The sequence below is a fragment of the Odontesthes bonariensis genome, chromosome 11 (genome assembly GCF_027942865.1).
Source record: "Odontesthes bonariensis isolate fOdoBon6 chromosome 11, fOdoBon6.hap1, whole genome shotgun sequence".
Classification (NCBI taxonomy): Eukaryota; Metazoa; Chordata; class Actinopteri; order Atheriniformes; family Atherinopsidae; genus Odontesthes; species Odontesthes bonariensis.
Genome location: NC_134516.1, coordinates 23,246,437 through 23,318,286, shown reverse-complemented (window position 1 = coordinate 23,318,286; position 71,850 = coordinate 23,246,437). Strand labels below are relative to the sequence as shown.

Below are 71,850 nucleotides of genomic sequence, written 5' to 3'. Positions count from 1 at the left end.
CGATGTCTCATTACAGTCTTATATTTATGATCCTCATAAGCATAAAAGAAACCAGGAAAGCATTAGGATTAATTTGTGGCATTCTAAGAATTGAGCAGTATTAGTTAATGATTGTTAATATTTTCAAAGTACTGTCCAATCTGCCATCACAGGTATGACACAGGGTGGAAAACAGAAAGTGGATCGAGTAGTGGGTTGTTAATCATATCAGATTGTATCACAAATCAAAGCCATGTTGAAGGATGCCACAGTTTGGCAGAGTGGGAGAAGGGGTGTAAAGAACAAAAGATGAACTAGAAAATGAGAAGAAAATACAAAACACTGACAGTACATAGTTTCCATCTGTCTGACTGCATCTCAGCACTCATTCACTGTGGGCCCGCAGTTCTGCAGACTGGCATCCTGATGTGACAGATACACAGTAGAAGCAGCAGCTAACAGTTAGCAACCTCACACTATTCTGGCTTCTACATCCCTTCTGGATATTTATCCATTTATTTTTATTTTTTTTTTATTTTTTATTTTTTTTTATTTTTTATTTTTTTTTTTAAATCCCTGGGTTAACATTTCTCTTTTATAAAATAAGCACAACACAGTCATGTCTGTTGTTACAGCTCCATCAGTGAATCACTTGACAAAATACACCCTGGCAGGAATACTAGCTCATTTAATAAAAAGGGGGAAAAAATAATAAAAAAAATGAATTTGTTTCTTTAAATTGACCAAAAATGATGGTGTAGAGAAAAATGAAAAAAATAAATCGCACAAATGACCAACTTTGGCACAAGTACAAAAACCTCACCGATATCAATAATATATAATCTACACTGTGCTAGAAAACAAGAGAGCCACTTATTACGTACCGATAACAACAGGGAAGCTCTGTATTCATCTGTCACTCTTCAGCAGTAAAATCCAGACGGTTTATTCTTGTTCCGTCTCCTATTCGTACACTTTTATCCCCATTTCCCCACTTCTTTGGATCTCTTTTCTGTATCTGCCAATTTAAACAAACTTTGCTTGTAATGGCAAAATAGCCTTTTACTTTTTTTTTTAAATTCACTATTCTTTAATCAAAATAAATCAATTAAAATACGATTTTAAAAAATTTAATAAGATTACCTTTATAAATGTGTTTTTTCCTTATTTTGATAATGTAAGCAGTCTGGTACAGTAACAGTGTAGCACACAGTACATCAATTGAATTAAGGCGAATAGGTGAGGAGTTATTTTCTTATCCTTCATTTTCCCCATTCTAGCATCATAACCAATAGCTAACTTATATGTAAAATTGACCAATGGCAATAGCGTCACATAAGGTAAGTTCAGTGTGTGCAGGCTACAGTCCAACGTTGTCGAGCCAACTATCCATGCTGTTTCACTGTAAGCAGCAGACAGAGTGACAACAACTTGCCTCTGTAGTAATGGTGGCATCACTAGGTCAAACAATCTTCTGCCACGCCCATCTATTGCCTTGCTTACTCATTTTTAACTTCTTTATGTAGCAGGGCCCAAACTGGAGAAAAATGGAGCCAGCTCAGATGAAAATTGCACGGGTGAAATTTTTGTTTCCTGTCCAACACCTTGTAAGAAATAATATAAATGCCTCCTTATTCAAACAACATTTTAGTATTAATACTTTGGACTACACCATCCCAGTTTGCCACTAACTGATTAGATCAAATATCCTTTTTTTCCCCCAGTTTTGTGCACCTTGTATGAAGTTAACAGATACGTAAAAAAACATTCATAGAGATCTCTCTGAAGGCAACCTTCCTACTTTTGATATGTGTATAAAACAGTCATTTGACCAAAGAGTTGTGTACCATTTTGTTTTTTGTGTGTGTGCATGCATGCGTGTGCACAAAGAAAATGTTTCAAACCCACATTTTTCAGAGTCCTTCTCGAATATACTGGAATTGCTGTCTGGCTTTCCTCTTTCTGTGGTTGACCTGGCCTAATTATCCATGTAATGATATAACCCTGGGGGGAAAGGGGATCTGCTTCTGTCTCCCACACACACACACACACACACACACACACACACAAATAAACTTCTACCTCCTTAAATTCCCACAGTAGATCAGAATGCCTCCTGTTGAAAGAAGCAATGGCATGGAAACAACCTGACCATGAGAATAAAGCAGAAGATCAGAGAAACCGTCCAAACCAGGAGTTAATCTGAACACAGGTTTTTATATGGGCCTCAGCCCCTTTCAAGGGATGAAAATGATAACTCAGTAAGATTGTTAACAACTTAGTGTCAGTTAATATACAGAGATAGATCAGATAAAAGTATTTTCTGAGTGTCAAGTATCATTTTTCCCCCCATGTCTGTTTCCAGAAAATGTTTCATCTTTGTTTCAATGGTGTTTTAAAATTTGTCCTATAGTTGCACCGTCTCCGGCTTGACGATGCTGAACTGTGCAATATGTAAACTGGGTGGCTACTAAGCACACGGGTCCTGCAGAAGGTGACGGGTGTAACTGTGAGGAGGAGGCCATGTCAACAGAAGGGTGCAAGCGAGTTGGGTTGCACACTGCGCTTAAGGCAAACACTAACATATCACCAACTTTCTCTCACTGGACAATTAATTACACCTGCTCAAGCTGAAATCTGAGCAGAGAGGTTTAGTTTATACAGTACATGTCCAGCAGGGGAGTTGAGCATGACCTGCTTTCCGACATCAATGAAGATATATCTTACAGTAACTCATGTATTGTTACATGAGCTTGGGTGGATTAAAGCAGAACTTGGCAACCTTGAGAGGAAGGTGAACTTGCATTGAAATCCTCCCTCTCTGCTGCGCTTTAGCTTAGTTTCAAATGCCCTGAGAGGATGCTGAGACGCATGTGTAGGCTCGTAACAACAGATTGATTAGCAGCGATTAAAAGTGTGAAAGAGTCCTCTGACTGCTTGTTGTCAGGAGTAGTTGGTTCTTAAATACTGCACTGAATGCAGTTTGGGGAACCACACAGACTGTTTGCGAAACATTTTGAACATTTCAATTTCTACTCTAGAGACAAGAAAGGCACTTCCCAAACAACTGAATTCTTTATTTTCAGCATGCTGGTGCAGAGAAATGTTCAATCTTTTTCAAAAATTGAATTGAAACATTGAAGAAAAAGGAATCTACAAGAACTAAATTGTGCTTTTTTTCTGTTTGTTGTCGTGTGAAACTGAAACTTTCCGATTGGACGCATTTTCAGATGGTTAAACACTGAACTAATTTCAGTTGCTGTTGGAAGAAGAGAAAGAAAAATGGCTACAGATGGTTTTCTAAAGCAGAGCAGAGGCTCATTTCAGATGTCCAGACATTGTCTTACCCATCACGTACGGATATATCTCCAACTTATTGGGTTGGAACATTATCTCAGAACATCGTTATGTCCTGTATTTCTATTTTTCATGCCAAAGAACAAGCTTTCAGCTTTATGTCAAAGTAGTTTTAACAGTAACAATCAGAAAGTGGTCACAGGTTAATGTTGGGTAGGAAACAAACCTCTGCAGCAAAACTGCAGAAACCTCTACAAATTATTACAACTGAGGCTTTTGATTGTGATGTAGTAGCTTTCTAAATGTGATGCTAATCCATGCTAGATCCATTTATTTTGGGTTATAATTCAAACATATTGATCAGCATCTTCTCCTCCAGACTAACTCTTAACATTTTGCCAGAAATTCTGTCAGGAAAGCACTTAAAGAGCTTAAAGGGGAACTCCGGGGCATTTGAAGCGCATTTCCATTGCTAGAGGTTGTCAAATACTGATAGTAGGACACAGACAGGTGCAAATCTGCGCTCCCTGTGTTGGAGATCGCGCTGTTCGCACAGCCTGTCATGCGAGGCTAATACGTGGTGGCTAAAGCTGGGCATACACTGTGCGATTTCTGGCCCGATTTCGACAAGATTTTCACTCGTGCGACTATTTTGGAGATCGGGCCGAGTTTTGGCTCAATCGTGCGTCTCGCATCGTGTAGTATACATGGGGTAACGACAAACGATTAAGCCCTCCCGACCACCTCCCGATCGATCGGATGAAAATCAAACTTGTTTGAAATCCTGGTCGCTCCTCGTGAGGCTCTCGCACAGTTGAAGCAGCTGGACGAGCCGATTGACCTCATCCTGTCACACTACGCATGCGCAAACATAGGCACGGAAGAGAAAATTGTCAACAGAAGAATAAAAAGACAACAGAACAGCATGGCAGCGACCGGCGACCGAGTCCGACGTGTCGTGCAGTGTGAGCAGCCAGATCGCATCAGACCATCGGGTCGTACAGTGTGAGAACAGGAATCGTGAGCTGTGACGTTTTAACCCTTGCGATTCACTCGTACAGTATGAGCAGCAGCTGAATACCGCGATTGGAGAAAAAAAATAAATAAATAAATCGCACAGTGTATGCCCAGCTTAAGGGGCAAGCGCTAACCCTTCCACGTAAAACAACAACTTGCACACAGCAGAAACGTCACACCACTTTATAAACCATCCGACAATAAAGTCACAAGCCTTACCATCAAAACCATATGCATGGTTCTCACATTACTGGCATGGGGACGTTACAAAACAACTTTATAAACAGCATGTCACTCACCTGTTGTTGGTACGCTCGCGCATGTGAAAGCCCAAAAGAGTTAATGGACAATAATCCCATATACAAAACAATTATCTTCTCTAGAAAAACTGCGTTCAAGTATTTAAAACATTACAACAATATTACTGGGCATGTATTGTTGTAATGTTTTAAATCGGAAACATTACAACATGCTGTTTATAAAGTTGTTTTGTAACGTCCCCATGCCAGTAATGTGAGAACCATGCATATGGTTTTGATGGTAAGGCTTGTGACTTTATTGTCGGATGGTTTATAAAGTGGTGTGACGTTTCTGCAGTGTGCAAGTTGTTGTTTTACGTGGAAGGGTTAGCGCTTGCCCCTTAGCCACCACTATTAGCCTCGCATGACAGGGTGTGCGAACAGCGCGATCTCCACACAGGGAGCGCCGATTTGCACCGGTCTGTGTCCTACTGTCAGTATTTGACAACCTCTAGCAATGGAAATGCGCTTCAAATGCCCCGGAGTTCCCCTTTAACCCTAATCCCTGATAGGGGACATTTACGTCCACTTGGGGTGTATTTTCTCCTCTAATTTCACACTGTAGATAGTGATACTCATCATATTTGGTCCAGTTGTGCATTTTTGACTATTTTTTTGAATTTCAAACACACATCATATACAATGGAATTTTTCATTGTGTAGAAAAAAAAACCTCCTTAATTTCTGAAAAGGGACATTTTTGTCCCCTTTTAAAACGACCTAAAAACATCATATTAATATTTTTCCACTTTTTTTTCATTAAATTTTTTATTCCACTTCAGTTCTGATCATAACTACCAAGTTTTCAATTATTTAGATGCCAATTTGAACTTTTTAGCCCAAATTTTAAGCCTTTAGGTGCCAGTATTTTCAAAATATGGAACGCAAAGTGGAATTATTAAGTAGGGATAAATATGGTCTGGGATATGTCAATGATTAGCAACAACATTGTTTGTCCGCTTCTAAAATGATCCCCAAAATACCATTTGTTAATATTTTTTTCCACTTTTTTTTTTTCAGAAATCTTTTCTTCCACTTCAGTTCTAATCATAACCACCAAGTTTTCAATTATTTTCAAAAAATTAACCCTTTAAATACCAGTGTATATGAGGTAAACACCAATTTCTGTTAAAAAACACACAAAAACTGCTGTATTTTCAATATATGCAATGCAAAGTGAAATATTCTATGGGGGATTATTAGGTCTGGGATATGTCATTGATGAGCTACAACATCAGTTTTATCAGCTTTTTAGTTTTTCTGCAATGGCAGATTACAGAAACGGCTCCCATAGACATCCATTATAATGAATTCAGCATTAGTCTATGACACACACACACACCCCACTGATGTTATGAGGTCGTCAGACTGAGAAATAGTTTGGGTGTCTTTGAGGTAACATGATGAAAGCACCCTCGTTTGTCAACGACAGCTCCACCAGCATGAGAATACGAGAGCTGTGCACATTTCTCATTCTCCTGAAGGTTGGAAGGCATGGCACAAAAATTCAGCGTTGTCCAAGCTGTGGAGGAAGTCCTCAGACCAGGGGACAGCGACTCTCTCTAGTCATCCTCCTCTGATGACTCCTCAGATGAATGGGAACTCACCCTGCAGCTCTGATTATGACAGCACGGAGGATGAAACTGATGAGACTGCTGGCCTGGATATTCTGTGGGTGTCAAGAAATGGCAAGATATCCTGGTCTGACAACCACGCCAACACCCTCCGATACCTGCCTGCACCCTGTGCTCGCCCTGAACCGACCACCTACGCATGCGCCCGCATAACTGATGTGAAGCCCACCTGGGATCTTTTGTTGACTGATGAGCTGATGGAGCAAATCATTCAATTCACCAACCTGGAAGGCAGACGCACCACAGAGGCCCGGAGGGACACCGACAAAGGAGAGCTGCAGGCCTTCCTCGGGCCGCTCATCCTCGCCGGGGTGCATCACTCACGAGGTGAGAGCACCCTCAGTCTGTGGGATGCACTGGATGGGCCATGTTCAGGCAAACCATGGCTCGCACAAGATTTGAATCCCTTGTTTGATGACCAGCTGACACGACCCCATCGGCAGCGACAAGGCAAACTGGCTCCTATTGCAGCTCTCTGGGAGAAGTGGGAGAGCCGACTCGCCCGCTTCTTCACCCCGGGCAGAGAAGTCTGCATCGATGAGCAGCTGGAGGCCTTTCAGGGTCGCTGCGCGTTTCGGCAGTAGGTATATCCCCAGCAAACCCCCAAAATATGGCATCAAAGTGTGGGTTGCCTGTGACGTGCGCAGCTCATAGCCTTCCAAAGACATCTAAGATATGAATGTTTCAGTGTCTAGCAGCAATTGAAATTCAGTTGTACATCGGCCGTTTTACCGATGAAGGGTTTGGGAGTGGCGAGCTTTAGACGTTGTGTTAAAATGTATCGGCCTACGTCGTGGGCTAATAAGCTAAATTGCTATCTTCAAGTATTGGAATGAAGATCTGCTCAAATAAAACTCGCCATGGTTGGGACCATTAGAAGGAATAAGGCTGAGCTTTCCCCAGTCCAATCTTCAGGCGAGCCACAGACCTGTGCGCTCCTCAACATTTGCCTTCAAAAAAAAAACAAAAAAAAAAAAAAAAAAAACTAAAAAGCTGATAAAACTGATGTTGTCTAATAATCCCCCATAGAACATTTCACTTTGCATTGCATATATTGAAAATATAGCAGTTTTTGTGAGTGTTTTTACAGAAATTGGTGTTTACCTCATTTACACTAGTATTTATTTTTTAAAATAATTGAAAACTTGGTGGTTATGATCAGAACTGAAGTGGAATAAAAGATTTATGGATAAAAGTGGGAAAAAAATATTAAAATATGATTATTTAGGTTGATTTAAAAAGGGGACAAAAATGTCCCTTTTCAGAAATTGAATTTTTTTTGTTTGTTTTTAAAAATCAGACATAGCAAAAAATTAAAAATCCCTAAAAATCAATGTTGTTGCTGATCATTGACTTATCCCAGACCATAATTATCCCCGCTCAACAATTCCACTTTGCATTCTATATATTGAACATATAGCAGTTTTTGTGAGTTTTTTCTTTATAGAAATTAGCGTTTACATCATATAAACCAGTATTTAAAGGGTTACATTTTTGAAAATAATTAAAAACTTGGTATGAACAGAACTGAAGTGGAATAAAAGATCTTTTTCATAAGTGCAAAATCAAGTGAAATTAATTCACTTTTGTTCCATTTTTCTACAGAACCCTGTTCCTATAGCCCTGAACAGACAAACCAAACTAAATAATCACTAAATCAAATGCAGCGCTCCTCCAAACACAAACTCTCAATTTAGACAGATATTGTGAAGCAACAAAATACCACAATTTTGCTGGAGTAAAACACTAAAAGATACAATGAAAACAGTTAAATATTTTAACCATGAGTAAAGGCACAAGCATGGCATACCACAGGAAGTGAAGGGGAGCACTGGTTGACAACTGATTTAAGGGAAATCTATTCACCCATTTAAATGAATGAAAATGCACATGTCAATTTATAAATTAACCAGCTAAAACTAACAGCATCCATCGTAATCCATACACTCTGCTATCGTCACATCATCTAAATACTTCTCGGTTTTGATTGACTTGACAAAATAAGTTAGGATTGATAAAATAGGGAAGGCAATCCGAGCCAAAGGACAATGTGGACTCCGAGGGAAGTTCAAAACTGAATGTCACTGCTCTCATGTCGTGAGTGCGTCTGAGCAGAGTCAGAGGAAAGACGATATTTATTGACAATGGCTGCTCCGCTCGATAAGGAGAGGCGTAGAGTCGATCAGCACAAAGGCCTGGGGAGAAACGTGGGGACCAGAAAAGGAACATACTGAAAGTAGAAAAATAAATGAGAACATGGGAAGCTGACAGGAGCAGGGATGGAGAGAGGAGAGCAGAAAGAAACTGAGGAAGAAGAAAAGAGGGAGAGTGGGAAGAGACTGTTTTCTCAACACATGTGATTTAGCTACTGTTGGGAAAAGAAATGTGATGAGTTAGTGGCAGAAAACAGCAGATCATTTTCAGCTTCTTGCCTTTGGCACTTGGGCACCACTCAGCATTGAAGAGGGGGATGCACGCTAATCAGATTAGTTTGTTTCTGCACTTGTAAGAAGAGACAGTCAGCAGTGTCCCATATTTTGCCTCCGCCAATGTGAAACAAGCTTTCGCCTCCTCTATTGAGTGATGTTTCTGGCCCACTTAAAGCGCAGGGACCTGATCGAGGTCAGCTCATACCTGTTCCCTGTTTTAACCGCTTATACCTGCAGACTGAAATTTCATACTACTGGGGCCGAAAAGCGAAAGAAATCAATTCTGCAGCCATTTGCAGATTTGAAAAACTTTACATCCGCGTCAATATAATCAATGCTTGAATAGAATCCCATGAGTTGGTTATCATTACATAAAAAGCCTACAAGATGAACTGTACATCGCTAAGGGACAGTTTAAGAGCAAAACAGGAGTGAACGCCGCCCACTCCAGAAATGAAGAGCAGCAAACACAGCAGGCAACAAAACAAGTGCAGCCAAACCCAAACCTGGAGAAATCTAAGTTTTTCCCAAGGCAATGGCAGATATAGCCACAGGCAACACAGGAGACGACATATAAGAAGTTCCATAGACTTCTACTCAGAAAACCCAATGGATTATTGTTAGCATGTCATGTTAAGATTAACAACTGCACAGAAGCAGGTTCCATACTTCAGTAACAAGGCTTTTTTTACACAACGTGTATCTGTGTGCCTCTGCATATCCAAACTACCACTATTTCTAGAGGCCATCCCAAACTAATTCAACATACCTTACAGAAAAGCACTTAAAACAATAAATGCGACTACATGGAGACAATAGAAAGAATAGCAGGGCATTTATTACCTGACATGGCTTATTCCTGTAGTGACAGTGTGTTGGCTCCTGTACGGTTGAACTAAACTGATAATAAGAAAAAAAGAAAAAAGAAAATTGAAGCACAAATGCTTGGGCGAAGAGACAAGCACATGCAGATTATTGTGGGTATTTGACTCACAGATGTTGTCCACTCTAATGAAGATGATGCTTTGACCGATGAACAGTTTGATGGCAGGAGTCCTCCTCTCCCCCCTGAGCTTCTGCAAGTTTCAATCTTTTAAAAGCAGCTTGAAGAAGAAAAACAAACCAGTTACTCCTAGCAAACTACCGGTAGTTATGTATATATATATATAGCTTATTATATATATCAAAACATTTATTTTACCTTTCTCCGCTGTCACAGTGTGAGCTAGCCTCGTTTCGCCTTGTTCGTGCACTGTTCTGAATGTTCGATCCTTAGGTTTTTAATTAGGAATTATTTCTTTCACCTGGCCTCGGTTCGTTAAGGCTACAATACCCTTTTTGACCACTGCACGTAGATAACATCAGACAGCCGTTAAAGCCCAGAGGGGCGCTGTTTCACTCATTTCAAATCTGGGAATGTTACAAAAAAATGACCGTTTATTTCAATTAGATTAGGTTGACAGGGCTCGAAGCAACACTACACGACACTACAAGCCACAATCACACAAATAACCATGCAGCACTTCTTAGTCTATGCAGCTTTACAGGCTATGATAAGCTAAACATTGCTTTTTTTTTTGCGACCAACATATCAGATGCCAGTGTCTTCCCTTGGGATATTTGACATTTGGAGAAAATGGGGATCAAACCACCAACTTTCCAAATGACAGACGACCGCTATTCCTCCAGAGCAAGAGCTTCCCCAATATGAACATTTAGTAAACAGCAGGGGAAAAAACTGATGCAGTACACCAGTTCTATGGCCAGAGCATGGAAATATAAGAATTCTGTAGTGACCTTGGGAGAAAAATGCAAGTGCATAAACTATTGTTCATGTGTACTTGACAAGACGCCTACATCCCCCTCAGCCATCTACTAACCTCTTCAAGGTTTAGATTGTAGGCTACTGTATTGTATTTGATTGCGTTGTGCATCAGGACATTGATGAGAGTGACATGACGAGAAAAGAGGACAGATGGAATAAAGTTTCTGCACAATTTCCCTCGTTTAGACAAGATGCAGAGGCTGAAGGTGATTGCAAATGTGAATGAAGAAGAAGAGATGGGGGAGAAGACGGAGCTAGTAATGAGCTTCTCACAGTTTCATCTCGTCAAACAAAATAAGATAGAGCTAAAATGTTAAAACCTTCCTTGCTTAAGAAGAGTATGTGCATCTGTTCCCTTTAAAGGCTAGCCTGTAATAATGAGAACGCTCTTTGTTTGAACAAAAGGGTGGCCTAAAAAAAACAATGTGTACTCAGTCCTAAACAATCAGTCGCAAATAACAGCAATTTCACAGCTAATTCGTAGATTTCACGTATGGATGCCTCCATCGCCTCCCTCCATTTAATCCTGTGAATAGAGACATTGGCTGACAGGTGGAGGTCTAAGGGTCTAATGATTTAAGCCTAGTTTGAGGGGTTAGACTTTTTAGGCACAGACTTGTGCAGCTCCACACACACACACACACACACACACACACACACACACACACACACACACACACACACACACACACTTAAAATGATTTAAGTTGAAACCTGAATGTTAATAGATGGTCAAACAAAAATCAAATTCTTGCAAAAGATGGTCTCTCAAAATATGATTCATGATATCTTTAAAATTGTGCACACTGCGGTACAATGAAATGACCTTAATCGTTTACTCATAATGGTTTGCAGATGGTAAAAAGGTAGAGATAAGCATCGGTCATGTTCAGGATAGCTAACCAGCTCAAGTAGCAGGTCGTAGCTTGACCCGGTCATTTAATTAGACCAATGTCCTTGTCTCAGTAAAAAAACAATGAGAGGGGAATCGATTTTTAAAAGTATGTCCAACAGAACATTTCCTACATTATGTACGCTTTATTAATTACCAATATGATGCTGTTACTAGATTCTTCTGGGTTTTTTTTCAGGTTAAAGCTCGGTCTGGAATGTTCGTATCTAATTTAACGTACATGCAAGAGTAAATCAACTCCTAACTGAATTATATGGTTACGAGAAGCTTCATTTGTTATGATTTCAGTCTGCCAAACATGTTAAGATGCATTTTAAGAGTCCTGCTTTCATCAGACTATCACAATAACTTTTTTTCTGATGTCATGTCAACACACTGAGTGGCCCTACTGGACAACCTGAAATATTTCTATAACACTTCATGGTGTTCACCATTACTTTAGACTACTCTGCAGCCGGGCAAAACAAAACAATCAGAAACATCATGGATAGGAGGAGCCTGTCTCAGATTGTTTTGCATTCTGTTGGAACCATTCCCAAATGGTAACAAGAGCTACAACAGGTTAACATGTGTAAGGAAAGCTGTGTCGAGCACAAACGCTGAATCATAAGTGTGGGAAGGAGGATTTATGGCAAGTCATCACATTTCTAAACACAGTAACAGCAGTGATTGTAGTCCCCCAAAACAGATAGATAGATATAGATATAGTTTGCTTTCCCATTACAAGCTATATCTTTGGGGAGGGGGTTAAAGTATGTCCTAACTGGGTCCAGTAACTTCCTCTTTTATTCACCTGGCAACTGGTTACTTTTTGTAAGGATTAAACACACGAGATAAAACTTGTCAATTAACAAGCACTGACTGCACAAGTGGGAGGATTTGTTACCTTTAGACAGCCTGCTGTTTCCATCTATTCGCCTTTTTTGAGCTCATTTAAATTCGCTACCTGGTTTAACTTTCAGCAAGAGAGCATATAATCATGTTCCTAAAAATGTTGAACTTTTTGTTTAACCCTCATTTCACATTCAAAGGGGACTTTCTGGAAGTGCACGCCAGCTTACCGGATTACCAGCTGTTATATTTCAAAGTCACCTGTTGCTGTCGCTCATTGCAGCTTCAGAAAGATAAGTGTGCGTGAGGGAGTTAGATCCAGATTCCTCTGCCAGTCCCGCTGCTGTTTACGTGGATCTGCTAACAGAACTATGTATTTTCACATGCTGGGGGCGGGGTGTGAATTCATCATTCATCATTAGCACACACTGATGTGTTTCAAGCCATGCGACCTCGAGCAGTTTAACACGAGCATACAAAGGTGATGAAGAGGTTGGAAAGGATTTGGTCACGCCTTATAACTCACACCTCCCACATATCTATTTATGAATCTGCACTCAGTAATGCAGCATAAAAATGATTTGCAAGGTAGACACACTAAATGTTTCCATTTGAAGTTTTAGTGGTGTTAGAGTTGACGACGAAGGCGGCAAAAGACTTTTGGTGGTTGTGCTCTCATCTTAAAAGACGACCGAATGAGGGATTTCATTTCAACTTGCGCTAAACGCACCGCAGAATGCCAGCACTGCCACTTTTCTTCTGTGCCGTGTTTTTCCTCTCCCTCAGATTTCACCTCTGACAGTCTTGCCCTAGATATTTCTCCATTCTTGTCAGACACACTCGCAGGTCTCATCTGCTGCCAGCTGTGGAGGAGAGGACGGGGAGATCAGCGCGGATGAGAAGTGAAAAGGATGACGTGAAACCAATCGATCCAGAGCCTCCATCCTAATCTTGTTGACGTCCTCAGACAGCAGCCCCGAAGCAACTTTGAGAAACATTTGAAATATGAAAATTCTCTCGATTTTTTTTTAACCAAAAAACACTTTCAAAGTGTCGTTCAGTTTGCAACAACACATTCATGCAGAGGTTTGCTACACACACACACACACACACAAGCTTTCCACCTTTCGAATGTATTTCATCCGCTTCGTGCATCAAAACTTTTCAGGTGCGTTTGATTTGTCGGACGGCTGCAACACATCTGAAATCCTCTACTGAGCCCTTGTGGCTGTAACAGACAGTGCAGCCACAAACCACAACACATATGTAACTATAAATCATCACATAGAAACATTTCCATTTTTTTTTTCCCCACTTCGGCCTTTATTTTCAAGCAAATGTACAATTGTTTGCCATTGATAACTGAAGAAAGATTGGCAAAAAATCCACAAGTAAATCTTGATACGACTCTGTTAAAAACTTATACAAAAAGACCCCAAAACTGTACATTAATTAACACAACTAAATGTATATATTGTTCATATATATACATATATATATATATATATAGACTGTATCTGAGTATACAGTGATTTATAGATACAGATTTATGGTTATGAGACATATATCACTATTCAATAATACATTGCAATTGAGAAACAATGACATTCTGTTTGAAGGCTGTCAGTTTTGAAAGTCCTGAAAGATCAGAACAGACAGGAGAAGAGTGAGTGGTACAGTAGAACCTCGAAACCCACCACGAATGGCTTTGAAAGTTTCTACAGCAAAGTGTCAATCCTGACACAAGACTGTTCAGTGCAGAGGTGTGTCTGAACATCAGCTAACACCACAGAAATCATTTTTTTAAAATTTATTTAAAGCTATGCATACGTACATAGCCCAGTTTGGGCTGCTGAAACACTGCTCTATATAAATAAGACACACGTCAACATTAAGTACTGTTTCCAAAAATGTAAAAAAAGTAACAAAGTATCACAGAGTCTCCAATGTACAGTCAAAGAGCACTACAGTCACTGCAGGTATTTCTTTGTTCATTTACGTTCCACCGTTTTCAGAAGACTTCTGAGTAACCCTTTGTGCCAGTGTTCTGTCAGGTGCAAATGAGCAACTCAAATCTTGACTTAAAGTTTCAAAGCCATGCTGACGTCAGACCTTGAAGCCCTTGGACTAAAATCCAAAGGAAAGTACTACACTGGGCGCATGAACAAGGGACGCGTTTGTTGATTCATGTGAAATCCCAGTTCAAGCTCTTGTAATGCATTCTTTGATGCGATGGATGACATTTGAATGTAGCACAGCTGTAACACTCGCTCACTTAGCTAGTGCTTAGAGGCCACATTTATTGCATATAAACAGGCAAGGCATTATGCCAACAGTCAGATTAGATTTACAGCCCCTCTGAGCCACTCAGCCCTGTGGGCAAGCTGTTTAAATGTATATATACTGGCTTTTAAAAGAACAAAAAAAAGAAGAAAAATCCCAGATTCTCAGTCACTGAGATTGCAGATATGTCGTGTAGCTGCAGTGGGGGAGGGGCGGCCTTTGGGTTGAGAATTGTTTTGATTTGACAGTCAAGTTTCAAACTGTCAAAGTCAAGTTTTTGGATTCAGTCAAAATTCAAAAGAATGCAGCATTTTCCCCCCGTTTACTCCTACGAGACAGTTGTGATTTGATTCATCCAAATCTGTTTGAACGTCCAAGGAGCTCATTTTGATTTGCAGTGCCCAGAGCAGCAACATACGGCACTTTCAAAGGGATTTTATTGCCTTTGCTTTTTACGGTTCGCTTTAAATAAAAGGCTAAAGATGCCAAAACTTATATAAATATATATTTTTTTTCACCCCAGTTTGTCAGCGCGATCGACGAAAAAATGAAAACCCACCTTCATGGGCATGCAGTATATAAAACATCTGGAATAAAAACAATTAAAAAAAAAAAAAGAGACAGAAATCCATTCGATGTTCTGGTGCAAGTGATAATTCATTTGCTCACTGACTGCGTATGAGTTCAGACTTTTTTTCGACAGTAGAACCGGCACAAATACTAGTTTTTACATTCACCGTTTCAACGACTGATCTGTTCTCTCAGTCACTCCTCTGCTGTGCGTCCAAACATCCATCATCTGCAGCGCCTTTGTACCATCCAAGTGCCCCCCAAGTGTAACACCTTCCCCATAAAGCAAGCACGAACGAGTACACATTTCACAAACTAGCACAAGGCACCTAATGTAAAGCAGCTAAACGTGTCTCTACTGTAGCAGCAACAAGGCTTTGGTTCATAGAAAAACATTGCTGTTCGCACCACAAACGGAGAGATGGATTCGTGGAGGAATGGACGAGGAGATGCAGGAGGGGATGATGATGATGAGACAGGTGGAGGCGACTGCAGCGGAGGGGGGAAACCTTCCACGTCGCTTCGGCAGAGGGAGAATGAGAGAAAGAGAGACAGACAGCTAGGAAGAAAGAAAGAGGAGACGTGTTGAAACAGGAAAGAGGGAGACTTCAGGCTGCACCGTGAAGGCCTTCAGTCATCTATGGAGTTTTAAGCACAGCCAATCTGACCCGCAGAACTGAAACGCCTCGTACTCTCCGCTGAGTGATAGGATGGGAGCGTCTTTTTTTGCCTGTAACAGGGGACTGGACTGACTGATCAGTTCTAATTATTTGAGCTTGTTAAACTCGAGGTGAAAACTTAATCATTTCAATGTATCAGTTGAAGAAACTTGACTTTTTTTACACAAGTATGTCAATATAGGTAGAAATTATAAGGGTAGAGACGGAGGAGATGTGAGCAGAGGTACAGATTCCACATAATACTTCATGCACTAATAGTGCTTGTGCTTGTTAGAGATTGAAACAAAGCTTTTGAGACTTTTTCAAAGTTGTAAAAAGATTAGGTCCCAGCCACCTGTCCCTTATGGTTGTTTGTCATCCGTTCGCTCACAACTTCTTATCCCGATAAATGAACATCTGGGGAGGCGAGAGGTCTCTTCTGTGCTAAAATCATCATGACTTAGTTTGCTACAAATGATGCACTTTCATTTTAGATGACACTTGAATAGTTCAATCAAAACGGCAGGTTTTCATCCTAAAACTGTATCTGACTGAAGATTTCACCTGTTTTTTTGTTTTTTCTGTAACAGAATAAAACCAAAACCTCCTGATTTCCTTGTTACAAGACAGATGGACACTTGTCTGTGTTCGCATCAATAAATGTGTATAACCAGTGAGCTAATCTCAGAGAGCTGTCTTTATTTAAGGCATCAAGTAGTTTTGGGGCACTTGGAAAACATGATAATCCATTTGTGTTTTGAGACGATCAGTTTTTGATATTCCTTTCAAGGTGCTTTGATAAAAGCAAACACAATCAAGCTTAATGAGCACACAACAACAACAACAACAAAAAGTCTTCCAAGTTGTGTTTTTCTTCTACTTTAGGATGACCAAGACATTCTATATTCAGTCCAGAGACTGTTTTAATCTCACTGGTCACATACTGATTACATTTACACAAACTAAATGCCCAAAGTGTTGCCCAAGAGGTAACATGATCTGTTTCTTTGGTAAGTAACTTTAGGGGACAACAAAGTGGCAATTATAAGGCGACATTAAGGCAACAGCAAGAAGCCGTGACATTTCTACAGAGAACAATCACTAAACAATGAACCACGTGTGCAGATAAAAATAATCTCAAAGGCTAAAAAGGAGCTTGCAGAGGTGAGCACAACACACACATCTATCCCACCAACTCTACACTACCTATTGGTGAAAGGGAAGCATCGAAGTGTTGGATACAAGGCTAAAGTTGGTCTTTTATTTCTCCAGCACATTGCAAACAATGACCAACCGACTCTTCCAACATTCGAGGCTTCCCTCCTGTTCTACGCCCCTCCTTACGGTGGTGTAGGATCTGAGCGCAGAGTCCTACGGAGTGTTTCTGGATAATAGGTTTGCACACAGGCAACACCAGTTAGTCCTTTGAAGAGGCAGGTCAGACAGAGAGGAGAGAGAGAAAAAAAAGAGATGGAAAGATCAAAGACAAGAACATGTTTGATCACTGAGAGATTGAGATGAGTCAACACCATCATCACCACATTTTCACTCTCAACATCGTGTGTTTACCACATAACCATGAGGAAAAAAATGGCTACAGTACACTTTCGCTGCCACTGATGGCAGAGACATAAAGGGTCCTGTGCACATATTCTAACATGAAATCATAGCGCTTGAGTCTTTTTGTTTGTTTGTTGTGACATCAATACACTGAGCCCTTTGCAAGCTGTGGTGGCGAGTGAGGCTTTGTGGCTGGAGTCCTTTGCAGATCCATCCCATGGTGCTTTGTGCCACACTTGATCGCTGAGCTGGGAGCACTGCCTCCCCCTCAAATAAATTACACGCCATTAGTGACCCAGTCTGTTGTTTGATTCCTGCTCAGTAATGGAAAAGTATCCAGTTACTACTGGGCAACTTTGCCTGTAATAAATACATCTGAATCTGAAGCTTTTGTTCAGGTCATCGCCAAAATGGATGTTGCTGTAATGTGTATCACAATATAAGCGGAGAAAACACCAAGAAAAAAAAAAAAAAAAAAAAATCGGTTAGACTGAGGTCTCCGGCCCCGCTCCACTGTAAGCATTTCCCTGCTTCAAGTGGTGGGAGCCATCTGCAAAGCGGAGGAGGGGGGTGAAGGTGCGATAGTCTGGCGTTCTTTGCCAGCGAGTGAACATGATTTTTTTGTTATAGCTTTCAGACCTTTGAGGGTTCGGTGGGTTCCTTTGGTTTTCTGAGCCTCGCCGGTGGCTGCTAGCTTTGGGTGGCGCATGGAGAGACGCCAAGGGGGTGAACTCAGACAGCTGGCCCTTGTAGAGTTTGTCAGCATTCTGTGTGAGCGTAAAGAGGGAGGAAATAGAGAGAGATAAGCGTGGTACACGGTTCTCAGGAGGTAGGTGGAGGTGACACTGTTGTCCCAGCTGGCCAGAGTTTCAATTGTGAATGCAATATTTCAGGTAGGTCTACACTGGCCCCTTTCACACGTCAGGGCAGGAACCAACAAAGGAAAAACACAAACAGGAGACATTGCAAGTTGTTCCACATGTTCCTGAACTATGGAAGTTTTTCTGTGCCGTCAGAGTTTGAATATGAATTTCTAATATTGAATTTTTACAGCATCAAAAGCAGACTTTGAATTTGAAAAACCAACAGTGTAAAAAAAAAATCAATTTCTAAAAACAAAAATTCAGTGAAAAAAATTCAACATCTAAAAATTCAGTGGAAAAATGGAGCGTAACTTGATTGGCTGCCGTTGGATGAATTGAGACAGGGATCGATTGCTTCTCCCTGTTTACCCGGAAGTTGAGTCTTGCTCTTTTTTCACTGAATTTTTTTGATTTGAATTTTTTTACACTGATTTTTGTTTTTAGAAATTGATTTTTTTTTTTTACACTGTTGGTTTTTCAAATTCAAAGTCTGATTTTGATGCTGTAAAAATTCAATATTAGAAATTCGTTTTCAAACTCTGATGGCACAGAAAAACTTCCATACTGAACGATGCCCCCATAAGGACGAGAACAGTTACAAGTAGGCGGGCTGTGAAATCACCAAAACAGAGAGGACGCAGAACCGTATCCAGGCCTTAACATAAGCAAATCCCAGCAGCTCTGCGTCACAACTCTGAAATTAAATCTACATAATCAGATAATTCAGTTGGACTCATTTCAATCTGGCCAGCTGTGATGATCATGTCACATCCACAGAGTTCAAACAAAAAAAAACGACGCAACCCAAGCATGTTAAATATGCAACACATGAGCACTGAACATGCATTTAACATCCAGTCCCCGTCTGAGCAGTCTTCCGTCTCTGCAGCCATGGAAATGGGCCACTAGATGACACCAAAGCTCCATGTTAGCAGTCACCCACCTGAAAGCTGCACACATGACCAGGAAATCTCTTACATTATCCAGCTCACAGTCCGTTTGTTAGTCAATTTATCATTTCAAGCTCAAACCCATGAAACCACACACCCTAGTAAAGCAAACCCATCATCACACACAGAAGCGAGGTGTGTGCTTTACCGTGCTGAAGCCTGTTAGGCTTCTGTGACAGCTACTCCATCTAGTAAGGAGTCAGAAATCTGGAAGGCCAGGGCCCTCTCAAACCTTTTCATATCCCTCACATGCTGTGGACACACACGCAAACACATACACATATTCGGAGACAATTAAGTGACTTCCACATTCTCAAAAAGTAAATAATGATGATAAAAAATTAAATACTATGCTCAGAAACAAGAAGGCCACACACTGCAGCAACCCACCGCATGCACTGAGCCAGAGTAAGTAAGCAAGCGACTTCATGCAAATCAGCACACAGGACACAAGAAAGGAAAATATAGAAAAGAGGGAAATCTACACGACGAGGCAGGAGGAAAGGCAGAGGGTCACCTCCAGGAGGGCTGGATTAGAAACTCATTCTGCTGGAAGTCTGAGACAGCATAAAGATGGTGGAAGGCTCGGACGCAAGGCACCGACGCTTGTTCTGCCACGGAGGAGAGCCACAGGTGGGAGGAAGGGTGTAGAGGAGGTGGAGGAGGAACCAGAAGGTCAGGGGATGAACAAGGAAAGGGAAGAGTTAAAGCTCCTGTGTCAGATTTTTTTTTTAAATGCCACATGAACAGTTTAAGAGAATGGAAGCAGAAAGTTTTGAAGCTATCTAAGGGAGAAGACACCGTCTGTGCCAAACGATCAGAAATATCTCAGCACCTTTCAGGAGGTGGATTATCGGTGCATCCCAAACAAAAGGTAAGAGGGAGATTATGGGAGAAGGAGCAGCTCAGGACAGTGGGTCAGAAATATGATAAGCTGCGTGGACCTTCGGAAAGGAGAGTTCAAACCTCACAGCAAACAGAGACAAACAAATTCATTCTCTCCCAACTTGAACTGTTTCTGAGCAGCATGTCATAGTTTTCACATCTGTCACTCTGCAGCCCAGACGTATGATCCGTCCTTTCACTCCCGGCTGATGAACAGAAAATACTAAAAAATCCAATCATCTTCGATTTTAATGGACGCCTCATCTTGTCTTGCTGAACTAGTTTAGCATAAGATAAGTACTAAAATGGATGATTATGAAATGAAACTGCCTATATTTTGTGTGAAAGTGACACGAACACTCTAGGGTCCATCTTTTACACAGTTTTCCCTGAAATTTGAGTGCACATTTATCCATTGTTACCCATCAATAAATAATGTCTTTACGAACACAGCCCTTTTTTTTTTACCTCTCTTCGGCAGAACAGCCACTCCTGGCTCTGAAGCAGAGTGACACATGATTCTTATTCCTTCATCAATAAAACATTCTGAGTGTTCGATAAGTACGATAAATATTTTTAGCAACTAAGAGATAAGGGATCACTGCACACAGGCGGAGAAGCTTACTGACTCACATCCAGCAAAGCAGGAACGTAGCCAAACCCAGCATACATCTGCTGACCCATAATCACCAGTTAAACATGTCAAGTCATCACAGCTAAGTGTACTGTGGGTATATTGTGTGAATATGGTAGTTTCCAGGGAAATCTGCTTAAATCTAAATGCACGAATTAGCAGTTGGGCTGCTTATTTGCATTTGATAGCATTTTGATTCCAGCAATCATTCTAAAATACCTCTCTGTGAATGAGAAGCAGGCATTTACTAGGTTTAGAAACAAGATACTACTATGATACTCATCTTCACTGAAAAACAGAACCTTTTTTTTATGTAAATGAGTAAAACACGACTCTGTTTCTGTATATGTGCCCACCTGTATGCGTTCAGTAGTGGTGGGCCACAGCGTCCTCCAGATAACCTTCTTCACCACGTCTGGCAGCAGACTGGCTGTGATCAGAAGGATTATACTGAGCCACGCTGGGCCGCTGGACAGCATCTGCATGAACACATAGTACATTCTCTGGTAGTTGAGGAAAGGCCTGGGTGAGAGGACAGGAGGGAATAAAGCCAATTTAAAAACAAGTAAAAATGTAACAATTCATTCAATGAGAAGATATTTTCAAAGTATACCAGATAATTCCGCCCCAAAGCAGAGAGAAGACCACAAAGAATACCAGAGAGCCCCAGATGACAAAATGGTTGATCCACGTCCAGTAATGAGTATCTAGAGCCAACTTAAAGGACAGACATGAGACCATGTTAACACGCTAAGTGAGACTTCAACCAGCCTCATTTGGGGGACTATTTGGCATGTGTGTGTCTGTATCTGAGTGTGAGGCTACCTTGAATGTAACAGTGAAGACTAGTACAGTGAAGACAAGCGTTCCAAATGTCCAGTTTCCAAACATCTGCAGGGGAGAAACGGTAACAGCTGGTAAGTCAATTTTGAAGGAAATAAATGTCACTTTGAATGATAAAAATAGGGTCAAATCAGCAGGAACACATTGTAAATGGTTGCATGTCACACAGTAAGAGGGGCTGAGCTGAACAAATTCTGCAACTGTTAAATGTTTGTAATCTTTAAAAAAAAAAAAGGTTTATTTGGCACTTAAATACCTCCAGAAAACCTACATTTACAGGGCACAGGGTGCTCAGTTAGAAACGTGCAGCCGAAGAGCAGATTTTCAGATGACGGATGGATGGGAAACAGCTGAGTTGAGTCGAAATCCTTAAACACCCCAATTATTCTTAGTTCTTCAAGGCGAACATGTTTAAATCATGTCAAACAATTCAAATGTTTTTGTTTTGTTTTATGCCACAGAGGAGCGTGGATGACAGGGATATTTTTTCAAACTTGTCCCTGTGAAAGAGTATTTTCAAGGTCTATTCGAGCTAAATTAAAATGACCGATCAACCTGAATATTTCCTTGTTGTTTCGCCTTCACAGCAACACGGGAAACAGAGACTTTAACACATTACACAGAAGATAACATGTCCTGAAAACAAATACCACAAAAATAACGGCCCTTTATATGTTCAGTTAAATTAAAGTTTAACACGGTGGGATTATAACGAATAGCCTCTAAGCCTGTCTCAACTTTGCACTGTTTGGTTAGCATAATACTAACTTTACATGTGATTTATATAGGAATGATTCAAATAAGATTGAAAAGCATTTTGTATTTGTTTGGGAGCTTTGTGAAGGCTACATCCAAAAAGAGGTGCTTCAATGGACTTAAAAGAGGAGCACTGCGTAATACGACTTGCAGTTTATTAGATTATCACTGACACTGGCTTCCAGGTTAAGGTGAAACAATTTAAGTTGCAGTCAATTCAAATGCAGCAGCTAGACTGGTGCGCTCCCATTTCAGCCTTAATTCACTCGCTATGAATCAGTTTTATCGTCGATTTGTGGCTCGGCTCTGAGCTAAATTATTGTGTTCCTGCTGCACTCAGACTTTCAGCTTAAAAATCCCTACTTCTGGCTTTACATAAGACCAGTATCAAGATTAAAAGTACATTTCTTTTCTTTACATTTTTCCCCACACATTCATACAGAATAAAAAAAGCAACCTCCTCTTATGCTCTCTGGGCTTTTGGTGGCCCGTTTCCATTTGATTCATTGTGGTTATAATATAATGATATGATATATATATATATATATATAATAAAGTTATATGCTTCATAACTTTAATATCGCTGTTATTGTTGTCAAATAGGAATTGTGATTTTTTTTCTTCTCTTTGACGCTGTTTCAAAGTAAATTAAAAAGGATCATTTTCTTCACTAAAAAGTACAGTCGGTAAATCCCCAAATTTATTTTGACTAAGCAAATCTTAAAAATGTTTTTTTGTTTGGTTTATTATCAATCTGCTGTTCAGTAATACTGTACCAAACGTCTCCATGAAACCAAATTACTAATAATGTTAGCAGCATTTCAAAAACCCATCAGATTTCCTGTTAGTTTGAAAGTGAAATCTATTTCCAACCAACTCGCCTGCATCCACGTCAATTCTCATTCTTTACTAATAAGCCTATAAAAAAGCTCTGATGCTTTAGGGAGTAACCATAAAGCTGACAACGATACTCTTGTCTAAAAGCAGCACCATCAGTTGTAGAATTAGATTTAAAAGATGGCTAAATGTCTTGAATGTCATGTAATGGAGGCAGGAGCACTTTTTTCATGTGCTCAGTCATTCCGTGCTTTTACATGAGATCAGACAGACAGGAATGTGCCACACACACACAAAACACACACAGGGTGACTGGTCGCTAACAGCTAGACACGAGTATGGATACAGGAAGAGGTGGGTCACTATACAAAAGCCTAAAAGCGAGAACGGCTGTTTGCATCAGTCTGCGTGAAGGTGACACGAAAGTGGAGAGTGAAACTAGGGAGAGATGACAGAGAGACAGGGACAGGCTTACCATCTGTGTGTTGGTTGTCATTAGCTGGGAGGAGGAAAGAGAAGCAAAAAGAAAAAGCAACACAAAGGTAAGAGGATAGGAAGAAGAACAGAATATGAGAAGAAGAAAATTGAGAAATCAAATAAACAGTTTGGTCGCCCAACGGGAGAATAAATCAAATTGGATGGGGGGAAAAAAAAACAAAGGAAAATTAATAAGAAAATAAGAGAGATCAAGCAACTCAAAGAAGTAAAAAAGAAAAGAATAAAATTCTGGGAGCACCAATTAAAAATCAAAGCAAACTGATAGAGTACACAGAGGAAGATGGTGGAAAACCTGCCCTGCCGTTGTGCATTATCAAATGTGAATGGAAGAACATAATCAGCTTTCATAAAAATGTGCTCGCGGTCCTCAGAGATACGCTTCACCACAGCTACTGCCTTTAGCTCGAGTCATATTCCAAAGCACGTCTGCGTATTTTGCACAGGAAGGCAGTAAGCCAATCATAAGCGTTAATGTTAGATTTTCACCACAAATTCTCATGCCGTCCTGAAAAATGATCAAAACTACTGAGTGGTTCTGTTATGGCTAATTCAATCTCCTTTTTTTCCCATACAACTTTCCAGTGAAACTTAGAAGATAACTGTTGCAATAACTCGACAAATCATCTGCCCGCAGCTGCTTAAGCTTCATCATGATACCAAGCTCTGTCCTGGAGTGGTGCAGAAATATAAATGTCCAACTGAGCTACAAACTGAGCGACGCAGACTTGAAAATACATGCCAAAGGCCAAATTAATGTGAAAGAACTGTCCCTTAAGGAGTTGAAATGGCCGTCACAGACACATAAGTGTTACCTGTCCGTTGCTGGTGAAGGTGGTGTTGTCAAACAGGAAGTAAGCGCCAAAGAACATCACAATGGCATCATACACACCCAGGATGGTCCAATATATGAAGATGGGCCATCGCAGCAAAGAGTTCTTGGCAATATCTCTGTCAAGATGACCAAAAGATGACAGTAATGAACACCTCTTCTGTGAGTGACTTTGTGATGAAAGACGTGTTTTGTTGGTCGTACTTTGACAAAGGAACGAAACAGCGGCCATCTAAACACATGGTGACCTACGTTAATGTATGAGGTTTCAGTCTTTTTAAGGTCCGATCATAACGTCTTTTACGTTTTATGAAAGTCGGATTGTGTATGTTTTTTTGCTTTCGAGCCTACTTTGTTTGAGTCACTGTCTGAAATGTGGAGAATACAGAAAAATGATAAATATTCATGCTCTTTTTTTGCCGTGAAGCCTCATCAAATATGCTGGCGAGTGTCTCTGGAAGCACCCAACGAGAGTGCAGTCTGCTTTGGGTGAAACAGATGCTGCAGTAGATTGGATCACTAAGACATCCAGAGAATTAGTCTCCTTCCAAATTTGTGTCATGAGACTATGTTCCCAGTGCATGTTTCCACTCAGACGTGATCTGGCTGACGAGAGGCAGTAATGACCTCCGCAGAGTCTTATCTCTGCAAACTTTGTACTATTCCAGTCAAAAATGAATGCAGACACAGACCTGTAGAGAGAGGGATCCTTCTTCAGGATGTCCATATTAATGTGCTGCTCCATGAGACTGTAGAGCAGAATGGGCAGCGAGGTGAAGCTGATGTTGTAGAGAGTTAAGTAGGCTGTGTCGTACAGCGGCTGGAGTTTAGGACAGAGAACAGTGTTACACCTTTTTCCCCCCCTTTAGTTATCGTACTTTTTTTCCACGGCTGTCGGTTCAGTCCGTGTCTGCCTACCTGCTGTGAGAAACCACAGAAGAACTGGTAGAGGAACTGAGGGAAGATGAAACAGACATTCTGGAAATAAAAAAGAGAACAGATGAGAAGAAACTTGCAGAGATCAGGAAGTCTGTTTGGATGAAGATGACTGGAAACGATGACTTAAACATAAATGCGTATGCCTTTTAATACGAGAATGAAGCAAATATTTAGACACAATACTGTAAATGACCTGCAGGCTGCTTACCTTGTAGAAGAAGTATTGCACTAGTTCAGAGATGCGTATGTAGTAATAGTGTCCGTGGACGAGCAGCATCTTCTTGAGGTGTTTAAATTTTGGGATGGCGTAGTCACTGTTTCTCACTGCCTGACGGCCCTCCTTACCCATAATACCTGCAGTCAGTGAACATAAACACAACAGAAGAAATGATCACCATTATCACGTTGATAAGCAACAGTACCAAATGTACTGAACAGACAAGGCATGTTCCTCCTGTAGGACTGTTTCCGTCCATCATGCAACTTCCACTTTGCTTGCTGAAGACTGAGGGCAAAATGTTTCATGACATGCAAAGTCTGTCTAAGTTTTAACAGCCGCCCGATTGCACACAACAACAGCTAACATTCTCTTACTGTTTGGGTTGCATGAGCCACAGTACCAGAATACTCACCAATGCCAACATGGGCCTCCAGGATCATACTGACATCATTAGCGCCATCTCCAATGGCCAGCGTGATGGGGTGCTCTTTGGAGGTTTTGATCATCTTGACAATCTGTAAACACAAAATTGCCACTCATGTAATACCCCTGACTCTTTACAGCCGCTTATTACATCTGCACACACCGTTGTAGCTTCGGTCTGCCTTCATAATGACTACTTAGTGTGAAAGCCATGAGCAACTGCATCAACGCCCACTCGATCTGACTGACGTCTGTCTCTAGCAAACAGTCCTGTACACCTGAAAAGAATAGCGGCCGTCAGCAGAAGTCTTAATACCTGTGCTTTCTGAAGCGGCGCCATCCGACAGCAGAGGACCGCGCTACAGTTGCGGCAGATTTCCAGGAAGATCTCTTTGTAATTCCCTGAGTTTGAGTCCATCTGGTCGGGCCTCATCACCGCAGAGAGGGTGGCTCCGTCAATTATCAGGCCAAAGTCGGTACAGTCCCCTGATAGACTAGACAAACACAAGATCTCTCAAATACGCTGCTATGAAACTCATATTTTTGTCTTTTTATTTTTAAATTTTAAAATGTAATGGGTGTAACACTTTCATTTAAAAACGCACGCACCCAGAGAAGGTGTCCCGGGTCATGCCTCCATGCTGCCTGAGGACTGTCCTGCTCAGGTCAAACAGCACATCATGAAGGCTCTGCTCCTCCGTGCGTTTGGTGGTCAGCTCCAGGATCTGGGTGTTGCGGTGAAACAACTTGCTGGCGTAGCAGGTTGCAGCCGCAGTCTCCATCTTATCTCCGGTGAGCACCCACACCTTCATGCCGGCTTTGTGTAGAGACTCTATGGTGTCAGCCGCTTTTTCCTGTAGCCTATTGTGGAAGAAAAAAAAAATGCACAGGGAGGGGTGTTTTAGTGGAGCAAAATAAATACCTCTGTTCCGTGTTTTTTTTATTCAGCTATCACAGAAACATGCACAGTAATTGATCCAATGCTTGGGTCCAATTTTCTTTGTGCGAAATGAGTTAACTCGCAGAGCCCTCTGAGTTAACAGTTTCTTTACAGCCTACACTATAATTGCCTTAGTGGCATGTGTGCAGTTAGGGGGTTGGACTGCTCCTCGCCTCAAAACCGGGGCAGCATTTTTCATGGCTGCAGCACACGCAGAACTGCTGCTCAGAGTTGCTCGGGGTGCAGAGATGTCAACATTTTAATGCGGAAAAAGTGCAGACGAGGCACTTAAATATCGGAACGACACCGCCATGTAATGTAAAGTTTTCTTGTGGAACAGAGCTCCAGCTGTAGTGCGAAATGTTTCATGTAAAGATGTCCCGCAAATCGTTTATAAGAGAACCTGCACCTGTCCTCCACAGCAGTGGCTCCGAGCAAAATGAGGTCTTTCTCGATGAGGTCGTAAGCCTCGGCCAGCCGTTTGTCTCGGTCCAGTAGAGCCAACTTGGCCGCATTGAGCAGGTGGCAAACCTGCTCGTACTGTTCCGAGTTCAGAGGTCGGTAAGCCACACAAAGTGTCCTCAGACCCTCCTGGAAGAGAGCAGATATTCACAGTTAGAAAAAAGGAATTTAATTTAGACGTAATATACAGAAAAAGAAAAGAAACATCTGCAACATTGTTTTTGCAAAGAGCATCAAAAAGTTGTTCTTTTGTGTGTGAACTTGGGCTCCGAGTGTCCCAGTGTGCGGGCGCCAGCTGCCATTTCCTGAACCTCACCCAGTACATATTCATCTGTGGCTGTGACCACAGCAAGCGAGGTCCCACTGACCTAGTTTTCACTGCAAGTTGGTTTTACTTTATCTAGTTCAGCTTTACCAGCAAACGTCATCACAAACACTCAACCAGAGACATCCTGTGACATCCTGTGACTTAAGTTCTGCACAGTTACCTGCTTTATTATATGCAACCTAAACTGTAGTAGGTCCAACATGTCCCACGAGATTTCATTGTAATAAAAAACAAATCTGCCTTTTTGGTGTTTTACTTCTCACATAGATGAAAGAAAGTGCAGATTAAAACAAAAGCGAGAAAATGAACAACTCCTGGGGGCTTTTTGTCTATCAATAACAATGCTGTGTTGTGGAAAACAATGTGCACAACCGTTTGATAGAGGTGAGCTCCACTTATCAACTTCTAATAGTAGCCATGGAAACCATGGTCATGTTCTGTAACTGTGGCAACCATTGAAATCATATAGCCTTTGAGACTTAAAAGTGTTCCAAGTGAAAAAGGCGTCGAGCTATCCTCTGGATCTGTAAGAAAAGTGTGAGTGTGTGAGTGTGCGCCAGGGTGTGAGCTCTCACCACTGCATTGTGCTCCACCCGAGCTCGGACTTCCTCCACCTTGCCCGAGACAACTCTGGGGAAGATGGAGGAGTCGGCGCCTTTGCAGAACAGATACAGCTCTCCTGCTCACACACACACATACACAGATGGAAAAGTAAGTAAATGACAAAAACACACACATAAAAAAAATATATAAATTCCCATTTGAGGGTGCGTTACCAGAGCTGGCCCTGACGATGACGCTCATCCGCCGTCTGACTGAGTCAAAAGTCAAAACTTCCAGCAGCTCAAACCTAATGAATAGAAAGAGGAGAAAAAAACCCCAAAAACACACAACTTTTAATATCAGTTGTAAATTCTTAATATTCTCAGACAAAAACAATAATCTACATATTCTCCCTGCTGGAAGGCTCTTTATTCATGCTGCTACTAAGCTACTCCCATTTGATTCAGTGATGAAATACAGCATTCCAGAAATGTCCATGCAGTTTGATCCAGATGCCACGATTGCTTCAAATTCATACACTGGCCATGAGGTAGCTAAGATAACTATGGCAACAATATAAAAGAGGATATTTTTCGTTTACTTTTGCTTTTTTAAGGGTCACACTCACCTCTCTACCTCATCCTCTCTATTCAAGATTTCCATCTGACCGTCCTTGTGTCTCAGGTAGGTGAAACCGAGCCTGCAGCACAGAGCATTTAGAATGGAGTGAATGAGCTAGACTTGTGTGTGTGTGTGTGTGTGTGTGTGTGTGTGAAAAAAAAAATCTGAATTTTTGAGTGTTTGCGTGCATGCTCCACCTCTTCATGCCCTCCACCAGTGCCACCTCGTCTGGAGACGAGGAAATGTAAAACGAGGTGGACTTGCCCTGGTGGATGCCGTGCTTGATCCCATCCACCGTCTCCTCCTCCTTAACCTGCACTGTGTGACACAAACACAGCGCGCGGAAAAACAGCTCCTCGTGCTCCTGTGGTGGACGACCAACTCTGTGTTACACACAGACGCAAACACACACATACAGCATGCACATGCGCAAACCATCAGTGAGGCTATGCTCACCCTGGCTTCAGGCCCAGGCGACGTGTCGATCATGTCCATGCTGGCAGCACCGGGCATCACCTGCCAACAACACAGGTCAGTTAAACGCAAATATCATTATTTATAAATATATATATATATATTACTTGATTATTACAGCAACTCTTGGTGCAAATGGAATACGTTTGAAAACATGAAACTGAGTAGAATTAAAAAGGCAAAAATATACATTTTCCAGCTCAAATAAACTGAACCACACGTGTAGTTTATAACTTATTTTATCCAGTCACTGCAGGACATAAAATGTGTGCACTCTCTGTCAAAGAAACACTCAAACAAACAATAAGAATCACAACCATTGTGACGCTACCTGTCCGTTGCAGATGGCGTGAGGTACATAAACGTGTCCGTCCACACAGCACTCTATGAACTCCATATTATTCTCTGTTAAAGTCCCCGTCTTGTCTGTAAACACGTACTCCACCTGGAAAAAGTGCACATCATGCGTACTGAGTAATTCTAACATGAAATCTTCCAGTTTTTCTCTCCCAAATCTGTTGAATAAACTAATATTTGCATAGTAAACCATCTGCTGAGAGTGAGGTCTACTTTGCTACCTGTCCCAGCTCCTCATTCAGGTCTGAGGTGTTGACCACAGCTCTCTCCCCGAGCTCGTCGTCAAACATCTCATCGTCCCACATGATGAAGTAAGAGCCCAGAAACTTCTGCATCTCCACCGTCACGTACATTGAGACGGGAATGATGTAGTTGAAGAGAACCATGAAGGCCAAGAAGTCTGTGAATGCCCTGATCAGCTGGGGAGAAGGAGGAACAGAAGTAAGGGGAAGTAAAGAAAGGATGGAGAAACCTTTGCTTTCCCAGATTTAGGAAAAACATTGAAGGGACTCACGATGTGTCTCTGCCTCTCGGATTCCGTCCTGTCGTTGTACCAGGGCTCGTCTCTGTTGGGGTCGGCCTGCCACACGTATTTCAGTGCCGTGTTGATGACAGCTTTGCTGATGAGGATGCACAGGTAGACCACCAGGTAGGCATTCATTGACCTGCAGGAGGAGACATCAAACATAAGGAGATAAATGCACATGACCTCCTGAGTGCTGACAAAAAAAAAAATCAATGTTAATGCTTTTTCAATGTGAACCGGATTGATTTGTTATTTGGTTGCGTTCCCCATATTTTTGAGACAGTAAAAAAGAAAAATGGATGTTGATGCAAAAAAGACCCGCATAAAAGAATCCAAACCATCTCTGAGAGCCGCCTGTTGCTAATTGGCCATTTTCGTTAACTATTTCTGATACACGGGTAGAAAGTAAACAAAAACAAAAAAAAAGAATTCACAGAGAAGTACCCCCCAGCCGCACATCCACAATAAACAGGACTTTGGAAAGTGTCAAACTGCTGATATATGAATCCAAATGAGACATTTGGGTCAAGACGTTTAGCCTGAGCCAAGTCAATTTTAGTAAAAGGAAGACAAAGGCCAAAGGGATAATCCTGCGCACACAAGTGCAAATGTAATCCACCTACACTCAGTCATTTCTACGAGCCATCTGGATACAAGACTCTGTCAACGCCAGATGGACAGAAAATTGATTCAGTCAGTGCAACGAGCCACAGAGACTCTCAGTCAGTGCGTAAATGAAGATATGAGAAGTGAACAGATGGATGGAAGGAGGGTAAAAAAAATTTAATAATGTAGAAAAGGAGTTCTGGAGCTTGCATGAGGACGTCAATCAATGCCAACAGGTTTTTTCTAACTGGAGAGATTCTATGAAAAGAAAATGAAAGCTTACTTTTCCACCGCGGACCGTTTCTGGGACTTGGACTGATAGTTGAGAGCCATCTTGGTTTCCATGCCAGTGTAGATGACAACAGCTGATAAGAGAGCAGTGAGAGAGTCGTCTCATTTAGAAGCGCTTTCTTTTATATCATCCGACACCCTGAAAAGTTCAATGCATCAATGTACATTACCGTAGATGTATTCTGTGTTCTTGAGTGTGGCTCCTCGGAGCAGCAGGTTCTCCGATCCCAATGGCCTGTGAGACAATACCAGCTCCATTAGCCTGTGTTATCAGGGCCATCATTAATCAGACAGTTAAATTACAAATAATTTGTCAGTTTGGAAAAATATAACGTCTTCCTTCCTAGCATATACGTAACAGCGGATACGTATTTGCATGTTTTCAGATACTTCTGTCAGACTACAATGAGTTAATATGATGGAGACGAGCGTCAGCAGCTCTGGACTGTGGCCAAAGATGTTAAACGGGTCGCCCGATAGTCTGGAGGTTGGTGTTTGAATCCTGGCTTCTCAAGTTTTAACAGACAGATGTTTACCGGAGAGAGCAATCGCTATCGTGTCTGGGATTCAGGTTACCTGGCCACTGGCTCGTTGTCCATGTAGACGTTGATACGGCCTACGAATCTGTGTGGGGGGAAAGAGAAAAGAAGCGAGATAAGACATTTTTCAGATAAGTATTTGGCAAGAAAGCTTTGTTCAAGTCCCTGTGTGTGTGTGCAGTACGTGTGCACGTTGTACTGACTTGTACAGGTCAGGCTGTGGCTGTTCACATTCTATTGTGGCATGGACAGAGTCCACGTCTCTCTCTGTGTTGTAAGCTTTGGTGTCCTGAACTGCATAGTACGTCTATGTTGGAAAGAGAGCAGAGGAGCAGAAGAAAAATCCATTTCGATGAAAGAATAAAAAGAGGGAGCGAGTGTGTGTAAAAAGTTAGAGGGAAAAAAAATATATCAGAAATTACACCCGATGCATATCCTAATAAAAACTGATAAAATGGGATGAAACAAACTAAAAATGTGACTAACTTTGTGGCTGCTCTCTCCATCCAGGCTGGCTGTGGTGACAAAACACGTCCCATCATCTCGAGATGAGGAAAGAAGGATGAGATCACATGGAAAGGTTTCATTTTCTTGCACAAAGACCACGTCTCCAACCTGAGACAGAAAGGAGAGATGTCATGACCTGCTCTTCAAAACTGACTGGGTCTTGAGCATTCCGTGAGTGAAGCAGGGGCAGTCATCTTCATTTACATTTGAACTGCACATTCATGCTTATTTCAGCCCACAAATACACCATGTTTACATTGGTTTCTAAACTGTGCTCGCTCTGCTCAGTTGAACTGCATCTGAGAGCAGTGCAGTCATCCCTAAAATGACTTGGAGGCTGACATTGAAATGCGCTGCGTCCTATGACTTTCCACCAGAGCCGCTAAGGAACAACAACCTTCTGGGTGCAGCGTCTTCGAAAGACAGCGGGGAACTTATCACACAGTTCCGAGAATGGCTAATGCAGCCTCAGCTAATGCAGTTAGCCTAACAAGCTAACCACCAGCTTTACCACCTGCAGACTTTACCACAAGTTCAGCCAACCGCTGCGAAACCTTCAGGCTCTCATGGAAAAGTAAGAGATCCACACGGTCTGTTCATTTAACTATATTTTCACCCTCATTTTGTTGCATAACGTGGACAAACATTAACGTTCTTAAAAACTAAATTGCTTTTAAATTGTGGGCAAACACACACACACACACACGTGCGCAAGCATAAACGTAAAGAGCTTAGTAGGAGGAAAATCCCTCGGCACAAGCCAAAAAACCAAAGCACTCAAGCTCTGATGTTACGCGGGGTGAGGGTGATTTAGTCACACAAATGTACCCTGAGTCTGCGACTTTGCTTGCAGACCACTTTCCCATGCTGCACCACGTGGACGGGACACTGGTTGACAGAGTTGTCTGCTTTGTGTCTCAACCAGTCCTCGTAACCCTGCGAGAGAGACGCACGGAGAGCAGGAGATAACTTCAACACAGCGTGTGCACGATCAATTAAAAGAGTCCCGAAAAAGCTTGGGCCTCACCTGCTTAATGGCGGTGACTGTGATGACAAAGAACAGCGGCAGCCCGCTGGTGACTGGACTTGTGGGAGTGTCGATCATCAACTGTGGTCACACACAAACACAAACGGGACTGAATGACGAGGAAAAATGGATGACGGGAGAAATCGCTGAAAAGACAGACAGCTGTACAGAGGCACGAAGTCTTAGCTGACCTTTATAGGATTCTACAGGAAGGTAATAATACCACATGGACCCTTTGCTCCTCCTATACTTTGTTGTGAAAAAGAAACCAATGGTGGTCGAATGGTTGACTAATTCCTTTATGATTTCAAATAGTATTTTCGCTTGAAATGCTGGTCTCAAGATCATTCAACACAGTGTTTCAAGCAGGAATATACAGACCTAAATCTAAAGACATGAATCTTTTTTTAAATAATGAATTTCAGAGTGCCACCATCCCACAGTAAGATCTGTGGGATGGTGTTCCACTGTAAGACAAATCATTTCCTAAGGATACCAGATTACACAAGTGATACTCTTGTATCTGTTGATTGCAATTAAGCTTTTATGTCAAAAGTTATCACCTCATCCAGATCAGAATGTTGTTTTAGTCTCAAAGGGCCCATTTAACAGCAACGTTCTCCTCAAAGTCCGGATGCTTATGATACTGTAACGTCAGCGTAATTTCAGTAGGTTTAACTCTGCAAAGCGACGTGCTTTTGTGACCGAATGTATAGTAATGTGTTTGGAAAGAGTTTACAATCAGTGTAAAGGTGAGACTCTGTTACCTGAACCAGAAATATGATGAGGAAGTAGAAGTTGGCGACTCTTCTGAACTGCTCAAACATATTCTTGGGGATGAAGTTCCAAAACGTGTACTGGAAACATAGGAAATTCGCAGGGATTAGAAAAAACGACATGGTCAAAACAAAGCAAAGGAAAGAGTTTCATGCACAATATCTTGTGCTGGGCAGCGTGACTTACAAGGGAAGCAAACAGTTACATGAACAACGACTGGAGTGCCTCAACAGATCAGTGAAATTTAGACAACAACATCCCTCACTACAGCGATTATATTATTATAAATAACTCCTTCACACAGCAAAAAAAACAAGCCTGAATGGTGAAGTAGAACTAACTGTTCTTTCCTCTCTGTGCTAAGTTTACATATATATACATTACATTATATATACATACATATATATATATATATATATATATATATATATATATATATATATTTGTTTATATATTTATAAGACTATAAAATGATTCAAAGTTCTCGGCGGTCTTGCTATACTCCTACAGGATCTTGATGAGGTTAGTTTTGTGTGCTTGTGCGAGTGTTTCACTGACCTTGGAGGAGACTATTCTGTTGTCAGGATACCTTTGTTGAATAAAGGCCTCGGTTCCTGGAGGAGGCTCCTTGTGTCCGATGTAAATCGTCCTGCTGTCTACCCAGTTCTCCTCACCAACACACTGCAGGGGAAAACACACAAAAAAAAACAACACACACCACGTTGGAGCAAGACGGGCCACACGCACATGTTTTTACGAGCGTTGTGACGTCAGTGTTTCTTATTTGCACCGTTTACGTCGTCTGCGGTTTGTTTCGGACGGCGAGATCGTGCACAAATGAGAGATTCACAGACATTTTTTAATTCTTTACAATGAATGACTGAGTTCTCCTCGATGAATGAGAGCTTTTGTCGCCACCGATACAAAGATCTGCATGTGACTCGGTCTGGAATGTAGAGTAAATGTGCACACACACACACACACACACATAGACACACTCCACAACCCTGATGTTTCCACCCCCTTTTGCCAGAGATTCTCAGCAATTTTGTTACATTTACCTAAAAATACAAGGACGCCTACCAGTCACAAAGGCTGATGCTGTTTTCTGGAAACATCTGATTGGTTTTTGACAATTCCAACATTACCAATTTAGGAGCTGATGATTGATTTATGAAAAACGCAACATTTGGCATCTACCACACAACTTGAAAGCTTATCCTGAATTATTAATTTCATTCTGAACTGAACTCCCAAATGTCCTGACGTCAGACTTTGTGAGAAAGCTGTGGAGATTACACCAATTTAAAAAGAAAACCATCAAATCCATTTTGGCAGTTTTCTGCTCCAGTTTGTGCTTCACAGCTCGTCTTTTTTTTTTCAAGCATTTTTTTACAAAAAGTAACAAAACAAAACAATGCCAAATTACAGCGTAATAGATAAACTGAGGTGAGCGCTGTAAGATGTATCAAACGCTCCAGTTAAACCTGAGGAACTCAAGTCAGACACATGAGCTGAAAGTATTTCAGGCAGGACTGGACCTGCTTGGAAAACACACTTTATGATTAGCTGGATTTGGAGAACACACACACACACTTCAATTCCGTGCATCGATAACCAAGGTTTTTCAAAAACCACACCGCCACAAAAATGCAATCAGAGAGCCTTTTAGCACATCCTTTTTTGGACGCTTTTTTTTCTATTTGAGTTGTTTACTAAGGTGTAAAATTGGAGAACTTGCACCACAGTTCAAAGAAATGACTTTCATGTTAAAACATTGTGACAACAAACCAGAAACTCTCCTCAATAAGGATGCTCACATTTTAATGTATGAGCCTGTTCCTTCTGGACCACAAGCATTTTGTTTCATCGGTGCGACAGCAGGGCAGGATATTGGAGCAATGAAATATAAAATGCACGCTTGTCTGCTGAAGAGGAAGCGGCACTAAACATCATGACACGAATGTCTATTAATATCAACTGTTTCCATCACCCTCTTGTTTCATCTTCACCGTTTAATGTTAGTTCTGCTTTACTCTCAACTGCAAGGCTTTACATGTAACAGTCAACAGAGCTGCAACCTAGCTTTGCTGCAAACAGGGCCGGCAGAAGCCATCTTTAAGTATCTGCTCTGTTTGATCTGTATTAACCAGAAAGGGGTGGGGCACGCCTCGGTGAGTCTACTCAACTCTAAATACACCTTATCCTCCCTTTCCCGCTCATTTGTCTGCTTCTGTCTCTCCTTTTTTGGCCCAAGAAGACTTCTCAATCTACCTGCAGCAATCACAACAAATAAACACGGTCAGTTGTTTCACTTCTCAATAAATAGTCTGTCCACAAACACGCACACGCAATCAGACAGGTTAACAAGAAGTGAAAGTAATCTGTGACCAGAAAATGAGATTGAGCACCAAGAAGCTACTTCCTCGCTCGCACACACACTAACCTGATAACTTGCTTGTGTTGAAAGGCTATTTCTATCCCCTGACCTCTAATTGTGTGTGGCAGAGCGCAGGAATGGCGGAAGTTGAGAAGAAAGGAAAACTGATGCATGAATAAATATTGATGTCTTACAGATGCATACTGTATACACAATGTATACTGTCTGGCTACCTTCTGTCTCCCTGACTCTCTTCTTTAACATCATGAGAACCCTTATTGATGCTGAGTCAAGACTAATGCTGCAAGAAAAGCAGCTGACATTCAGAGTTTTTACAGTCTGGTCCGGCTCTTAAATATAGTTATTCCAACCAACATCCCGTGCATCATATAACCAGTCGAATAGACTGTTGTGTGATTTAGAGTGAAGGAGGAGATGACAGCTTGCCAGCTCTGTCGCCCCCACAGTGTTGTTGCTCCTCTTCTTCTCTCCCACCTGCCTGCTCCGTCTGCTTCGCCTTCCACATCTCTTCCACGTTTCCTGTTGCTCGTCTGCATATGGAACGCAGCCATACAGAACAGCAGCTGGTGGACTGTTATTAAGATCTGATATTTGAGTCTCAATATTATATATTAAAAGAATAATCTCCTGTCTCTTGCAGCTACTTACAAAAACACGCTAAAGAAAAGTGAGCAGCAATTTATCACCTTGGAGCCTAAGACTGACTCACTCGCTCAACTATTCGCAGAAGAGTCATTTATTGGGATACTTATCGCTTAGATTTGCCAGCCTTAGTGATTTTGTTACCCTTTACGACAGCCAGGCTGACTTTGAATCAGTGGTGACCAGTGTGACAATGAGTTTCAAGCGATGGCGCTAAACCAGAATCGGCGGGTCTCTTTCCGCGCCGCCTGCTCTGCCTTGTAGCGCAGCTTTATTGGTTTTCTCACCTCTTTCCTCTCCTTCTCTCACCACAAACTGGATGGCCTCTAAGCCTACAATCTCTCTTCCATCGATTCTGTTTAGCTTTCATCCGGATTTGAGCTTTCTACGTGAAAGCCTGTCTGCATTTAATCAAATAATGCAGCATCTTACAAAATAAATAAAATAAAACCCACAGGAGGGGCTCGGGCCTTTAGCCCTCTGATGTAACTTGAAACTTTGGGCTATTCTGGACCATGATAATAACTTTTAGCTGCGTTTCGTGTTTCAGGACGTGGCAGGTTTCAGGACTGTATTTATAGTTGGAAGGGAAACATTTGTGGTCAAGAGAGAAGGATGGAGAGAGCACGAAGGCTTTGTTTCTGTTGTCTGTCTCACTCAGCATCCACATACACTTTCCTTAGAGCCGCGTCAGTGGAAAGCAAAGGGAGCTCTTCAGGGATCACACACACGCACAGCAGAACACATCCCTACAACATCAAACATGCATGAGAGCAGGCATACACGGACAGTGGCATACAATGCTACCACTGTAGTCACTGGTCCACAGGATATATTAAGACAAGCTTCTTTTGTTTGATTCATCTTTTCAGCTCTGTGTGATCATACGTCATGAAGGTGACACAAACCCTGATAGCGCACCACCTTATGGGGATTTCCTGTATGACGTAAGAGTTAACTCCTGCTTTTAAGGCTGCTGCTACACGAAAACGTTTTTCACTGTAAACGATACTTTTTCTTATCGTTTCGCTGTCGCGGCCACACGGAGCCGGCGTTCCCACTACCCCAAAACGATAGTTTTTGAGAACGGGTTCCAGAGTGGGAAAGTTTGAAAACGGCCTCGTTTCGTTTCCATTGTTACAGCTAAAACGTTTTTGCGTCAGTCAAACGTTGACGCTGTGAGCCAATTTTAACACTTCTCTATTGTCTCACAGCGTGGCGTGACACAGTGGCGTGTGTACTGCATCGTTTCATCGTTTTCATCCGTTTTCATCTGGACCTGAGTCTTTACAGCAGCGCGTTGCCGTGTGGTCGCAAGAATTTTCGTACCCGTTTTCAAAAAAAACCTCGTTTCGTTTTCGTGTAGCCGTAGCCTTAGAGTCAGGGCTGGGATTAGACATTCAGTTGTGATGATAAAGGTGAGTAGTAAGGGGCTACGGAATGCATTGTGTCAATGGAAAACTCCACAGGGATATAAAAATCAGCGACACATTAACCTAACCAACAGCAGAGTTATTTTAGATTGTTTAGATTTTAGCCTGAATACACAAACTTGGGCAAAGATCACATCTGTGTGTTTGAAGAAGTAAAACTAACACTGCAAATTCTATTCTAACAAGTGTTCTACTATCTGAAAGAGTTAGAAGAACAGCTGGTTTTCCTGTGTTGGAATGCTCCAACAAGAAAAGATGAATTTTTGCACTAATTATTCACTGATTTCATGATAAGTAAATTAGAGGGGAGCAACTCCAAGTTTTGAGCCTCCTGAAGACTGTTACAGGCAGAAAATAAGAGTGTTATCAAGTGCTGGCTTCAGAGAAATCCCACTTTTATCCTCTATTTTTATTAATGTTGACGGTGCATGGAAAAGATGACCAACGACTTTCAGATAGCAACATAAAAAAGAAAGAAAAAGAAAAAAATTAAAGAAAAGAAGATAAAAATGTAAAATCATCTGATGCAGTGTACGGCTGAGATTTCCATTATCTTCCCTTGAATCTAATTCCAATGTGTGAAAAAGGCAGTTCTTTAAAATCTCTCGTGCTCTCCCCTCGGGACCTGATATCAGCAACAGAGAGCCGGAAAACTGTAGGCCCGCTGTGATCAGGAACACATAGTAAACAGGAAGTGTTGGACCCACCCACTCACACAGAACACACATTTCCTGAAGCAAACGCTCCATCCACCCCCAGTTCCCCCAGAGCCAGCACTGAGACAGAGGAGAAACAGATTCACGTCTGAAAAAAAAAAAAAAGAGAGAGATACAACCGAGGCACAACAATACAACAAAGGCAACGTCAGGGAGAAAAAGCAAAGCAGTAGAGACTGAGCAGTAGCTGTGGTGACGGACGGAAAAATAGCCACATTCATAGTTGAGTATTTGCTACAGATTCTTGATAAAGGGTTCAGATAAGATGTGGGCTTAAAAGCCACATGAGCAAAGCGGCTTATCCGGCGAATATACCAGAACACAACAGAGGATTAAGATGAAGAGTAATTTCTTAAAAATGTACAGGTCGAAATAAATTGCATATGGCCAAGATGAAGCCGCATTGAAATAAACATCTGAGTTTCTGTAGGCAGAACAGCCTCCTCCTGCTGCAGTACTTCAACACAAGGAGAGTCCCAGATGAGCTTTACACCACCAAGAACTTTATACTTGGTGTCCCTTCCCTCACCAAAGAGCAGGTGGATAAAAGTGTGTGTGTGTGTGGGGGGGGGGGGGCAAACATCCAGGAATAAAAGCATCCACTAAGTGTTTACATGATTAACTCGGCCTATGAAACAGCAACTTGATCAGTCTGATCTGATCAGAATAAACTGAATTATCCTGTCTGACTGTTATTTAAAATAGCTCACGGTAATGCTTATTTTTATTTTATTTGGTAGGTCAATAAAAGATTAAAATGATTAATGCTTATAAAAGAATTATTCACAGACATTTGTCCAACTTGCTGTACAAACAGCATAATCGGAGAACCAACCTGTGACACAGAGTTAGTGCAGTTTGATAGCTGGCCAGTAAAGATAACATGCAGAGGATGCTGAGCTGCAAAGAGGAAATCACGGGAAAACACACAAGCTATTGTTTCTCTGTGGCTTTCAAGGCTCCATTGTTGCTTCTAACGATGACCAAAGTATTCTATCTCCCACTGCCACAGGCAGGACTGAGAAAAGACTCAACAAAAACTCCAGACAGCAACCTGCTTCGCGCGATACACGTCAAGGACACAGACACGCACATACCCATATGTCCAAATTCTGTGTCATTTATCAGGTTTAAATGAGCAAACACAATGCTTACACGCCACGCCACTGTTGGCCATGTCTCTGCTGCCACTGAGCTACGAGATAACAGAAAGCATTCTCACATCCCTAAATCACCAGGCATTAAATGCGTGTGTGTTAGAACAGTACAACCCCAATTCCCAAAAAGGTTTGGGTGCTGTGTAAAAGATAAATAAAAATAGAAATCCATGAGCTGCAAATCTCATGGATATTTCATACTTTCATCTCGAAAGTGAGACTGCTTCATGACAAATATTAGCTCATCTTGAACTTGAAAGCAGCAGGTTGGGACGTTTTTAGTCTTAAGAACTTGAAAAAGGGACAACTGGACTTCTTCTTGGTCCTTAAAGACGTTTCACCTCTCATCCAAAAGGCTTCTTCGGTTCTAAACAAGTTGGTGGGTTGTTATGAGGGGCCGTTTGGGTCACGCGTGTCACTGACTCACCTTGACCAACGTGTGGCTCGTTTCAGCCATGCTCACCTGGAAGATGTTTACCTGTGTGACAGAGCATGTTTTGGTCACAGGATCCAAGGTGTGAATGGTTGTGAAACCTCCTGGAAGGAGAGACAATGCTGCACTGTAAGTGCTGGGAAGGTGATACCCGACACTACCTCCGCTGTTCAAAGAGGGTTTTTGTTCCCTGACTCTTCTCTCAAACCCTCTGTCTTCTCTCAGAATGTGCACATTACTGGCCTCCAAAGAGTGTCCCTTTTCCTGTATATGCTGAGTCTTGACCTAAAGAGTTGACTCTCCCGTGCTGCGCCAATCAGTTTTTTGTTTATGTGTTTTAGTCAGATCTGCGGACCTATGCCTACCACCACCACCAACAGAAAGAAGCACGGCAGCGCCACGGCATCTCACCGCGGGAGATAGCCGTGACCTGGATGACTGAAAATCTGGAGACATTTCTATTCACAAGGTAAATCATGAAAAGAAGAAGCCAGATGTGAACATGATCTAGAAACACAGCTGTCAACTGGTGTCCTCAGTTCCCAGATGTATGAACGAACATTTCTCAGTAAAATGTCTCACTTTCAACATTTGCTATGTTTTCTATGTTCTACTGTGAATGAAATATCGATTTATGAAATCTGCAAATCGTTGCTTTCTGTATTTTTACCCAATTTGTTTGGGAATTGAGGTTGTACAAGAGATGATTTAGATTTAGCCCACTTTCCCAAGTGCAAGGACGAGTGCAAGGACAAAATAGCACTGAACATGTACTCTCTTGTTTTTTTCTATGCATACAGAATCATGGAATCATGTGTGGTATGTCAGCTGGTGCCCCCGGGAGGCAATAAAAGGGTTAAATGCTGCAGTGAGTGCTTCCACACTACAGAGTAATACAGAGTAATAATAGAGACCCATCCTGCAATAACACATGTGTATGTGGTGTTAAGGTAAATGTGATGGCGCACGTGATTGTGTTTCACAAAGATTAGAGACCAGCTGTGGTGCCCATCTGTGTCATTCAGCCTAGCAACTCCAGACCAAATAAGATAATACCAACCTCTCATCACTCTCCTATAAAACGCCACTCTTTAACCTTTAATCGTGACATTGTGCCCAAACAGGGGAAAACAGCAGTGTCAAGGGAAAGCCACAGAAGAAGAAGGCGTCCAAATGCTCTCATGGAGACTGCGTCACGGTGGAAAATATGAATGAAAACTACCAAAATGACTTGCTTAGGTAGTTGAACCAAACTATTGTTTCCATGGCAAAAAAAATAAGCTTTCATGCTTAACGCTGCAGTCTGCAACTCTTTTTCAAGCATAATGCCTGGAACTGTCCGGGGATTCTGAAAGTAGTACATTAAATACCCCAATACAAAAAAAAAATGAGTTCTCTAGGTCCCCTATATGTCCCGCTAGGTCCCTCCAAAGCCAGCAGGTTTGTTTACAAAATTGCAGACCGGACCGGTAAAAGGTAACCAATCAGGTTTACGAGCTGGGCTCTGCTGCCTGTCAATCACAGATTGTGCACGTGCGATACAAGGTAGGCTCGTCCCCACGCTTATTTATCTGGACAATTGAACTTCATTACGGGCTAGTCTACTTACTGTGTCTTCCATGATCGCAAATGACAGGTGAGTTGATGAATGAGTAGTCGTGTACACGCATCTGGCGTGCACGTCTACGTGCACGAGTTCTCATGTGTTTTGAAGGGGCGGGACAGGAAGTTGAATAACTTTTTATTTTTCGGTTAAAAAATAAGCATTTCTTGCATTTTGCGACTACGGAGGTCACCGTTTTCAACTTCAAGCGTTCTGATAGATCATGTAAACTCTTAAAATGCCAAAAAGTAGGACTTTACGTATGACAACAACAAATCTTGCAGACTGCAGCTTTAACTTTCGAGACTCAGAGCACCACATGTGAGCTCCTGAGTGTTACTAACAATGCATTCCAACAGATCAATCTCCATGGCAACGGGGTTAAACTTCTTTACCTCCTTCTCCACCTTTTAAGATGCTAAGAGTCACCTTTTTTTCTAAATAACTACAAAAGTAGCAATCAACGTCAACAGATCTGTATATTTAACCTTCGAGCACACACACGACTTTCACATTTCCACAATCATTCCATGAACTGAACAGAGGTTAAGTCTTCAGCGTGCGCTCCTTTCTTTTTCAAGTCTATACCTTTCATTTTCAGACATTACGAGACACCCTTCACAACAGGTGTACCACTGAATTGCTTTAGTCTCCCTCCAAGCGACCGCAGGGAAGAGGGTGACCTTGGTGTCTGTGACAGCTTCAAAGTGATGCTTCTCTCCGATACATAAAAAAGAGAGAGCAGTGCCAGGCGTGTGAGACGAATCCACCTATTGTGGCCCGACTGAAATGAAAAAGTATATGACCTGCTGAAATAAAGAGGAGAGGAGACGACAGAATAGTGACTAGTAAAACCAAATCAGTTAATAAACTGCAGGCACATCTGCCTATAGGGAGTTTTAAGGATCTGACTGTTCGAGACCTCAGAGCTTTGTGCCACACACACACAAGCACACACACACACACACACACACACTGATTTGCTGATCACATGAGAGAACTGGTATTAATCAGAGTCAGTGGACTTTACGATTCAGCATTTGCGCTGCTTATGCGTACTTGTGTGCGTGTGAGAAACAGCCACCGATTTCATCATAACTCTGCACCTGCATGTTCTTACACGCCTATTTATCTTAAGTAGTTAGAAGGTTAAAAAAAGGGAAAGAAAAACACTTCCATTCCCAGCTCAACAGCAGCAGCTGAGTTATACACTCAGTTCACGCTCCATCCAGAAAGACCAAAATCCAAGAGCGCAAATAATTCTAACCCTTCTCTGAAAGAGGAATAGATAAACATATATTCTGTACATATATGAATATATAGTGCATTTAAAGTAGATAGAATCATGTAAAAAAAAAGGTCCAATCAAACGGAGCACAGTTGTTATTTTCTGATTTGTTAACAAGTATAAAACTGAACGCATTTCATCCTGTGAAAAATGAGGACCAGGACTATCTGAAGGTAAACAGGAGGACAGGAAACTCTCAGGAGGTCACCCGTCACAAGATGAAATGGGCTGAAATAGACATTCACCAGCTTCCATTACCTATGTGGGTCAGCAGCCTACTCTCAAGCTGTGTGTGCAGCTTTCTTTGGTGGTCTTAAAAATAGCTGTGGAACCTTGTTTTGAAAGGAATTATGCAAATGACATTAATGGTTATTTTGCTTATATTATCTCCGTTGTGGTTTTTTGTTTTGCTTCTTTTAAGTATAATGAAACTCATCTTTTTAAACCACGACGCTTCCATCGCTATACAGAGAAACTCATTAGCCTGGTTTCCACATGTATTCCAGCCCTGGGTTCTACTCTTTGATGAGCCAAAATGACAAATATTCCATGTTCTTACCCTGGTATAGGAGCTGGAAAAGCTCTGTGGCAGTGTTAATGGTGGACTTAATAATGCAGAATAGATACGAGGCGTGAGGCAAAAAGCTAACAGACAAACCACTGTGCTTCTCTTCAGAGACAGACAAAAGACTACTGTTGAGGATTTCCTGTGGACAAGCAGTCATTCTTTGCATGAGGCAGGAATAAACTTACTGGTCAGACTCGCTTTATTGTGTTTGTATAATGAGTGTGAGAAGGAGGGACTCGAAGGGAGTGCCGCTGACTGTCATATGGTACTCCACATGACTTAACCTACTGCTCTAATCACATGTGGATAGATATCAGGAGTGTTCCACAGCTAAAGAGGATACTCGGAGGCTTTCATGGAGGCTCTGGTCACCTGACTACTACAATGCTTTAACATAATTGCCAGCAACCAGCAGGCCTATGGGGTTTCTATTCACGGGGTGTTTATTTTCCTCAGAGAGACAGCACCATGGAATGATCTCCTAAAGTTTGAATCCAAAGAGCAAAGCCTCATACTTTGTCTTTTGTCTCACATCGTCCCATCAACGTAAAGTGCGTTGCTTCTGCCTATGAGCCGTTAAGTGACGCCTCCTTAAGTTTTTCAGCACAAAAGTTTGAGATATAGTTTAAAATGCTGGATTCAGAAGAGCTGTCTAACATCAGCCCTCAGGGATCTGCTCCCTTTCTGAAACAAGTCAATTGGTGGAGCACGGCCAAATGTGGAAAGTAAAACCACAGAAGGGGACTTACTGAGACAGAAAGCATTAAGGATGAGTAATGTTTTGGGAAATGAGAGCCTTACCTGAATCCTCCTCCTCATTCTTATTGCCCTGAGCATTACATTTATCCTCTGTCAAACAGAAGCAGTGGCCAGGCTGCAGTCTGGGTCATGCTTTGAGGAGAGGCCTCCCTCTGCCTGGTTACTCATATCTGGCTGACCTTTTAATATCCCCGTGTCTCTCCTGTCTGCTTAACAGCTGAACCAACTTCTAAGTGGTCCGCCCCCCCTGGTGGATCTCAGTGGTCCAGGTTCTGAAGGGGTTGTATATCGAGCCCATGATGATCAACTGAAAAAAACTGCAGTCAGATATCAGTTAAAAGCCTCTCCGTTAAGACTCACATTGTTTTCAGCTTTCAGTATTTTTAAGTTAACAACAAAGCAAAATGCCAGAGCCAAACAGTTTCAACATCCCACTTCTGAGGTGCCGTACCATATGATCCCACTTCCAGTGGGGAGATTATAAAAGCATGTACCACTGTTTCAAGGAGAGTGCAGCATCATCTGAAGCTGAAGCTAAGCAGAGACTCAGAGGGAGGAGGCCGGATAACCGTTTCAAGTGATGTAAGTTTCCCCTGCAAATCTGAGCGGCTCACTGAATGTCACATTTTCAGATATACGGGGCCCAAAGCTAAATGCCAGGACTGTGCTTACTTCTAAGTTTTTGAGTTGGTAGCGATGTGAAAGTCTTTTTCCATAATATTTCCCCTTAAATTGATTGAAATATTCTCTGTTCAGCTCCGTCTGCTGCTCTTTGTTCGGTCCTGTCCAAGTCTCGATGTCACATTGCAAGATGTCCCCATGAATCCTGCTGCCTTTCCGTGTTGCCTAGGAAGCCGAATACACACAGACACTGGGTGCGAGGGTGAGAAGTACCAGCAGAGGAGTAAAATACGATATGGTTAGTTTGTTCTTCATTATCTCCATGACAACCATGCGACTAACAATCTCCCTGTGTGCTTTTTCCGTCACATCGAGCATTGACTCTTTCATTGCTCATTCTTGAATAATGTTTTCTTTTTTTTTTCATTTAGTCTCATCTGTCGAATACAGACATGTTATCTCTATTATTGGGATTGTGAGTGTTACATCTCTGTGGGAGAGTGAGAGCCACAGGATAAGGGAACCTGATGGCATCATGTGGCCCTCATGAGACCAGTCACCTGACAAGGGCAAGCATCGAGGGGAGATTGGATTCCTAAAAGTTAGGGCTTCTCTATCACAGTTTTCAAAAGCTTTAAATGCTTGGTCACAATGACACCTTCAACAATAAGATGATAAGGGGACTCTCCAGAGCTTTATTTTGTCCTTTACTGGAGGATTTTTACTGTTTCACGCAGCTGAAGCTGCAGGCCAAAACATTTCTCCACGAAATGTGGAGAAATGAACAGAGAGCGGTTGAAAAAAGCCTGGAGGAGGTCCAATCCACTGAGTGGTGCATCTCCATAACCACTGATGTAGCCTCAGCTATTTCAAAGATGCTGAGGTGTATGTGTATTTACCGTACGTTAATCTTTAAGACCACTTCAAAGGGTTAGAGGCAATTTACAGCAACAAGAGGTCAACCTACTTAAATATACATCAAATACTTAAGTGCCAATATTTACTCTAACGCTCGACTGCAACTGACAATTAAAGGCAATCTAACAAAAGAAAAAAGGCTGTGCTGTGACAACACAATGCTGCTTTAAAACATTCCTGAGTCTGTGTCCCCGTTTGCAGTGTAAATCAATTCAGATGAATTGCTGCCTGATGGAAACGTGCAATATAAAAAGCACAGCTGGGCTGCGAATTTAGTGGTGGCCTCTTCTGTGTCTGGTAATTACGCTCAAATATTGATGCAGGTATTATTTATTCATGTTAAAATGCTACATGTGGCACCTCTAAAGGACTTAGTTAGTCATTTGGGTTCGCTCTGAGTAATGCTGCACTCTGACAAATATATCTATGTGACCACGGTTCCATCAAATACGTTATTCTTCTCTGAGCTGGAGCGCAGTCCCTGCTAGATCTGTTCCTGCACACATTTTTTTGGGAACCATTTCCAGCACAACGCCACTGGTTCTCAGAGTTAAACCAAGTGCATTTTCTCATTACGTAACATCCCTCTCTGCAGCGCAGCAACGCATTGATCCCAGAGTCATACAATACAATTGATATCTAGTCACTGTAAGCCATGAATGAATACATCTCTACAGCCCTGTTTTGGCTCTAGTTGCTGTAATGTGTAAACTCAGTGCTTTATCATTTGCTGTTTTCTGGCAGGCCGACAGCAGGAGTATGAGATGGGATCACAGTCATCTACTTTATGGTGGCTGCCAAAGTGCATTTTTAATTTTATGGAATAATCAATGTTGTGGGGAATCAACTTGAGCTCTCTGTAGTTTTAACGTAATACTGACCATTCATATACTATGCATTTTACCGCCATGAAGCATCAGCCTTTCCTAAGAAGTATAATGATACTTCTTTGTGTTTAGTCTCTTAGCAACAAATGCACCTTGATGGGTAGGCAACAGGCAACTTTATAGACCATTTTAATGTTTCCTGTCGGAGAAACTACAGGGAAAATGCAGTCCGATACCGGCATTACTTTTACAGAACAAAGACATGCAAATATTCATGTGCAATTTTGTACTGTAGGTGGGCCGGTGAAGAGGCTACTGAGCCGGCAACAAATCAACACCAGAGCAATTATCTAAATCAAAGCATGAAAATGTTGACATTGGAGAGATTGGAAAATCTGACTCATAACCACAATCTGACTAAGCCACATAGTTTACATACATAGGCGAGGCAAACTGTGACTCTTATATGGTAATATGTCATCGATGAGCAGGTCTGGTATTCACTTTACAGTCATACTGGGATGACAAACACATAGAAAGTATCGTTATATTCCTCTAAGCTAGAGGTTTCCTTAGATTGTGAAGTAAATACCCAGAAGTCAAAATGATAAAAACTTACATCTCTAACATTTTACAGTAGGAAACCCTGAACTGAAGATAATTAGGATTCCAAGAGAATCACTGTAAGAGCTGATTAAGTGGTTTATACAAACTTGTTAAAGCAAAACTGCTCATCATTACAAGTTTAATATGATCATTATGTGCATTAAATGCATCATTGTAGAGCTGATGTGACTTAGTTCTGCTAGCCACCCAATAAGCTCTGCGATGTTTGCCTGGCAATGTCTCGGACGAACAGAAAAAGACAATGGAAAACGGGAGCAGACATTACGGCTAATGGAAGGGGTTGAAGGGTAATGTCTACAGTGCACCGTCAGCATTTGGGAACCAGGGTGCTATCATTCCCTCGTACTGAGAGAACATTAAATATACCTGCCCCCATCAGCACTTTCACCGGCGAAAGGGAACAATGATATTATGATGACCCAAGTTCAACGTCGCTCTCTTTGGATAGAGGCCTCTATGCACCATTAACCCACAGACATCCATCATCTGCCTCCTTGTTCAATGGGCTGAAATACACTGCTAATGTTATGGTGTAACATCACTGAAACAAGCCTTTAATGGGGCTCACGCTCTTGTTCGGGTACTGTTCGGGCGGTTTGACGAGGAGCCAAACGGTTTAAAGACTGCTGCTGGCCATGAAGGAATACTAAAAAAAAACGAAGATAAAAGTCAAATCCTGTCATAAATATATTGTAATATTTTGAATTTCACTTTAAATATTGGCCATTTTTCATATTTACATATGAATCCGAGTCTGCAGATTCTGGGATATTTGTGAGATCGATACTATCTGATAAGCAACGCGTTTCTTTCCTTCTGATGGTCAAGTTTTTGCTGTGAAATCAAGCAGGTGACAGCAGCAACCGGTCAGGCAGGTGGTGAAACAATCCCAAGACCGCGTGGCTAAGTTGAGAGTCTGTAAATCCTTTAGGTAAAGAGGCTAACCCTGGTGCTCTTTGTGGATTGTGGACAGAATGGATGAGCAGGTGTTTAATGATTAGCATGAGGCCGAGAGGAAACCTGCTGATGCTGCCATACATGAGCATGCCTTAAGAACCACTATACAACACAGCACATCCGTGGCCCTCTGTCTCGATAGGATAACCCCCTTGTTGCTGTATGAAGACTCATCAAGTCTTTCTGGGACCATAATCCTCTCTCAAGGGTTTTGAGAACCCGTGGTGCACGTTTACATGATTTTACGTGCTGATTAATTTAGCTCAGTTTTAGTCCAACTATTCTCAAAAAAAGGAAGGAAAAAAAAAAGTCTTGCTCTATTGCCTTTTGACTGTTTCATTTGGCAATAAGCTGCACATGACGGTGGTTGGTGGCTAAATGAGCATGTGATTAAAATGCTCATGCTTCCTGCGTTCAGGATAATATGAACACATGTAAATTAAATGCCAGTACAAACCACCTCCTCTTTGCATGGATTGGGGACCGTCTGGTATCAAGTAACCCCGGGGTGTGCCTGAACCCCACGGTGAGCACCCCTGCTGTAGATGACGCCATAACAAGCCACACAAACATCAACCTGCATTGTGCACCAGTCTGCTATTGAATAATTGACGACTAGTCTGAGCCAAAGAGTTCATGCGATCCGCTGCCCTCTGCATCACCTGGCTAATACTGTATTCCCCTTTCTGCTTGCTAACATTCAGCAACAACTGTTTTACACTCAACAAAACAGTCGCCAGCTTCTATTTGCTCACTCAAAACACTTATTCGTGACTCATATATCAGTTAACATGGCTGATGTGCAGCCTGCTAAGTGAAGGAATCACAACAGTTAAAAAACAAACCAGGTGGAATAGAAGCTGTAGATTTGAGCGTATTGCTGTTAACTGGATTAAGTGGCTGAAGGTATAGTGAACACCAGTAACCCTTTAATCCACTGTGTGAGGGCAGAAAGCCAGAGAGAGAGAGAAAGAGAGGAGAGGCACTTCCTGTCCAAGAACACCGCCGAGGAATGCTGCCTGGCTGCTTTAATTCCCCTCGTTGCACAGCCCATACCTCACAGTTGCTTCACATCAGCTGCAGAGCTGTATGTGGGATTTTATGTTGTGTTAAAACCAAAGAACATTTCAATGTCACTTATTTAACAAATCCGAGCTAACAGCTATAATAACGCACAGTTGTTAGATTAATCTAACTATGAAACATCAACCAAGAGAGCACTGCTTATAAATAATATTAATATATCACTGTAGTACTGAACCAAATTAATTCATTTTATATCCGATAATATCTTTATGTATCAGTCTGGTTTGACCCATGTGTATCAACAATAGGGCTGGTTATCGCAACTGATTCTCTGAGTCGATTCAATTAAATTTCTGATTTGAATGTCTATTTGAATCATTTTGTTTCTGTGCAAATGTGGCTTGGATATAAAAGATTCCACATCCAAAATGCTGCCACACATCTGCCTTCGAGTTGATGCACCTCCAAGCTCCCTGTAACGACCGACCACACCACTTTAGTCTTTTTTTACTGGCATTATAAAGGTAAAGACACCTATGTTAGATTCAAATCACAGAAATAAGCCTTTTATTTTTTAAACAAATAAATACTAACTAAAGCCATCTCTTCCCCGAAGGCGTTTCTATAATGATCAAAGACTCTTTTGGCCCTAATAATAATAATAATAATAATAATCCATGCACTACACAGTGAAAAGGGACTTTTAAACCTTTTCCCGAGTTGCAAGCAGACAGACAGATCATCATCATCCTCTACTGTTTTAGATTTTCTCATGATTTGATAATTATTTGGCATCTTCAAAGACAGGCAGGCATTACCTAAAACTGATATTTAGCTCTGTATATGTACAGATAATAAAGGCGAGGCGAAAAGGTGAGGCTTGTTTTCCTCATTTTGACATTTGCTAAACGCACATGTGAGCAAGAAAAAGGAAAGCAATGACACCACATGTCCGAATCATTACTTTTACAAAGGTCTGCTCTACATCTCAATATTGTGAATCGTTCCACCTGTAAAGGTAACGTTCTCCGAGTACGGGCGGCAGCTTCTTATCGTGTTTGGTACACCTTATCATAAAATATATAATATGAGATCAACTGTTTGCCAAAGAGGCATTCCTGCTCATCTGATATGAGTAATTACAAAGACCTTGATGTCAGTGTTTGGCAAAGTGGACAGTATCTAAGAAGAAGAACTGCGCTAAAAACACTGAGGACTATTTAAAACATTCCTACATGGTAGAGGGCTGGCATTCCAGCTGAATAAATACAGTACCCTAGTTCAGAGCTCTGTGTGTTACTGTGAATACATTTTGTTCTCAGCCTCAAAAATGACTTGTTAGACTTTAAAAGGAGCCGTAGGCTTACATAACGTCCTCTGCCTTTTCCCTAATCAGAGATGGCAGTAACTGAGGAGAACGGCTCAATCCAGTCTACACCACAGTCAGTACAGTTACATGCACAGCTGAGTCGAGCTATTGCTACAGCTATACCTCGCCATTTTTTTCCAGACAATCATCCTTGTTCACCGAGTGAATTCTGCTGCTTCTAACTATCTCAGTTGGAGATAATCAAACATGTCACGGCTCTTGCAAAACCAAAACCGACGTCGGGAACAAGAGGTGACAGCAGACTCCCTCCTTCTGTGTCGTGAAAGAAATTTAAAGACTTAACAACGTAATATTTTTTTCGTCACAATTTCTGATGCATCTGACAATAGAAGCTGAAAAAAAATGTCAAAGCGAGCAGCTTGTTTGGGAATTTGCCCGCATCAACAAATGCTTGTGCTTTCAGAAAGATGCAAAGAGATAGAACTTTAAAGCGTGCACAGAGCACCTGGCTATTTGAGTCTACAAGCAGGAGGGATTTGATCCTCATTATCTGGGCGTGTTAGTCCAGTTTTGAGGAGCTCAATTTCACATGATTTTGGTTGGAATGACATGTTTACATGCATTGTAAAAGCCCAGTTTTGGTCGTACGAACACAATCATTTGTTTTTGCTGGTGTTGCATAAACATGCTGACTGTAACTGGCACCCAGCAGGTTCAAAGCAACATCAGTTAAATGTGATCGTTTCCCCAATATTTTGTGCTGAAAACACACAACGCCGGCGGTGTACTTTTTCAAATATTCTGCATATCCGTCACATGGCATTTCTGATGCATTTCTGTGTGCACATTGTGCTTCGGAACGTTTACATTTGCGGCTTGATTATTTTCAGATGTGTTTTCAGGGTCGCGGCCCATAAAAGAATTCTAAACGCATTGTCCGCTCTCTTTTCAGAGTCGAACTCACTCAGTTCTGTTTATTGTTCAGCTATCTTGAAATCACAGAGTTATCATCGCGCCATAAAATGTGTAACGGTCGGTCTGTGTACTCATATCAACACACCTGCAGCACAGCGACTTAAAATAATGGTTTCAGAAAGCAGATACAAATATAACTACGGTTTATAAAACCATGAGAGAAGTGATACCTGAAGTGATACTTGGAAAGAAACATCAGGAATCCTGGCCCATTCAGTTCCAAGGTAACCATTAAACCTTACTGTGAAGACTTGGACTTTGATAAACTTTTGTTTTACTACACAGTAAAAAAGACGTAACAGGACATTTTATAAACATCCTATAGCATTTATCTCCACACTGAAGGCTTTTATTTCTTGTTGTATAATCATGGTTCGGCCGGTGTGGAAACAATCACATGATGGACATATAGTTCCTTTGGACTTTTCACCTCTTTTATTGCTTGAAATCGCTGAAATTACACATGAGCACTCTTTGCACTACAGCAGACGGACGTATTATGGCTTTTAAGTGAAGACGAACATTGGTAACTCTGTTGTAAGTATGCAGCAGCAGCAGTTTCTTTGCGTTTGGACTTTGGTACCAGCACTGCAATATTTTAAGCGCAAAACTATTTCCAAGGACCAATCCCAGCTGCAGACCTCCTCAACATCCCACAGCCTGTCAGCTGCAGACTTGTCTTCTCACTACACGGCTTCCACTTCTCCCTCCAAACAGCAGGGATTTCATTTCATCTGCCTATTGCAACAGTTGGGAGACCGTGTCTAAGCCTCAGCTGAGCGCGGGGCTGGGGGTATGAACTCACTGGAGCTCGAGAGAGTGAGGCTTGCTCTGCCGGGATTATTGTCAAACACATTACTGTGGAGCCTAATGCAAGCCTCATCCATGCAGGCTGGCTGCCCCACTGCTGCCAATTGATCTGACTAGCTCGAAGAAAACAACTGGATTACATAATTCATGTGACCGCTCCATTTGCGGTCTTGTTCAGCAGGGGAAAAGGAGCTTAATAGATGACAGTGAGTGCCAGTGATAACTGCTTTTAGTGGGCATCCCTCCCATGCTCTGCCATGAGCAGATCAGCACTGCAGCCTGATCTGGTGAGGTTACTCCACCTATCTAAATACAAATAAGCTGCTTATTATACTAGCGACCTGTGTTCTACAACTCAAAAATCTGACGTTTTAACACATTATAGGCGGGGGAAGTTTTCTCAACCTTCGCCATTACATCCAAATCTGTGCTGAAATCAATTCATATCCTTAATTAAAAGAGCGTAACATAGTATTCTAAATGCATTTCAACCCTCAAGGTGTAGTCCACAGCAGAAAAAGTAAAGTAGCCATTCAAGGGACTTTACAAAACTGCCGAAAAACTTGACTTAGTATATTGAGGGGGAAAAAAAGAGAGCCCCATTTGGACATAAAACTCAGGGGAAAAAATAGTGTTGATGGTGTTTGTTTTTTGCGCCTCAGACTCCCTTCCACTCCCTCTCGTGAGTGAAATTGTATCCGGGTGAGTAGCTGCTTCGGCGAAATTTGAAACCAAAAGTGCTAAAAGTGCACACGATTTCTCATCAGAAATATAAATTGCTCGAGTCTGGACAGAACAGACGGCCAGGGTAGGCGAAAGTGGCAAACAAACCGGGATGTAACTGGTGTGAAACTTACATATCGGCTGATGAGGGTCCGGAGAGTGCTGAAATCCATCCCCATCCTGTTCCTCTTCCCTCTACCGACACTTCTAGTTTCTCGGTCTCTCTTTAAAAGTAGGCGCTAGCTTCTTTTCATTTCTTTCCCTTTGTCCATGACTTTTCTCCCTTCTTTTCTTCTCAAACAAGAAAGGACTTGGTCCGACAAAGCTGCTCGCGGCACTGTAGACCTGGTCTCACCTACAGTCTGTAACAGGCTTTACTAGTTTAAAAGGGGGAGTGTCTGCGTGCCGCTTTTACTGCAGTTTTAACACACTTCATACAAGCTCAGACATGTGGGCTGCTATCCCGAAACGACTGCGACCCAAGTCACCCAACTTAATATCCGCCTCTCTCCCACTTCCTCGTCCCTCTGCCCCTGTACTAATAATCTTCTTGTCTCGCGCCGCAGCCAAAGAAGATTTTCTCTCATGTACGTCACGCAGAACCAGGTGGTGGCTGGAGGTGAGCGCATGCGCGCTTTATTGTTTTTTGTTTTTTTGTATGTAATTGATTGGTTGTTTCAGTTAATTATGGGCTATTGATTCGTTTCCTCTGGCTCGGGATATTCACCAAGTTAAAAAAACATGTAATATTGAATTCGGTAAACCCAATCAAATTTCATCAGATGTCTCACAGCAACATGTATGTATTATGTCAGTGCGTGACATACGAGAATAGTCCAGGTTAAGGTACCCTCACCCCAAAGGTGCTGTCCACGCTGGGGGTGCTGAAACCATCTGATGGAGGGCATAGATGTAAACTCTCGTATCAGTTTTCTTAATATTGGACCGGATTTCTTGAAAACACAACGTACGATTTTGTTCATATTAAAATAAATAAAATAAAACAAAATGTAAAAGGGGCAAAAGTCTGATGTCCTGATGTCTGCGGTTTGCCATCGCGTTTTAAAGTGCTTATTCTATGGATACGTGATTAATTATAACAGAAAGATCTCCAATGAATCGTGACAAGTCCGCTTGGGAAATTAAATCACTTAGCCTATGTGAGTTCAGACAGGTCGGAACCATAGTGCTTCGTTTCAGGGGGGAGTTATTTTCATTCATTTGTCCAGCCTCCGTTTCCTGGAGACGCTTTTTCGGCGGGTTCGGTTGAATCGTCAGTGTAAATTTCACCACAACAAGAGATACTATTTCCTGTTCTTACCTTCAAAATATAATCAACCAAACTGGGGAATATATGTATGTACAATATATTTCCATATCAAACACCAAAACAGCAATAAATAAATAATTAATTGTCATTAGTTATAAGTAAATGTTATTCTTTATGGTAATTAATGTCAATAATATTGGTAACCATTTGTCTTTCCTTTAATAGTTGTTAGAAATAGTTTAAAAATGGACAGATGAACCTGTTTCTCCAGGATGCTTCCCCTCATTTTTGTTAATGTTATATTGTAAACTTGAAATAAATATACTTCTGATTACCCTTTCTTTTCTCTTTACTCCTTTTTTGTCTTTTCTCATTTATTCCTGAATGGTCGACCCTTTTTTTCACCTTGATGTTTTACCAAGGTTTGATTGTGAAGCAACAGCCACTGGATTTACAAATATTTCTTAACGGGGATTAAGACCCAGAATAACCAAAACACTTTGGTAATTTTTTTTTTTGTTTGTTTGTTTTGAGTTTCTGTTTATTTTTTATTCTGTTTATCTATTTTTAACCTATATACATATATATATATATATAGGCTATATATATCCTTTTAAAGGTATTTGTGTTGTATTTGGTGATTTTGTGATTACATTTAGTTCTTACTCTTGTCTTTGGAACATTTCATATCATCATTTTGCATCTACTTGTTGGATTTTTGTGGTCATTGTAGTTTTTTTTTTTTTTTGGTTGCTTTAATTCATTCACACCTGGGCAACAGGACCTGTGGATGTTAGTGTCCGTCCATCTGTCTTCACAGTCACACAAGCTGTTGTGAGACTTTCAGTTTTCTTACTTTGAAGGAAACAGGAGGCCAGTCGTGGTGGCTTTCTTCCCGCCTGGTGGTAACTTGACCTGGTTTGTCAAAATGGCGTCGCTTGTAGCGGGAGGCTGGAGTTAGTTCATAATCTTCTGTCGCATTTACTAATTTATCGGGCGACACACGGTACGGTAGCCTCGGCCAGTATGGCGAGTCTAGATCAGAAATCACCCAATGTTCTTCTACAGAGCCTCTGCTGCAGGATCACGGGGAAAAGCGAAGGTACATCAGTTAACGTTAGCTTGTTCCGCGCAAGCGCAACACTAAATATCCAGGAAACTCTTGGCGAACCCAATTCAAAAACGTTGCTCTTTATCGTTGCTATTCGCCTTGTTCTTCACACGTATTTCAACCATGTTGTGAATGTGATGTCTAAAGCTTTGGCGGTGACTGGCAAATTCGGCCTGTACATATCACATTCTAGCCCCTAAATTAATAAAATATTTAACGTTTTACACATCGGTCGCCGGCTATGCCCTGTGTGTTTTGCGACGGAATGCTGTAGAAAAGGTTGAGGTTTTTTACAGCAGCACTTGCCGCTCATCCCTAATGATATTCGCCGAAATGCAGATACGTGTAGAGTTTATTTCTCTACGGCTTTGCGTGGGAAAAAAAAGCTAAAACCAGACAAGCTGATTAAGAATGAATGATTACTGTTTTTTGCTAGCTATCGCCAGCTGCATTGGACAAGCGGCACGTAGTGGGGCTTGGTCAGTGAGGCTGTCAGCCAATTGGCTCGACTTGATGCTGCACATCGCGCCGAACAGCTGCCGATAAGATGCACCATTGCGCTGTGCGCTTTGGTTTTATGAAGTGGTTAGCTGCTCACTTCAGCTCTCTGTATGCTTGCTAGCCCCTTAGCGTAATACGTGACATGCACTGTTTGCACGGCTGCGGGATGCACCTCTGTCCCGGTAGCTGCAGGCCTCTCAGATGAAGGTTTCCCTTTTTTAACAAGAGAGGCGGAAAAATATCGACCTAATTTGCTCGTTTTTCAGTCTCTTTCAAGTGACTGCAGTGTTGGCTATTTGGACAGATATGCCAGCTGTTGTTCACTAAATCACAATCTTTACCTGTATAATCATTTTTAAAGCAAGGCTGCAATGAAATCACCCCTGATAAGTTGAATATGTCACACTTGGCAGCTCTTTGGGTCACAAATAGGAAAAATTGTTTCAAAGTGCTGCAGTGACCTTTAGTCATGAGTTATTTATCTCTCCAGCTGAAGTTGCCCACCAGTTCCAGTATGCTGTGCGAGTCATTGGCAGTAACTATGCCCCCACTATTGAACGAGACGAGTTCCTGGTGTCGGAGAAGATCAAAAAAGAATGTAAGTGCAGCTTCACTGAAATGGTCCCAAATTCATAGTGTAGGAATCAGTGCTACTTTTGTGAAAGATATGCACCATCAAGTCATGGCGCATTGCTTGATTAAGTCTCTTTGACATCAGTTCTACGAGCATAGTGAGCAATATGTGTTCTTCATGTGTGCATTTTGATTTTTAATGCTGCAAAGCAGTGGAAATCAGCAATAAATCCTGTTTGACCTACGCTGTAGCCAAGGTAGCACAATTTGCGGGAAACATTGATCAGAGCAGAACAGAAATAGCACAACACTTACAGATTGTGATGACTGGACTTCTTATACTCACTCCTAATGTGATTTGATTGAGACAATTAAATAAGGCCGGCTGGAATCACAATATTTTTTTTTCCCGTAACTCCTACAAAGCTCGGCTCAGGGCAGGTCTGATGTTCCCAATTCCCCTGTTGGAGGACAGGAAGGTTTTTCTTTTTCTTATATATAAAAAAAAAAACAACTGAACTTTAACGACTTTGGCTTTTGTTCGTCTGTTAAACGGGTTCATAGTTCAGGAGATACCCCAGGCTAATTAAGTGTTGATGTTGTTGTTGCAGTGCTGAAGCAGAGAAGGGAAGCAGATGCTGCCTTGTTCTCAGAGCTGCACAGAAAACTCCAGACTCAGGTTAGTGTTTGTGTCGCTATCAGCTGTTTTCCTACCAGCACAGAAAACCTATCGAAGTCACCAGAAAACTATGATGGAACATTTTCCCCTTTGACCTCAAACAACATATTTGTATGATAAGAATGAACACATTAAAACTGGTAAGATTGAGCGCTGAAGATGGGCTGACACAATAGTAACTTGTTTGTTAGTTCATGTATTGAAGTGGTAGGTTTTTTTTCATGGCATATCGTTGTCCTCTGGTTTTATTTCGATGGTTTCATGATTTGGTTTCAGAGTGTTCTGAAGCACCGCTGGTCAGTCCTCTACCTGCTGCTTAGTCTCTCCGAAGACCCCCGCAAACCATCCAGTAGGGTGAGTGACACACACACATTTTCCATCCCATGTCTGGTATCAGTTCCAAAGGATCACAGTTAGGCTAATTAACTCGAATCAAATACTTATTTCTTACTTCTATCCAATGCAAACCTTCACTGTCAGGTCGGAAACTATGGCGCACTGTTCGCCCAAGCCCTTCCCAAGGACGCCCACTCCACCCCGTTCTACTGGACTCGACCGCAGAGCCTGGCCCTGACCTACGGGGACAGGAGCGCCGGCTTGTCCGCAAGTGTTGGGACCAGCGGCATTTCCAGCCTCGGGGTCTACACGCTGAACGGACCCACGCCGACGCCACAGTCGCTGCTGGCAGGGTGAGTTTAATGTCAGCTCACAAGCGCACTGACTAAAAAGGGACAGTTTTTATTTATTTGTTTTCTACATCTAATTTACATCTTCATGCTTGCCTCACTTCTCTGCTGTGACCGAGCAGTTCGACCGCAGGGACTCGTTATTCGTGTGTTTAAAAAAAAAAATAAATAAATCAGTGTGATACCAGAAGCATCAATTAGTGCCTGAATGTGATCTGGCCCCTTGGCTCTGACCTGTTACACTGTTTTTATGAGGCATCAGAAAGCCATTTAATTCCATTTGCCCTCATTAATGATGCAGGAGTCATTCTGCCACAAATGACCATCAAGCTGCCTGGGCGCACCTTTGAGTCTGAACAGGGCAAGTCCTCGCCTCAAAGCGTCGGGTTTTCCTAGCGTTGAGTTGTAATAACGTTTGGACATTGCAAGTTATGTTGCTGGAAATCACCATGTTAGAAAAATCTTTGCTCTGACTTCATTGGTAACCCTTCAATCTGGAGGTGCTTTTATGAAATGTGTGTTGGAATTTCAGATTTCTAAATGCCAGATTCATTTCACAGGTGCTAAAACTATCTGGAATATCTGTCTCTCCTATTCCTGTCCAGCAGCTCAATTGAGGAAAATACCCGCCCAGATTTATTGTAGACGAGGTGACAGTCCCTGTGAATATGGCCGTTGAATGTTGATTATGAGTATCACATCATTCCTCTGAGGTGTGGCCGGCAAACTATTTCCAGTATTTTCTTTGCCTGAAAGGGGTTCTGCTTATTCAATTATCAAGTTTGTGCTCTGTACTTACAAAGGGGAACGTGCCTCTTAAACTGTAAATGTACCCACTGAAATCTCCAAATTTAGTTTAGGTTCAGTTTAAGCTCGGTTAGGTTAACTTACAGGATTTCTTCTTGAACGTAGCCTCTCTGAGTATCCTTGTTTTTGTTTTGTTTTTAACCCGGTCATGTTTGCTTGTTTGTTTCAGTCAACAACCTCAGTCAGCAGCTGTAGGTGCTCAGCCTCTGGGCTCACGGTTAGCCTGGGCTCTACCTTTAAGCTCCTCCCCTTCTTCTGCCACCATCCCACCTGCCGCTCGGCCAACCCTCGGACCTCCAGCTCCATTGGCCAGAGTGGTCCGTCCTCGCCGAGATGGCGATGCAGCCGGTGAGTGTCGTGTAAAAAGACAAATGAATGAATGGTTCCAGGTTAATCAGCATCCACCACTTTGAGGAAGTTTTGTCTGATTTATTGAGCTCAAAAGTGCTAGGAAGTAATTAACAGCTACATTAAATGCTAAATATTTAGTATTTAAAGGACCGATGGTACACATCTGCCACTCTGAATTGAATTGTTTCATACAGTTCTGTTCGGTTGTTTTGTTATTTTATCCTAAAGATACTGTGGACATGATACCAAACTCTTTGACTGCTTTCTGACTGAGCTCAGGTTTCATCTCGGATGTTCACTGTGATATCTGTCCTTTCTACCCGTGTCTACAGGCGATGTCAGCGAGGCAGCGTTGGTGCGGGACATCCTCTACGTCTTCCAGGGAATTGACGGGAAGTTCATCAAGATGAACGCCCAGGAGAACTGCTACAAAATGGACAGCAAGGTACCCAGACCTGCGTCGAGTCTCGACCGGCTTTGGACGGACTGATTTGTTCAGAAAGCTGCGCACGTTTACTCATAGTAACAACACAGGATGATCCAACGAGATTCATCAAGATTTAAGTTGTCGAGCATCACAAAGATCACTTTCTCTTAGAAGAAGAGCTGAGGTATCATATCTGCCCCTTATACAGTGTAGATGTTGTGATGAGGTTGTTGTTGTTGTCGATTGCTCCTCAACAGATCGATGCAAAGCTCTTTGGCTCCGGGCCACATCAACTTCTCTTTTCTTTTGTCTGTCCCGTCAATTTCTTTTCATTTTGCTCTCCTCGCTCTTTGGCATATTATCGATAGACAGGCCGTAAATGGAACTTGTACCACGCTCTCTCAGTCGCTCTAAACATAGACTCACGGTCAATGTGCTGACAAGGTCCTGATGGAGAAGGAGCCTCTGAGACCGGAGATAAATCAGTCAAGGATGGAGATATTTGGGAGCCTTTTTTTCTTTTTACCACTTAACGTCTTTGTAAAACTCCCCAGATAAAGCTTTTGTTAAGCAGATGAAACTTTAATGCGTCATTAAATGTGAACTCCTCTCCAGCAGGTAAACCAGTCTGTTCCTGTGAGGAGACCAGGGTAAATGTAGTAGCTGTATCATGGAAACTACGCTCATTTTTCTCTCTATGAGAGCAGACTATGATGGATGATGCTGCATAAGTATAGTTAATTTCAAATCTTGTAAAATTGCATTTGGAAAAATTTAATGTGTGTAAGAACACATTTCAGTCAGTTTTTTCCACTAATTAGAATAAAAGTGGTTTAGTTTAAAGAATTTACGTCACCATCGGAGTCATCGGCTTCCCGATGCTGATGCGTCTCATCTGTTCGATTCCAAATACAAATTCCACATGTTGTGTATTGTGTTGTATTTAATGAATGTGATTTGTGTAGGTGGTGCTATGCAAGTCCCTGAGGGACACCAGCAGCAGACTGGCCGAACTCGGCTGGCTCCACAACAAAGTCAGAAAGTACACCGACGCCAGGAGCCTCGACCGGGCCTTTGGATTGGTCGGACAGGTGCATCTGCATTTTCCGTATATATTGATCGACCTGTTATGTGTTTTTTGTTTTTTTTCTTGTCCTCACTCCATCTCTGTCTCTCCCCTCAGAGCTTCTGTGCCTCGCTCCACCAGGAGCTGAAGGAGTACTACAGGCTCCTCTCAGTCCTCCACTCGCAGGTAACCAGACTAATGCTCACATCTGTTTCTCTTGGGTACAAAAGAGCGTTTCCCCTCCTGCTTTGGGTTTTACCATCACCAGCTGCTTCGTGTGTAACCAGAGGTTTCAGTCATTTCAAATTAGATGATAAAATCAGTAGTTTTTCCTGCATTAAGCTGAAAAGTGCCCACTACGTCTTATCATCGCCTCTTGTTTGTGTGTGTCTTGCAGTTACAAGTAGAGGATGACCAGGGTGTAACGGTGTGCACAGAGAGTGGTTTGACTCTGAGGAGGCTGCTGGTCTGGATGTACGACCCCAAAGTGAGGCTCAAAACGTTGGCCGCCCTCGTTGACTACTGCCAAGGTGGGTTGGAGGTCCGTTTGGGCCTGCGTGTGTTTTATTGGCTCTGGTGTTTTGAGCGTCAGGCTAAGAGGCCCGTACCTGCGCTGCGCCTGTTTCAGGTCGAAAGGGAGGCGAGCTGGCTTCGGCGGTCCATGCTTACGGGAAAACCGGAGACCCGCAGATGAGGGCGCTGGTTCAGCACATCCTCAGCCTGGTGTCGCACCCCATCCTCAACTTCCTCTACAGGTGGATCTATGACGGAGAGTTGGAGGACACCTATCATGAGGTACCCGCACCTCACTGATCATTTCAGTCCATCTGGGCCTTTCTCAAACACTGCACTGCAAACCTCATCCCAAATGTGGTGTGTCCACAGCTTAATGAGGGATCTGAGTGTTGGCCTCTATGAGGTCCTTTTTTTAAGAAAAAGCCATTAAGAGTTTACTGCTCATTTCTGGAACATTGCTCTCTTCAGCTGCTCTGATGTTTGACCCCAATGAGAGAGAACATTAGTGTGAGGAGGAGGAGGAGGGGGGAGAGAGCGGCAGAAATAAAGAGAGAGAGGAGAGATAGGCCAGCCTTTTAAATGAGGACTGATGAGAGGAGTGTAATGGAGACCACGGTGATGGATGTGTCTACTTTACTTCCCCCTGCCCTTTCTCTTTCTCTGGTTCTCTCCCACAGTATTTATGTGCCCAGCATTAACTGTCACATAGCACTGGGCTGGGTTTAAGGGCACAGAGATTAAGTTATTGGACCCTTAAGGAGTAAAATCACCCTGAAGTTCTCACATGCACGCACACAGCACATTAAAACACATGTGCGTACGGTGAAAAAAGCCCATAATAAACAAGGTTACCATACCAAATACCATGTGTTTTTGTCTTTTAAATACTCAGCCTTAGTTAGCTTTACTCATATTACTAACAAAAGTCTGAATGTTACTGAGGGAAACTAAATCTGCTGTTAACCAAAAGGAGGAAAAATTAAGAAAGACTTCATTTTGAATGAAAAAAAAATTGGTCAAAATGAGGGAGGGTTTACATTTGGAGAAGAATTGTGCAACATTTAATAAAAAGAACACTTTGCTGTTTGTTTTTACCGACGATTCGTGTCGTTTCATTTCCCCGCTTCACCGTTCTGTGTGTGTGTGTGTGTGTGTGTGTGTGTGTGTGTGTGTAAATGTGCCATCTGTTATCTCACCTCGCTCTCAGAAATGTGACATTCAGCACATCGAATTATGTTAGCAAGCCACAACAGAAAATAAGCTCCACATCGTTAACGTCGCATTATGGCATGGCATCTTTATTTATACAGCGCATTTCATACCACAGGCAACTCAATGTGCTTTACATAAAGACAAGGCATTTAAAAGATAAAAATTAAAACACAGTTAAAAGCAATCAAAGAAGAGGGGGAAAAATAAAAATATAAAAAGTTATCATTAATTAATTTATTTAAAAGTGAAGAAAATTATTCTTACTGGACACAGCGTCACAATGGAAGAGGGACTAATGCAGACTGTCAACTGTAATGCATCGTGATGCTTAATGATGCTGTTTTTTATTAATATTCAAGATAATATATAGAACAAATAAAACACCCATATTTAAAAACCAGAGCTAATAGCTGTTTAAGTTTAGTTAAACAGTAGACACACGGTGGCTGGTCAATAATCTTCCTATTAAAGATTATAGCACCCTTCTTGGTTACCATCTGTTGTACTGCAGGTGAAAGCTTTGAATAAACCTCTACCTAAGTTTTGGTAGTTATTTGTAAATTCTAATTTAAGCCAATTAGTCTGTGGGGTTCTGCGTCATGGGGATGCATCCAAGGGAAACTGACAGTTGAGAAGCTCAGAAATGTATCAGGATACATGCAATCGATAGCCTTTAGGGTCCCATTAGAAAGCCGGTTTAGGCCGTGCTGCTCTCTGGAGTAAATGGAAGATCTAAGTGAATGTGGCAGATGATGAAAACTTCTCTCCGTGTGCCTATCTGTTCACGGTCTGACAAAATTTACATCCTGCCAATCTAAATGAAGTCCTCCTGTTGTGTAAATTCACTCTACAGTAAAATGAATCTGTTAGAAACGGTTTTGGTCTAATTATTACACGTTAAACAGCTTGAAAACTAACTGTGTTTTTATTTTGTATAGTTCTTTGTAGCATCAGATCCCAACGTGAAAACGGATCGCCTGTGGCATGACAAATACTCCCTCAGAAAGTCGATGATTCCCTCGTTCATCACCATGGATCAGGCGCGCAAGGTACGCACACACAGCGGCAAAAAGAGACCTAAATCCAGGCTCGCACACACAAGCCGTGACGCTATGAAACGCAGCCGTGTGTAGTGACGACCAAGTTCCTCCACAACTAAACATGATCTCTTCCCTCTGTGTTTTTTTTTAGGTCCTGCTGATTGGCAAATCCATTAACTTCCTGCATCAGGTTTGTCACGACAGAACGCCACCAGGCAAGATCACACCAGCGTCCAAACCCGCAGATTCCCCGAAAGATGGTAACTAAAAGTTACAACAGCTTTTTTTGTTTGTTTGTTTGTTTCAAGAACTCTTCGTTTTATCAGTGTTGTTTAGGCAAGCATGCTACTGACAACATTGACCAATTAGGATTCTCTTTTGTCTTTGTTGTCATCGTATTGATGGTATCATATTGACATATGTTCGTGGACTGGCAGCGATCGATGCTCTTACCGCTCGCTGGCCTTGTCCTTCTCTCCTCCTGACGGTGGAGAACAAAGAGCCGTACTTAGCCATGTGCTATTGATTCGGTCTGTGGGACTTCATCTGGCCAGCTTGATCTGTAGCATTTTAACTGGTCCAGCTGAAGGTCATCGCACAGGTACAGGTCGGGTTGGACCACAAGAGGATATTTGCACGTTTGACCTTGCAGTCAGTGGCGCAAAAAGTGGGTATGCACTATATGCGGCGCCAAAGCGATGGGGGAAAAATAATTTCGAGCAGGCATCGTTTTTATTTAACAGCTTTTGTGCATGTGTAAATAAAATGATCATTAACAGTGGTAACAGCAGCAGGAGACCACACCGGGTGTCGCTCCTGTCAGCTAACAACAGGAAACTGAGACTACAATTCATGCAGGCTCACCAGTACTGGGCAATAGAAGATTGGAAAAACGCTGCCTGGTCTGACGTGTCTCAGTCGAATTAGTGGCGGAACGGAAAAATTACATTTCCGCTAGTTCCGTTAAGGGGTTAAATTAAATTTTGGGTAGTGCAGCTACCGGGTTAATTTGTTAAATAACTGAAATTTACCCTTAAATTGACCCTTTTTACGCAAAATGAGCTTTGCACCGCAGAAAATTGCAAGCGCGTAGCGCTAATTGTTGAGGATGTGCACTAGCGTTGCTCCAAACAAAGAGGCAGCCGTGATAAACACATGTATCCATAATCAAAAGCAAGTATATTTCTGGCCTAAGAATGAATTAATAGAATCCTTGGACAACAAGCAACACTTTGCAGCCCTTTTTCTAGGTTTACATGAAGCTTGTGACAGTGAATCCTACAATGTTAAAAGTTATTTAGACCTATTAGTGTAGGACTGTCTAAGGGCTCAATGCTGGGACCACTGCCATTCATCACATATATTCATTGTACGCTCACCGGCCACTTTATCAGGTACACCTGTTCAGTTGCTCCTTAACAGAAACAGATAATCGCATGGCCACAACTCATGCGTCTGCATACCCCTCAGAAAGTAGGTGGTTGCGCCCCTGATTGTAGCAGCCGGAGCTGAAAGCCCTTTTCTCTGCGCTCTCATAGCTGCAGAGCTGCTGTCGGACCTGGAGGGAGCGTTTCAGGAGAAGATCGACGCGGCCTACTTTGACACCAGCAAATACCTGCTGGACGTTCTCAACCGCAACTACCTGCTGCTGGAGCACCTGCAGGCCATGAGGAGATACCTGCTGCTGGGCCAAGGAGACTTCATCAGACACCTCATGGACCTGCTAAAGTTAGACTTCCCGAGTCCTCACGTTCACCGCATACACATAAAGCACCGTTATGACACACAAAAAAAAAAATATCAAGCCGAACCTCCAGCTGTGAGTTTGATTTTTTCTGTATTTGTATTCTCTCCCCCCCAGACCCGAGTTGGTTCGCCCGGCCACCACATTGTACCAACACAACCTGACTGGTATCTTGGAGACGGCAGTCAGAGCCACCAACGCCCAGTTTGACAATGCAGAGATCCTAAAGAGGCTGGATGTCCGCCTGCTGGAGGTCCTGTCGACATCTACACTGCTGTTCTTTTGTAAAAGTGGCAGATTTTCTCTGATAATGAGTCCTTTGCTATCATTGTGACTTCATTTTGTCTTTTGTTGCCTTCAGGTGTCTCCTGGTGATACAGGCTGGGATGTTTTCAGTCTTGACTACCACGTTGAAGGACCCATTGCAACGGTAACACGCGCACATACTTTCTCCCGTATTTTCTTTTTTTGTCCATGTAAAGGCACATTTACGCCCTTATTTTACTCATGTGCGCATCAGGTGTTTACGAGGGAGTGTATGGGCCACTACCTCCGTGTGTTCAACTTCCTGTGGAGGGCCAAGAGGATGGAGTACACTCTGACAGACATCTGGAAGGGACAGATGTGTAACGCCAAGCTGCTTAAAACCATGCCTGGTAGGTAAACGCATGCATATATAGGGGAAGCGTATTTGAGATTAGATTATATTCAAAGAGTCTGTCGTAATATGGCCTGTCCTTGTGCTTTTAACCCTCCAGAGCTGTCTGGCGTGCTGCATCAGTGTCACATCCTGGCCTCCGAGATGGTCCACTTCATCCACCAAATGCAGTACTACATCACCTTTGAGGTCAGACCATTAGCGGCGCGGCTGTTATCGCGGGCTGAAAAGCATCAGCGAAAAGTAGCAATTACAGAGAGAGTGGCAGTCCATTTTGTCTGGTGAAAGCAACACTGCACGGTTCAGATTTATACGACCGCTGGCTCCAAGATGAGCAGTAGGTGGCGTTAATTCCCAAGTCTGAACTGCAGAAAGAGGGAACAAGCAAATGTCATTTATAATGTACAGATTTTTAGTATTTTTGTTTTGTTATCTGTATCTTAATAATATAGATAGTTGGTTTTTTTTTTTTTTTTTTTTTTTTCCCCTCTCAGCAGTTTTCGGTTTATTATGTCTTATAAAACTACAATATTGCTCCCAAACCCTCGTCCTAAGCTGTCTGTTACTGTTTGTGTAGGTGTTGGAGTGCTCGTGGGATGAGCTGTGGAACAAAGTGCAGCAGGCTCAGGACCTCGACCACATTATCGCCGCCCACGATGTCTTCCTGGACACCATCATCTCCAGATGCCTCCTGGACAATAACAGCAGGGTAGCGCACTGCTTTTTTAAAAAATCTTATTCACATTTTTAAATAAACGCACACATCTTCTTCACCTCTGCTTTTTATCGGTCCGGGCAGAGTCTTTTGAACCAGCTGAGGGCCATATTTGACCAGATAATAGAGTTCCAGAGCGCCCAGGACTCCCTGTACCGCTCGGCGCTGGAGGAGCTCACCCTCCGACTGCAGTATGAAGAGATGAAGCGGCAGAGAGAGGAGCAGGTAGGGAGCTGAGGACGTGGCTTCTGAGCTACAGATGGTGTGTGACACTACCCCATCTGAACTAAAATCCGTCTGCCGATTCAGGGTGAGTGGGGAGTGACCGCTGAGCAGGAAGCAGGGGAGAAGAGGCGAATTCAGGAGTTCCAGGATACGATACCAAAGATGCGTTCCCAGCTTCGAATCCTCACCCACTTCTATCAGGTACCGGCGTGAGCCACCTCTTAGCGAGCTTCGCCTCACATCTCCCGCTGGAGGTTGACATCTTTTTGTTCCCCCTCTCCCGGCTCCTTCTCTCAGAGCATCGTGCAGCAGTTCCTGGTGCTGCTGATGACCAGTTCGGACGAGAGTCTGCGCTTCCTCAGTTTCAGACTGGACTTCAATGAGCACTACAGGTTCGTCTTTCAAAGCTCCATAAAGCGCAGCGTCCCAAACGGTGAAAATTGGACGCAGTTTATTTTTCTCGAACTCAGAACTTGTCCGTTTCAAACTGAGAAAAGGGAAGTTTTTAAATCTTTTAGACTATCAACTAAAATGTGCTTCTCCCGAAACTGTCAAATGGGGATTCTGCAAATGTGACCGAGACAAATTAGTGCAACACCAGTCGGAACCAGTTAATCTGGTGGAATTTATGTTGAACATCAGCGATATTTGCTCAAATGATCTTTTCTTTTTTTAACCAACGGACAGAGGAGCCAAGAGCCAGGTGAGGTCAAAGGGCTTGTAGAGCAAAAGCAAACCTTTTAGATAGAAAAATGATCATGAGTGGTGTTGTAAAGTATAAACCACGCCATAGAGCCAGTCTAAATAGTACCTGCTCGTCCATTTGGAAAGTAGCATAGCTGCGTTTATTTCCGTCGCTGGGTTTCTAAACACGTTTCAACTCTACAGGGCCAGAGAGCCGAGGCTGCGGGCCTCGTTAGGCGCCACCCGAGGGCGACGACTGTCGAACATCTGACGTGACAGCAACAGAGCAGACGGACCACGCTTCCCATCCGAGCGCAGGGTGTGACCTCACGCAGCCCAGCCGAACAGCAAACTTCACACGCTTCACGTCGAGATGATGTCACGCCTTGGAGGAGCGATCTGACACGGCTCCGGCGGTCGCCAAAGCGATGACATCACAGCAGACGGCTCAAGGGAAGTCGGCCGAGCGCGATCGCACAAATGAATAAAGTCCAGAACTTTTCAAAGCTTTGCAGAAGCGCAGACGAGTGGAAACGTGCGCCGGGAGGTCGGCGTGCAGCGAGAATTCGGCAAAACATGAACTGATTTTTTTTTTTTTTTTTTTTTTTTTTTTGGTTGGGGAGAATGTCCACGCACGTGCGAGGCCGAGGCGGCGTAAGCGGCACACTGAGCTCTCCACGTCACACAGGGCCAACTTACATGGCATGCCTTATTCATGAGGAAAAAAAACAAACCTTTTTTTCCCCGGTGTGGTTGCCAAATTCAGTCCCAATACACACGATGTTTGTACATAGAGTGTATGCAAAGATGTATGTATGTGTATATGAGTTTTTAGACATCAGCACCTCTGGCTTTCCATCCTCTCACTTGGGTTAGACCGATATGTGTCTGATGTCCATTTCTTTTCAATTTTGTACTTGTTGGAAGTTATTAAAATGATAAGTTGTAACCATTTTTAGGACGATTATTCAAAAGATGAGTGTTAATGCTGGAGTTTTGTTCTCATTAAGATGGGAGAAAACCTACAGAATTTGAGCGCTAAAGCTGACAACAAGGCAAGTCTTTGGTGTGCGTTTGATATTTTTAAACATCAGTGTTGGTCTAACCCCAGTTCTTCACCCCCTTCTACTTAAAATTCAGGGTCGTTTTTATTTTTTAAAGTTTGTCAGGTCAGCTCGATCACAATCATACAGGTGATGATGCATGAAAAAAAGCAAGCTTGCTTGACACCAGGTATTAATGGTTGTTTAAGCTTCGTGCCGATAGTTCTGTAACTGTCGGCCGTCTTAAACAAATCTGACTTCAGACTATTGAGACGAGCCCTTAACTGACCACCGGCTCTTTCAGGGGATGTCCTCAAGGGTCGACTTCATTGTGATTTGAATGTGCTTTCCTGTCCGTCTGATTTTAGAAACACAATCCTCACAACAACCACAACAACCTCATATCTCGTCTCATAAACCACAGGAACTAGAACTGCTCAGATGTTTCGTCAAAAGGAAGAGAAAAGTGTTGATATTTCTACGTGAAAGTCTATGTTTAAACGATTATTTGTGAGAAGTGTTTACTTGGGGCCTTTCTTTTTCTGAGGCGAGCCTATTTGGAAGTCATGAAGAAGAATTGTGAGCGGTGTATTTCAGTGAGGTCGGCTACATGTTTATGAGAAACTGTATTTAAAGACTGTATTTGGAAAACTTTTTGCATCATTTCAGAATGGAACTATAACATTTTTTGATTTGAAAAGCCGAAACCGGAGAATTTTCTTCCCGTTCTGCTCTGTTTTAGGATCGCGATAAACTCTGAAGTTGTTGGTCATTTTTGGGTGGAAGTTGGCACAGGAGTCGCAGCTCTCAGCTGCGATTATACATCAAAGTGGGAACGGCCTCCAGTATTTTCTTAAAGTGCATTGGCGTTTTCAAAACGAAGAGTAACCAAAACGCGAGCAACGAGGTGGGAATTTTACAGTAACTGGTCACCTTATGATCATCATCTCGCCTTGTAGAAGCTCCGACGCACCAACAGGGACGTTCAAACTTAAGCAGAAATGATCATTTCCTTTTTTTTAAAGTAGTAAATAAAGTGGCATAAATAGACGGGCTAAAATAATTAATCAATAATGGTGAACTATTTTACTTTCGACCTTTAAGTTTAGCTTTTTTTAACGCAGGGCTTTTCCACGACTAAATAACTACTTCTGTGGCCTAAACTACATGTCATAGTTTTTTTCATCGCAGCATTTTATATTAAGTTCAGCAACAGACATCGACTCACCGACTAAAGCTTCTTCACGTAGGTGTGTGTGTGTGTGCTGTGATGTTCCAGGTTTGACTTTCTACTTTCATTTTTTTACTTTTTATTTATTGTCAGTGAAATAATTGGTGCTGCATTCGGTCCGTAGGCCACTTAACTGCTTTCTGACAATGAATTCCACAACATAAACGTGTCAAAACATCAATGCGTGATATGACTTTAAACACCAAACTGAACCTGGGTCGGCACCTGCTCCCTGTCCGTTTCTGTCTCTATATTGTACAGCACATAATATATAGAAAATGGGGATGCGAACCGTCCCATTTCTTTAATAAAATGTTTGTTTTTTTATGAACTTGTGTTGTGGTTTTATTTTTCTCTTCCATCCTGTGTCTGGGTTTCATTTGATTGATCCTACTGCCACCCTCTGGCTGTTTTTCAGAGGTAATAACTGACCAGACAAACTGATACTGAAGGTTTAGTCCGGAGAGGCCAAGATGCTGAAATATCAAACGTTTCCCTTTAATGCAGTTCGGGTTAATCTATTCGGCAGATCTTCACGGCTTTGTGAACATGCAAATTGCTCAGACTCCGAACCCAAGTAGTCTGTTTCTCCTAACTGGAACAATGTTACTATAACACAAACAAGGGATTTATTTTTCATTTTTTCTGATCTGTTGAATCTGTTGACTTATTTTTATTCAAAATGACTGGCCATAACAACTTCAGATTTAAGATCTACAGACTCAATATCAAGTTTATAGTTGGTTCTGAGTCAGTTTTGCCATGGCTGGTTCAGAGGTTTATGAAGAGATGTTTAAAAATTATTCTAAAGTTGATACAAAGTACTGAAAACTTGCTTCAGCAGCAATAAAACAAGCTTACTGAGTATTTTAGACTGAACGATGGAAAAGGGGGAACCACTAGAGGGAGCTACAGTCTCTCTTTCTCAGCTTCCAGCATCAGGCCTTTTGTCTCTTGGTGGCTTTAGATGCCTTGGTGTATACAACAAGGAGGCATACAAAAAGTGCTCATTTCAATGTCCCATCTGTAAACATCACATGACTGAGCTATCCAAAGAATTCTTGTGTGGCCACAGCTGAAAAATGCTCTTCATCCCCACATTTTGCTGTTAGCTTTCATTTCGTTCTAAAATAAACGATTCTTTTAGCTTGGATTCCTTTGCTGTTTGTGAAAAAGTGCAAACTCTGTTATTTTATGTGTAAACATAAACATCTGTTTACTTGGTCAGAGAGTCATCTCTTCTCTCAGCCCAACCTCTCATCTTTCTGGATAACACTTTGAGAAAATGGTCTGTTTAGACAGAGAGAGGCTTGACTGCCGAACTGGAACAGCTTGGATCTTCAAATCTTTTTTCTTCCCTCTCTATCCTTCATTACCGTGACTGAATGTGATATATCCAAGAATATAGAACTGTTTGTCAGTGACTCTACTGCTGTCATGTAATTTAAATGATTTTTTTTTTTTTTTCTAAAAGCTTGCTGAAGCCACAGTATATTTGTGACAGCTTATTTTCTGTGTGTGGGAGC

General features: G+C 42.1%; 2 protein-coding genes across 8 annotated transcripts; one reads left to right on the top strand and one right to left on the bottom strand.

Annotated features, from left to right (window-relative positions):
- Positions 1–13,537: 13,537 nt before the first annotated feature.
- Positions 13,538–54,390, bottom strand: atp11a (ATPase phospholipid transporting 11A). Of its 7 annotated transcripts, XM_075478000.1 has the most exons (33): positions 53,920–54,390; positions 34,530–34,652; positions 33,962–34,051; positions 33,195–33,275; positions 32,996–33,103; positions 32,147–32,275; positions 31,864–31,967; positions 31,698–31,745; positions 31,292–31,356; positions 31,114–31,195; positions 30,213–30,363; positions 29,920–30,117; positions 29,673–29,786; positions 29,324–29,383; positions 29,065–29,231; positions 28,875–28,946; positions 28,480–28,553; positions 28,279–28,382; positions 27,323–27,504; positions 26,583–26,834; positions 26,290–26,467; positions 25,963–26,065; positions 25,539–25,684; positions 25,310–25,369; positions 25,084–25,211; positions 24,375–24,510; positions 23,540–23,563; positions 21,454–21,519; positions 21,242–21,345; positions 20,985–21,150; positions 20,628–20,666; positions 19,627–19,720; positions 17,991–18,063 (listed from the first exon to the last, which is right to left on the bottom strand). In XM_075478000.1, the coding sequence occupies exons 1-32, from the start codon at positions 53,962–53,964 to the stop codon at positions 19,643–19,645; spliced, it is 3,477 nt and encodes a 1,158-aa protein (XP_075334115.1). In that variant the 5' UTR covers positions 53,965–54,390; the 3' UTR covers positions 17,991–18,063; positions 19,627–19,642. The 7 variants fall into 7 exon arrangements, with proteins under 7 accessions (XP_075334113.1, XP_075334112.1, XP_075334114.1 ...); XM_075477998.1 differs by lacking the exons at positions 19,627–19,720; positions 20,628–20,666 and adding an exon at positions 45,014–45,278 and having other exon boundaries at positions 13,538–18,063; positions 53,920–54,389; XM_075478001.1 differs by lacking the exons at positions 19,627–19,720; positions 20,628–20,666 and adding an exon at positions 19,258–19,361 and having other exon boundaries at positions 17,974–18,063; positions 53,920–54,389.
- A 1,588-nt stretch (positions 54,391–55,978) lies between these two features.
- Positions 55,979–70,651, top strand: tubgcp3 (tubulin gamma complex component 3). Its single transcript, XM_075477995.1, has 23 exons — positions 55,979–56,157; positions 57,158–57,265; positions 57,852–57,919; positions 58,196–58,273; positions 58,400–58,608; positions 59,582–59,760; positions 60,096–60,208; positions 61,156–61,281; positions 61,374–61,442; positions 61,654–61,786; positions 61,885–62,051; positions 63,923–64,033; positions 64,176–64,284; positions 65,563–65,752; positions 65,886–66,021; positions 66,130–66,198; positions 66,289–66,424; positions 66,527–66,615; positions 67,004–67,135; positions 67,226–67,366; positions 67,451–67,567; positions 67,664–67,758; positions 68,255–70,651. Exons 1-23 carry the CDS (start codon positions 56,082–56,084, stop codon positions 68,319–68,321), a joined length of 2,718 nt encoding a protein of 905 aa, XP_075334110.1. The 5' UTR covers positions 55,979–56,081; the 3' UTR covers positions 68,322–70,651.
- Positions 70,652–71,850: the final 1,199 nt, after the last annotated feature.

Bases quoted from the DNA above. Each gene is read 5' to 3' on its own strand.
- tubgcp3 (XM_075477995.1), top strand. From the start codon at position 56,082: ATGGCGAGTCTAGATCAGAAATCACCCAATGTTCTTCTACAGAGCCTC. The intron at 57,266-57,851 runs GTAAGTGCAGCT...TTGTTGTTGCAG, and splicing joins GGAGAAGATCAAAAAAGAAT to TGCTGAAGCAGAGAAGGGAA. The intron at 58,274-58,399 runs GTGAGTGACACA...CTTCACTGTCAG, and splicing joins CCCGCAAACCATCCAGTAGG to GTCGGAAACTATGGCGCACT.
- atp11a (XM_075477997.1), bottom strand. From the start codon at position 53,964: ATGGGGATGGATTTCAGCACTCTCCGGACCCTCATCAGCCGATAT. The intron at 33,276-33,961 runs GTAACAGAGTCT...GTGTGACCACAG, and splicing joins TCATCATATTTCTGGTTCAG to TTGATGATCGACACTCCCAC. The intron at 21,346-21,453 runs GTAGCCTCACAC...CTGTCCTTTAAG, and splicing joins TCTTCACTGTTACATTCAAG to TTGGCTCTAGATACTCATTA.